General features: G+C 32.5%; 3 protein-coding genes and 1 long non-coding RNA gene across 4 annotated transcripts; all 4 read left to right on the plus strand.

Moving 5' to 3' along the window:
- The first annotated feature begins 3,685 nt into the window (after positions 1 to 3,685).
- Positions 3,686 to 10,336, plus strand: LOC130811148 (probable rhamnogalacturonate lyase B). The gene is made up of 15 exons (XM_057677331.1): positions 3,686 to 4,155; positions 5,848 to 5,969; positions 6,056 to 6,106; positions 6,222 to 6,341; positions 6,588 to 6,707; positions 6,793 to 6,934; positions 7,092 to 7,262; positions 7,384 to 7,539; positions 7,648 to 7,754; positions 7,844 to 7,934; positions 8,373 to 8,514; positions 8,689 to 8,845; positions 9,217 to 9,333; positions 9,610 to 9,733; positions 9,934 to 10,336. Exons 1-15 carry the CDS (start codon positions 4,000 to 4,002, stop codon positions 10,180 to 10,182), a joined length of 2,025 nt encoding a protein of 674 aa, XP_057533314.1. The 5' UTR covers positions 3,686 to 3,999; the 3' UTR covers positions 10,183 to 10,336.
- Positions 10,337 to 22,041: 11,705 nt separating this feature from the next.
- On the plus strand, positions 22,042 to 38,907 carry LOC130811176 (uncharacterized). The gene is made up of 18 exons (XM_057677367.1): positions 22,042 to 22,473; positions 22,968 to 23,066; positions 29,034 to 29,205; positions 29,536 to 29,647; positions 32,292 to 32,413; positions 32,493 to 32,552; positions 34,352 to 34,471; positions 34,545 to 34,664; positions 34,948 to 35,089; positions 35,251 to 35,421; positions 35,511 to 35,672; positions 35,760 to 35,866; positions 35,997 to 36,084; positions 36,175 to 36,316; positions 36,392 to 36,545; positions 37,601 to 37,717; positions 37,909 to 38,032; positions 38,455 to 38,907. The coding sequence occupies exons 3-18, from the start codon at positions 29,078 to 29,080 to the stop codon at positions 38,698 to 38,700; spliced, it is 2,115 nt and encodes a 704-aa protein (XP_057533350.1). The 5' UTR covers positions 22,042 to 22,473; positions 22,968 to 23,066; positions 29,034 to 29,077; the 3' UTR covers positions 38,701 to 38,907.
- A 3,443-nt stretch (positions 38,908 to 42,350) lies between these two features.
- On the plus strand, positions 42,351 to 51,567 carry LOC130809830 (actin-7-like). The gene is made up of 5 exons (XM_057675662.1): positions 42,351 to 42,496; positions 48,199 to 48,269; positions 48,598 to 48,991; positions 49,997 to 50,610; positions 50,984 to 51,567. Exons 2-5 carry the CDS (start codon positions 48,210 to 48,212, stop codon positions 51,047 to 51,049), a joined length of 1,134 nt encoding a protein of 377 aa, XP_057531645.1. The 5' UTR covers positions 42,351 to 42,496; positions 48,199 to 48,209; the 3' UTR covers positions 51,050 to 51,567.
- A 3,183-nt stretch (positions 51,568 to 54,750) lies between these two features.
- LOC130810414 (uncharacterized) lies at positions 54,751 to 57,366 on the plus strand. Its single transcript, XR_009041048.1, has 3 exons — positions 54,751 to 55,256; positions 56,006 to 56,079; positions 56,494 to 57,366. It is a non-coding gene; the product is annotated as an uncharacterized LOC130810414 (long non-coding RNA).
- Positions 57,367 to 72,089: the final 14,723 nt, after the last annotated feature.

Consider the following 72,089-nt stretch of genomic DNA (forward strand, 5'->3'; position numbering starts at 1 on the left):
CAGTGTATATTGCTACAATAGATGCAATTGCATGGAATCGAAAGCTAGAATTGTGAACTGTGTTTGTGGGAAGGAGAAGAAGTGTTATTTTAAGGTTCATGCTGTGAAGTTGAAAGATGAGGAGACACTTCAAATAAGGAGTTATTTTCCCAAGCACACTTGTGGTCACCAACACCAAATTAACAAAGTCACTGCTTTGTATTTAGCTGAGAAATACATAGATGATTCCTTGTAAACATGCCTTGGCTTGTATTGTTCTTAGACAATTAGATGCCAACGACTTTGTGCACGAAGCGTATCTTGTAGAAACATATCGAAAGACGTATGCTCCAAAGTTTTATGGTATGCCAGGACACAAAATGTGGCCCACAACCACTTTAGCCAAACCACTTCCTCCACCATATCAAAAGATGCCTGGAAGGTCTAATAAGAGGAAAAGAAAGAAGGAAGCTGATAAAGGTAAGAAGGCTGTATGTGCTGTTAGAGAATTCAAGCAACGAAGATGTGGTAATTGTGGTGACCTGGGTCACTACAAAAAAGGCTGCAAGAATCCACCCAAACCACTTCCTCCACCATATCAAAAGATGCCTGGAAGGTCTAATAAGAGGAAAAGAAAGAAGGAAGCTGATAAAGGTAAGAAGGCTGTATGTGCTGTTAGAGAATTCAAGCAACGAAGATGTGGTAATTGTGGTGACCTGGGTCACTACAAAAAAGGCTGCAAGAATCCACCCAAACCACCACCAACAAAGATCAAGTCAAAGGGTGGAAGGCCTAAAATGGGATCTTCTTCTACTCAACAATCTACAACAAATAATGTTCCTAGCTCCATTAGTCAACAACAAACGCAAACTGCTGCATCTACTTCATGTGTAATGGATCAAAATACTCAAATATAGAGTTGTATAAGTAATTTACTGTTGAATGTAATGTGTTGAATTAGTATAAGTGTATGAATTGGGAATGTAATGTGTTGAATTCAGTTACTGTGATGAATTTACTATGTTGAACTGTATGTTAGCAAATCAGTGTATGAACTAAGAATGTAATGTGTTCAATTCAGTTACTGTGTTGAATTAAGTGCAGCAAATTTAGTCAGTGCAGGAGTATGCAGCACTATGTTGTGTTCGTTCATAAAACATTGTTGTGAGAACTACTGCAGAAGAGCATTCTTGAAAAAGAAACCTGAACTAGTGCTGCAAATCAGTGTTGAAACAAATTAGTGCTAAACTAGTGCTGAAACAAATCAATGCTAAGTGTATCTTGTGTTCCAAGCATTGGGCAAACACAACATACATAACATGAGTCAGTGCAGCAATACTGATTTGAGTTGTGTATATGTATGTAAGCAAATGCTTCTGTGTTGTGTATATGTATGTAAGCAAATTGCTGTAAGTTAAGTGTATGTTGTGTTCCAAGCAGCAGGCAAACACAGTAAACACAACATACACAACAAACACAACACAACACACACAGGTCATAAACACAACACAACACAGCAAACACAGGTCCTAAACACAACACATGAAACACAACAAACATACAAGTGTATTTACAAAACCTGCAAAGAAAGTAAATGGACAAAATAAAACTTAATTCATTCATCATGATCATGTTACAATATCCAAATCACTGTTACAATTATTCTTAAATAGGTCATAAACTTCAATTACTAGCCTTGATTAATACAAGACACACCAACAAAAAACAAATGAAAAACCCCAATACAAAGCTTGTAATCTGACTTCCATGCTTCCTCTCATTCATCCATTTCTTCTTAATCCTTTTAATTTCTGAAAGTGCTTGTTCCTTTTCATGTTCCAAGCAACAAACCCTTGATGTCAAAATCTTGATTTCAGTTGCTAATTGTCGCTTATCCTCCACAAGTTTGTTAGTCACTTCTCTTTGCCAAACTGTCAATTCAGGTTCATCAATCCATTTAAACTTTTTGCATCCCCTCCATTTTGTACCATGATCATAAAAAACGCAAGTCTTAAACCTTCTTCCAGGATTTTCCTTGGTCCATGAAACCCTCCTTGCAAAGGGAACTCCACACCCACATTTTTCAGATATCGAATTTTCGCTTGAAGAACAAGAAGACATAACTAATTAATTGGAAAAAAATGATGATCTTTGAATGAATTAAAGATTGGAATGCAAGGAGAAAGAAAGAAAGGGGAAAGAAAGAAGAATTAGGGTTTATCGCTGCAAATAGAAGGAAGGAACAAAGGATTTTCGAATGGGCAGAACTGAAATGAAGAACAATTAAATACAGTAAAGTATCACGTGAGTCTCACATGCCGGTCAACGGTTAAAGTTAACGGTCAAAGGCAACAATCCATTATAAGGTAGTGTTTTGCAAACAATTGTATTATATAAGGTAGTTTTTTGCAAAAAATTTTACATAAGGTAGTTTTTTGCAAAAAGGATATATATTAAGTAGTTTTTTATAATTTTGCCTAAATTTTATATTTTTTATAAAAAATGTTACTCCTAGAGCCTAGACTCAAATTAAAACTTTCCTAATTTGAGGAATGATCGGATTAGTGTTGAGAAGACGCCATGATTGATAAGGATGTGGGCACAGAGCAGATAGATGAAAGATACACAGGCCAATAAAATAGAAATTTTATTACTCATTTTTTAAAAAGTGCTACTGGTATTCTAGGTAATACTAATATACTTGAACACCTTTGAAACTAAGATAATATAAAGTTGGAGCTTTTAACAGATAAAGTATAGTTTCGAAACAAACAAAAAATTTACCATTATAAAATTTAATTAAATTTTCAAAATTAAAATCTAAAATTTCAGATTTTAATTAATATATATATAATTCCACCTTTATAAAATTTAATCATTTGAAGTACTTTTACTTTACCTACTTGTCAGTTGTTGTCAATATTAGTCCTTTTGACACTTGGTTAATACGTTGTGCAATATTTGGATGCAATTATGTTTGATTAAAAAATGCAACATAAAGTACATAAAATTAATTAAGATGAATAAAAGATATAATTGTAAAAATTTTATATAGGAATATTAATCATATGAGATTTTTATTATCCGAGACAATAAAAATATTAGCTGGTCTTGGACGAGACGACCTCATAGTTAGACCGTCAATTTGGGCAGGCCCAATTCGCGCGTGTAACAACCTGTGCATTTTTTCCTTTTCTGGGTATTTTTCAATTTTGATTTTAAAGGTATTAATTTTGAAAAAATTGATAAATGCCCAGAAAATTGAAATATTGTTACACGTACGAATTGACCCGGACCAAATTGACGGTCTCATAATAAAACCGTCTCTTCCAAGTTTTTGTGTAAAAACATAATTTTTAATTCTTAAGTTTTCTATTTCTCATCGCCTTGTTTTGTTTATCATCATCATAATTAATTCATAAGATATAATTTTATTACACAATCAGCCCGTTTGGTATGTGGTAATAAACGGAGTTAATGAGAATGAAAAACTAGTGTAATTTTGATTCAAAAATATCTTGAATACCTTGATGAGTCATGCTTGTTTAACTTCAATTATCTCATTTTCTTCGTAAAATTCATTTCAATGCATTATTAAGAGAATAATATGAAACTTTTAATGAAATTTTACGCCATAAATTATTTTTAATACAACCATTTAATAATACTCCAAACCAAATGGGCCGAATATTCATTTTGCCCCTACAAAAGAAAAACAACAGCATGCATAAATCCATCCTTAAATCAAAATCAAAAGTCGTTAAATTTTGCAAAATCTTGGATTGAACGCCCACCAAGCGATTGGCGACGAAGTTAAGAGTTGCCATTAAAATAACCTAAACAACCCAGAATTGTGCTTTAAAGACATACATTATTGATGCTTTAATTCTAGTCCTAATTTTACTTTTTCTCTATATATCAGGCCATCTATCATATTATACATTAAATTAGAGGCAATTTATTCGTAATTGAAGAAGATCATAATTTAATTTTTCTGGGAAAGAAGTGTAGATAGGAATAATGACGAAAGGGAGACTATGGATGTGCGGTGGATGCTGTGGAAATGGAGAAGTTGAACCGGGTCCGGGTCCGACTCCGACTCCGACTCCGGGTCCCGGCCCGGCCCCTGATGTACCTACGGATCAACCTGTAAAACTTCAAATCCTCGATCGTTATGTAAGTGTCGGTGCTTTACCATTTTCTTATTGAAGTACTTTTTTTTTACTCGTATTTTATGTTATACTCCCCATGCACCAATAAAAATGTCCTATTTGCTTGGATACGGATATTAATAGTGGTGTGGGGTCCATTAAAAAGGTGATAGTTGGGTAAATAGTAAAGGGTAATAGTTGGATAAATAGTAAAGGGTAAGTAGTGAAAGGTAATTAGGTAAGTAAGGTACATGGGACTATATTCGTAATTACTTGTGTGAACTAAGAATATTTAGGTAAAAAAAGATGGACAAAAATAAAATTGGGATAATTGATATGGATTTGCCAAAAAAGGAAATGAGAAATTTATATTGACGTTGAGGAAGTATTATATTTCGACATAGATTCTTGTCTTTTTAATATGTTTGGAATGTTTTTGGGTTTGTTTATTTGTTGCTTTCCTTGTAGAGTAACATGCAAATTTCCTTACTTTTAAATGTTATCCTTCTTTTGGTGTTTTACATTAATCGAGATCCGGACCATGATTTGTGTAATATATACTTTCCTTGTAACACCAATTGCCCCTATAATAATCAGTGGAAAAATTAAAAAAAATGAGTAAAATAGTATTTATGCGAAAGTAGTAGAAATGTGTAGTTGAGAATTTACTTAGTATAGGTCATAGCCATAAGTAAAAATAAGGTAAATTTAATTGGACAAATTAAAAAAGAGAGTGAGTTAAATTTCCAACGATAGAAAGAGTACAACAAAAGAGTGGTAGCCGTTTAGGACTAGTACACATGTATAGACATATATTGATCGGCCTGCTATATACTAGTATCGTAAATTTGTCCATGCTTATATGATACTCCATTTTATTTTGTCTTTGTTATTAACAATGATATATTATGAGGGTGTATATGTCTTTGTTACTGGCAAATCCTCAAGACAAGAATCATTTTTTGAGAAACAAAAATTCAGACCATGGTCACTTAATCCATTAATTTCCTTGCGAATCGCAAATAAAAAACAAAGAATTATGTTTGGTATTGGGCTATTAGGGTCATTTTGAACAAATCGCGAATTCAAAAAGCGAATTGACTAGCGAATTATGTTACACTGATTCAGACTAACCGCGTTGTGCATGTATAAAGAGAAGGTAACTCGAATATCAAACTTGCATTAAGAAATTAATTGGCATAAAGAAATAAAAGTAAAAATCCTTGGTTGAAAAGCAAGACATTTTGTATGAACCCAAATGAGTTAAGATTAGTTATGAAGTGTTGTTAAAGCTAAGATAATTTCTTTGCTAAGCATAAATATATTTAATACAAAATTTAGATATAAAATACCAATTTAACTACTTTAGATTATCTTTCTTAACGCTGCATCTATCTAAACCAAATGTCACTATAGTGTCCAATTCTGTACTGTTTTGAAAGAAACTAGGTTGTGGGCCCAACCAGCGTTCCATGGTGGTCCCTGGTTTTTTCTATAAGGGTCCTCAAAATTGATTATAATAATGAAACAAAACGAAAAAAATGGGTGATATTTAACATTTTAATTTATAATTTATAGCAAGGCCTAGACACTCTCAGACCCCTTAATTGGTCCGCCAATGCAAGGATTGCAACATGCTCTTGGTCTTTTCATTATTTGATCTATATGCTTAACAATGAAATTCTATATTTCATGGAACTTAACTAAAACCTTGCAGGTTGTACTGGACAATGGCATTGTTCGAGTCACATTGTCAAATCCTCAAGGAATCGTTACTGGAATTGCTTATAATGGCATCGACAATTTGCTTGAAGTTCGAAATGTAGAAGATAATAGAGGGTTAGCATTAATTAGCTTTGTACAATCTGTGTGAATACCCGTATTTTTGCTTGTCTTATGACATGGAAACTGCACTATGTATGCAGGTATTGGGACCTTGTTTGGAATGATGATACTACGCCAGGGACATTTGACATGTTTGTATCATCTTTACGATTTTCCAATACTGTTTAGATTTTTTTGCTGGAAATTAAACTTGATCGAAATAATGATCGAAATGTTTGACAACGGGTTTTTTCTGCTGATGTTCAGGATAAAAACAACAAAATTTCAGGTCATTGTGCAAAATGATGATCAGGTTGAAGTTTCTTTCAGTAGACAATGGGATCCCTCACTCAAGGGCAAGCTTGTTCCTTTGAATATTGATAAAAGGTCTCCATCTACTATTGTTTATAACCACTGTCACATGATTCACTAAACTCCTCGCGGATCGCGAATCCAAAAAAAGCCAATTACGGTCAGTTTGGGCTATTTTAGGGTCATTTTAAGCGAATTGCGAATTTAAAAAGTGAATTAACTAGGCGAATCATGTTACATGGTTTATAACAAATAGTTTCATATTGCACTTAACTTATTGTAAAATTCGTATTCCTTATCATGGTGATCACATATATTTAGGTTCATTATGTTGCGTGGCTCATCCGGTTTCTACACATATGCAATTTATGAGCGGATGAATGATTGGCCTGGCTTTAGTATGGGTGAGACTAGGATCACCTTTAAGCTCAACAAGCAATGGTATAAGAAACCTACCTATTGTGTGTGTGTGTATGCACAAGAGGAGACGATAATGAGTGAAAAATGATGTCGTGTTTTGTATCAGGTTTCACTACATGGCCCTTGCAGATAACAGGCAACGGTTTATGCCTTTGCCTGATGATAGAATGCCCGGAAGATGTCAAACACTTGGCTACCCCGAAGCTGTCTTGCTTACGAATCCTATAGAACCGAACCTCAAGGGAGAGGTACTGATTACTCTTCTTTATTTCATATAGATAAATAATGTTATCCAGACCCTGTTTTCAAGCGGGATTTTGGGTTAATGATGAAATAAATAATGTTGATGTCTATTTTTCAAAATTAGGCTTCTTGTTGAGTAATTTAAATTGTTATTTCTTCTAGGTTGATGACAAATATCAATATTCATGTGATAACAAAGACATTTTAGTCCATGGTTGGATTAGCACTGATCAAGCTACAGGGTTTTGGCAAATTACACCTAGCTTCGAGTATCGTTCTGGTGGACCAGTCAAACAAAACTTGACGTCCCACGTGGGCCCTACATCGTTATCTGTAAGTGAAAATAAAGTTCATGCTACCAAATAGTTTAAAAACATACTGTGACCATAACAATGTTGAACTTTATTCTGGTTTTAGGTGATCTATAAAATGTTGCGAATTATTCTGATTTCAGGTGTTTTACAGCGGCCATTATGCTGGGGATCCTCTAGTACCAAAATTTGCCGATGGGGAGGCATGGAAAAGGGTGTTTGGCCCGGTTTTTATATACTGCAATTCCTGTCCAAAGGATGTTGATTTTCATCTGCTTTGGGAAGATGCTAGACAACAGGTTAACCGATATAATACTTTGAAATCCTACTTTCATCTATTTTTTAGGTATTAGAAATGAAAATTGTGTATTTTCTAACAGAAATTGTTTCGGTTTGGTCTTGTTTAGTTTGTAGTTGAGGCTGATAATTGGCCATACAGTTTCCCAGCATCAGAAGATTTTCCCAAACCTCAGCAGCGTGGTACTGTCGGTGGCAGACTACTAGTTCGAGACAGGTTTTCTATATACTTTTATCATTACTAAAACTATTTTTCATATTTATTCTTTGTAATTTGCTACGACTCCTGATTACATTCTTTTTCAGATATGTTAGTGACGATCTTATACCAGCCGGTGGAGCATATGTTGGGTTAGCGGTACCTGGAGCACCTGGATCATGGCAAACCGAAATCAAGGTAATGTATTAGCTATCTCACTTACTAGAATATAATCAAGAACCAATTCTTCTCACCTTCTATTTTTAGTTCACCCTTTTGCAATTCTGTAAGCCAAATACAGTAAGTTATTGGTTTCATTTTCTGGAATTATTTGCGAATTACAACCTTAAAGTTTAGGCTATTTGCAAATTATAGACACCAAAGTATCAATATCTATAGCATTCAGGCCAAATCACAGCATTCCGAGCATTTTAGTGGTCCAAATTTGGTTAACTAGTCGGAATCTTGTGATTTGGCCTGAATGTTGTAGACATTGATACTTTGGTGGTTGTAATTCGCCAAAAAATAAGATTGAGATTGTAATTCGCAAAAGGCTTAAATTTTAAGGCTATAATTCGCAAATTATTCTATTTTCTTCTAAAGATTGAATCACTGTCAAAATGTTCAACTTTCCAGGGTTATCAGTTTTGGACTACAGCTGATGATAACGGCTATTTTTCAATCAAAGGCATACGAGAAGGAGATTATAATCTTTACGGTTGGGTTCCTGGAGTCGTTGCAGACTACAAATGTGATGCTCTCATTACCATAACAGCTGGTATGAGCTTTCATCTTTACATTAACACTTGAAAATCAAAGCCAGCTCATGGAGTTGTGGTAGGCTTCCACGGACCAGCCCTGGGGTTGCTTTTGAGAAAGAATATTGGTGAAATCCATATATATATGTATAAAAATACGAGTTCTTTATTTTATGAATCGAAATGATTTTCAGGATGTGATACACAAATGGGTGAATTGGTATATGAGCCTCCTAGAGATGGACCAACCTTGTGGGAAATCGGAATTCCTGATCGTTCTGCAGCAGAATTCTATGCTCCTGATCCTAATCCTAATTTTGTCAATCAATTATATGTCAATCATCCTGACAGGTTAGCTTAAATCTTTTGAATATTACTCTATTCGCTAAAATAGTTATCAAATGAACTGTTTGGTGACTAACAAGGGGCGAAAGGTTGATCGAGCCATAAAACTTTTCATCCCAAAGACCACATAAAAATGATTTATATTTCTCATACTATATTGTTTTGGGTGTAAGAGGGTCACAAACGGTTGGGGTTAGAGTATAAACATACATTGGGCCACAACCATCTGCTTAAACTTTTGGTTGATTAAGTTCCTTGCAGGTAACAATGAGATCTAATAGCTAGTCTTGGGTGCCACTTCTACAAGACATAACCCGATGTACTAACTAACACCTACCGTTAGACTATGTATTTACCATTTGCATAATCTTTGATAGGTTTCGGCAATATGGATTGTGGGAGAGATACTCAGAATTATACCCTAAAGAAGATTTAGTTTACACAATTGGTGTTAGTGATTTTCAAAAGGATTGGTTCTATGCTCAAGTTACTAGGTACGTGTTTAAACTCTCCATCAAATCAAGTGCGATTTACGTGTGGTAAAAGTCTTGTATTTCCCAATTATTGTACTTGATTGTACTAGTCAAGTAAAACTACTTATTATTAATATCTTTTAAGATTAATGCATATTAAAATAGCGTGGATCAAGTTCATACAAGACTTTCTCTTACATGAGACGTCTGTTTCATGCACATTTTTTGGCTACCAAGTACTCATTTTAGCGAAATGTTTGTAGAACTTTATAAAATTTTAACCACATTGTGACACAGGAAAACAGAAAATGGGTATACAGGAACAACATGGCAAATCAAATTCAAACTGGATAAGGTAGACGGAAAGGGCATCTACAAGCTGAGGTTGGCTATTGCTTCTGCAACTCTTGCTGAAGTTCAGGTAAAAGTCTCATTTTCATGTTTTCATTATTCACTGTTATTCGATCACGACTTCCACGTGATGAGGGTATTGGTCTGCCTTCTTTCCATTTCCCCAGACCCTGCCTTGAGCGGGACTCATTGGGATTATGATGATGATTATTTACTGTTATTACTCATTTTATTCGTTGTTCATATGGTGAAATTGAAATTTGTAAATAGGTACGGTTAAACAATCCAAATGCAAATCGACCCATTTTTACAACCGGATTAATAGGGAGGGATAACTCGATAGCAAGGCACGGCATTCATGGCTTATACTGGTTCTATAGTGTAGACATACCGGGCTCTAATCTTGTACATGGAGATAATACTCTGTTCCTGACACAACCTCGGAACCAAAGTCCCTTCCAGGGGATAATGTATGATTATTTAAGACTTGAAGGTCCTCCTACTAGTGCTGCCATATAATAAACTCTTGTGTTTTCCACTATTATATTTCTAGCGGCATATTAGGTTGATGAAAGATGTATTTTTAATTTTTATTAAATGGTATAAAGTTGTAACTGGTATGAACAATTAATAATGTGATCAATAAAACTTGAATGATTCAAGATGCTCAAAATTTGAAGATCGTTGAGGGTTTATATGTCTTTGATTTTTTACTCTATACATTATGAGTAGAGGTAATTTAAAACAGATTTGATATCCAATGTTTATCCGACCTTGTAATCGATTGTAATTGAATCTGATTTGACTTGACTTCAAAATGAATTTAAAACCATGTAAAAAACAATGTGGACTCAAAACTCGATTTCGAACTGACTCAAAATACGTGACTCGAAATCGGCTTAATGACCCGAATGAATATCTGCAATTGTGACCATTAAAAAGCCTGTTTCATCTTTGCTATGTTGCGCTTAAGATTGATGTGAGAGCCCCGGATAGGAAACGTGTGCGTTTTCGAAGATTGTCAAATCCAAGTACGTGATTAATCTAGATTTAATCATCGGAGCACTATGGTGATAGGATAGCTAAATCCTAGCTTCCTTTTCTCTAATTATTTAAAATCTCAAAATTGTTAGTTTGAATTTATTTTAATTCCACTTTAGTTTCTATTTTAATTAAAAACTTTCTAAAATTATTTGTGTTACCCTCTTGCTTGAACGAGGACGATTGAGATTTATACTCCCTCATTTCCCATAGATTCGATCCCTTATTTGCTATTCTTACTAGTTAAGCTTGATTTGTTTAGTGTTTTTAAAATTGTTTGATAAATAGGATTTTATTTGTTTAAACGACTGCAAAGGTAAATATCATCAGCATGATCAATGGATTTTAAAACAATTACTTTTAAAGTCAAAAGTCATTTAGCGGATCCCTCTTAGAAAAGATCCGCTGACAATGTCAACGATTCTATTTTATTTGTTTTTTTCAGCATCTCCCCTTCCGATGCAGAAAATAGTAAAAAAATTTAAATAAATAATTTGAAAATAGTAACCAAAGTACGTAGACTCGCTGATAATGTAAACATTTTTAAAATAGAATCACTTACAACATAAGTAAGGTTATTATTGTGACGCTCATTTAAGTGTAATTTAAAGACCATAATAATATTAGTTTATAGATAGTGTTTTTTAAACAAACGCTATCTATATGAAAATGGTTCGACATTGTTGATGATGCAAACAGCTATCAATAAGATTTTCCTTCGGCGATATGCATGTTGCCCAAGTTTTTCTTGTGTATTATTCGTAACGTTTTTCTTTACATAATGACATGGACCTACCACAAAAACCTAGTATTTTGGATTAGTGCTCACTGCTCACCAAACTCAAAATTACACTATGTGTGATTACTACTCCTTCCGTTTTCAAATTTTCTTTCCATTTATTTTTTATACAGTTTTCAAAGTAAATTTTGAGTCTTAATATATCTAAATATGCATCATACAAAATTATAAAAAATACATGATAAAAAGTATATATTAAGACGAATCTAACGAGATCTAACATGGATATACTTTATCATTTATATATGTCTTAAAAATTTTAATCAAATTTCTCTCTCCAAAATAGAATATTCTAAACGGGAAGAACATTAGGAAACAAAGGGAGTAGTTAGTATTAAATACATGGTGGAAATAGCAATGAAAATTTGACGTAATTTTGATAGGAAAATCTTTTAACAAATTTAATAAATATGCTTATTCAGCTATGATCATTTCATTTTCTTCACAAAATTCATTTCAATACATTAATATTTAGAGAAATGATACTTTGTAATAATGAAAAATTGTGGGCAAATAAACATTTTTATGATCTCATTACTATGTAAATGACATTATATTTATTACCACCATTTAGTACTAGTTATAAAACGTGGCCATATATATTTATAAATGACTAATCCAACATTTTTAGTGCTTTTTTAAGTGATGGATTTATACAGCAATGATAATTACATGAATCAGTAGATAAGTAGATAATTATTTTTAATGGAGATCCACCAAACAACATATGGTGGCTCAGACTTATGCTTTTACCCTCAAGACTTTTGGTAGAACACTACAATAGTTGGATTTCCTAGTAACCATGTATGTCAACAAATGGTTGCTTCATAGTACACATTTCCATACATTATTTCGATATTAAAAATCACTAATTGAACTTAATTTAAATTATAAAAAGTAGATACTAATAAATTTTATATTGAAATGAATAAAATTAGATGTCATTTAATTATTTTTTTACTTATAAATTGAGAATGTTTAATTATGAGTAATTGATAAATAGTGTTAAAAAACAAATGAGATATTTGATCATTCAAATAAAAAAGTATTTTCTAACCAAAATTTCTAAAATTGAATATTAATAATCAATTGTTTGATCTTGCTTATTAAACTACTAGATGTGTTCTAAGCGGACTTAAAATTAATGCGATTTTGTAATCAAATCCAATTGACCCAATTTCAAGATGAATCTAAACTTAGGTAAGAACTAATATGGATATAATACTCGATTTTAAACCGATCCAAAATACATGACTCAAAATTGGTCAATTGATCTGATTGAATACCTCAATAAACTGCTATTATGTCCCTTTGAATCAGTATGAAAGAGAAAATGACATTTTTTTTAGAAAAATGTAGATATTTGGTAATAAACAAAAAGATATTAAATTGTGTTGATGAAATTAAATAAGAATTGTAATATATGGATAAGATTAAAAGAAAATACTAGATATATTTCCAAATATATGAAAATAATGTAAAATAAATAAAACAATCCAAAATAACAAATAAGGCAACACGAAACGAGGAATATCTATTTCTTTGAATTTGCTAGGTTGATTTTGAAATGCCAGCCGATTTTTATTTATTTGCTTCTGAAGAACAAACTAATAGAAGAAAAAGTATTTGCAATTTTAGATTTTAGTTCATTAATTAAAACATGTTTTGTTTATGGGTGTTCATTCATTCTAAAAAATTTAGTAATTCAATCATAGAAGTTTAATATTTTTTTTCATAATTAATTATTAATATATATATATATAATTAATATTTGTCATAATAATACTCAAAATTTGATTGATACTCAAAAAATGAATAAAGTATTTTTAACAAAGATACCCATAAAATAGCAATAGAAAAAAAATCTATATTTAGCCAACTTAGGCAGGGTTGGAAGCAATTTATAGCACTAATCAGTATTGATACCCATAAAATAGAAAAAAAAAAAAAAAAAAAAAAAAAAAAAGGTATTTAGATTATATTGATGGGTGAATAGTATCAAAATTTAGAGCAATTTATAAATAAAGCATTTTTACACAAAGAACCATTAAAAGAGTAATTTTTTGAGAGGGACAAAGACAAAAGTTTCTCAATTTCTTTTCTTTAAACTTCATTTAAACTAATTAATACAATCACTAGTTAGCTTTTGCAAGAAATTTAATTCACTCAGTGAATAAACTATCTCCTATTATTATTAGATAAATAAAATATATTATTATTGATAAGTTAAATTCTACTATTTAATAATATCTATCAATAAAAATTATTTATCCAGGACAAATATAACTAATCTCTTAGCTTTTATATGAAATAATATATACCTCAACAATCAAATTCCCTAAAAAATCCAAAAAGTATTAGAAAACCTAATCAACTTTTAACTACTTATTATATGCTTTAAAAGTTAAATTCAGTTATAAGATTGAATGAATATATGTTGGATCTTCAATTTTATTTTAAACACGTTCTGATATATAAAATATGATTTATGTGTACATCAGGAAAGAGCCAACTGTTGAAGATGCAGCCAAGATTGAAAATTGAGAGGTTTACAAAACGTAACTCCGTCATATTGTTCCTTAACCCGTGACAAATTATTTTTTTCTTTTTTTTTTATTACAAGTATTACTAATTTACACCATTAACTTCGGTATAAATCAAAGTTGCATTTTTTTTTTCAACTTCACTTTCAATTCAAAATTTTATTTCTTTTGACTTTGCTTCAATCTAGATTTTCGAATGTCCTTTGAAGATAGATTATGACATCTTTTAAAAAAATCTAATATTAAAAATATGTAAAATCATAACAAGAATCACTATTAAATAAATCGCTATTTGCTAATTTGCAAAATTCTACTTTACGATAAAAAAAATAGTCCGAAAAATTCACAACCCTGATTTGATTTTGTTAGATTGATCAAATTTGATCAACTATGAAGTTAGTTTGTTTTCCTTGATTGATCTAATTTTGCTTTATGATCAAGATTTTTAATACTTAATTGGTCAAGGAAAAATTATCAAAAAAATTGTCCATTAGCTGAAAAATAAAGTGAATAACTCAAAATAATCTCAATTATCAATCATTATAAGATTTTGCTCAAAATCAACTTGGGCAAAAAATTACCTACAAAAATAAGTTTTTTCAATAAACAAAGAAATAATATTATTTTTTTTATAGCCTAGGCTGTAAATATTTTTTGGGAATTAATATACTATCTTACTTGCCAAAAAAAGAAATAATATTTTTTATTTGTAATTTTCTATAATTTTAATATTAAAAAAATATTTTTTGACCGGTTAATAAGTCACAAGTCATCCGCCTATGATTTGAGAATAAGTGAAGAACCATATTGATATAATATTCCATATGACCAAATGTTCCATTTAGTTTATTCTACCAAGATTCATAAAATGAACCGGGGATTATATAGGAGTGAATCAATAATGACCCGAACAGAATTATGGGGCCAAAACTCAAAAATTTCAACCTGTGATTCCAAAACGATTCAACCTGTAAAAATCGGAAAAGTATGAGACAAACCTGATCACTATTTTGACCCTTTTTTAAAATTTTGATTCAATTTTTTGTATCCCTAAAATCTATATATTTGTCCTTTTTAATATAAAAATAAATACATTTTGATGTCTATCAATATTAGGTTGTACAAATTTATCTAAATAAACTAAAAACTTAAATATTAGGACAAAGTTAGAGTCGAAGAAGAAGGGTCGGAGTTGAATTTAAATCAGTTTATTAAATTTGTTTGACATTCGACTGCGATCTAACTTTAATTCAAAGTCAGATTATGTAATTGGACTTGTAGTCGTATTTTGTATTCTTGGATTCAAAATAGACTTTTATTCTTAAATCAAGTCGGATTAGGGCCAAAGTTGTAGTATATTGGACTTCGATCTAACTGTCATTGGTATTATGGGGTGGTTTTTTTCTTGTTAATTTCTTAGGAGTTTTAGTATATTATTTGTTTGACTATGACAAATTTTAATTAATACATGAATTTGTAATTATCATAGGATATGGTTTTTAATTCCTATAATCCATAGGAATTTTCATTTCCTTCCAATTTCTTTTGTTGTGTTCTTCAAATTTATAACTATCAAACACAAGCTCAATACGTTATTTTGTAGAATTTATAATTCTAAAGGTGAAAACGATGATGTATTAGAGTTCGAACAATGTGTTTTAAACTTCAATATTGTCAAGATCGAGTGTATGAGGTTTTGTGACAAACAAATTACGCTATCAATGATATCGATGTTTGTAGGAGAAAGTAAAGCAATAAAACGACACAAAAAATTTAACGAGGTTCACCCAACTTAGGCTACGTCCTCCGGTGTGTAGTATCTCTTATATTATCAAAGGAGTTCAAAAAACTCTCAAATATGGAGAATTACAATAGAGAAGAGATATAGGCTAGTGTTTGGCTTGGGGTATATTTTGTGGATATTGATCATTACAATGAGAGCTCTCTATTTTTAGGAGAGATCACACTAAGTAACATTAAGTATATTAAAGCTATGAATAAATGATAATGAAACATCCCCAAGAATTTGAAGAGTCAAAAAACAGCATCCTAGGAGCATCAGAGACATCGCTCGACCAAAGTAGAGGCTCGCTCGGTCGAGCAGCCTGGTCGAGCGGACTACAGGAAGTTTCTGGTTGCATTCTGTCTGCTTGCTCGACCCATTCTGAAGCTCGCTCGGTCGAGCGAGCTGGTTGAGCGGCACTTCAGAGGGCTTCTAACAGTATTGCTCGACTTACATAGTAGAGCATCTTAAACCTTTGAACTTCTTTATTAGGTTCCATAACTCCCATGAATAACTCATACTTCATTACCTCATTAATCCATACTTTAATCATCATCATAAACCACAATCATCAAGACTCATCTTAATACACCAATTCATGACATATTTATGGGATTCCATCCCAAGAGTCACCACATAAATGCACACACCAAATATGCACTCAAGTCACACCATTCATAACAAAAGGAAATAACGGTCAAACAAACTATAAATTTGTTGTAATTTCTTTCTAAAATGTGCAAATAAGTTTGTTATGTTTTCTTATTAGGTAATGGTTCTATATTTTTTCCATCCCATGATGAGTACTCTTCTAGTTTAAGTCTATTATAGAATTATTGTTTTATAAAAAATTGGTTGAAAGTGAATAGAAGAATGAGACTAATATACGTGGATGATTAGAATATATATTGGATAAGAAGCGAGTGTAAGCTTATTGTTGATTATTTAATTTTAAGTTAGTGGATGAAATTTTGAATGAGATGTTCCAACTAAATATAGTCCGATTTGCTAATTTAAATAAAGAGCAAAATAGTTAGACAAAAAAAAAACGGTAAGTTTCGTTTTAAGAAATAGTGGAAATTATGCAATGTTATAAAACAATTGGAAAATTTCAAGTGTCATATTATTAGAGTTTTTACAAATGAAATAATTTTATTGGTTTTTTATTGATTACGTGACAAATTAATTTAAGAAATAATAATAATACAAATAATTATAAGTTTACAATACGATGTTATAGAAAAGTTGGAAAATTTCAAGTGTCATACTATTAGAGCTTTGACAAATGAAATAATCGTATTCGTTTCTTATTGATTACATGACAAATTAATTTAGAAAATAATAATAATTTAAATAATTATTTGTTTACAATGGGTATAATTATTAATATATTTAAAAGCTATGTTGAATTAGGTAAATAATAATGTGATGTGATATTCAAACACTTGATTAAATTTAATATCATTTAAAAATTTGAAAAATATTAAAAGACAATAAAAAGAAATTCTATTTTTAAATAAATGAAAACAAATTTCACATTCAAAATTTCAACATTTAATTTTTGAAAGAAATACAGATCATACATAATTTAATAAAAATATTGAAAAATGATAAAAGAGTTGGAAAAATCTGAGTGTCTGGCTATTAGAGCTTTAACAAATGGAATAATCTTATTGGTTCTTATTGACTAAAAATAGAAAATTAATTTAGGAAATAATTATAAGTTCAGCTGGTCTTGGACGAGACGGCCTCATAATGAGACCGTCAATTTGGGCCGGCCCAATTCGCGAGTGTAATATCCTGGCGCATTTTTTTTTTTCATTTTTGGGCATTTTTCAATTTTGATCTTGAAAGATATTAATTTTAACCTTAAAGGTATCAATTTTCAAAATTGATGCCTTTAAGATCAAAATTGATAAATGCCAAGAAAATTAAAATGTTGTTACATGCGCATGAAATAGGCCGGCCCACACTTCATCTTAACTTATGACGGTCTCGTCCAAGTTTTTGTGTTATAAGTTTACATTGGGTATAAGTTATTAACATATTTGTTAAATGAGGTAAATAAGAATGTGACATTCAAAAACTTTATTAAAATAATAATATTTTTTAAATTTGAAAATATTAAAAGATAATAAAAAGAATTTTTTTTGTTAAATAAATGAAAAAAAAACATTCACATTCAAAATTTCAGCATTTAATTTCTAAGAAAATACAAATCATACAATTTAATAAAAAAAATTGAAAAACAATAAGTAACACTATTTAAAGAGTCTGGCCAAATGAATTAATGTAATAGGTTAGAATTAATTATGTGAGTCATGTTTTTAATAATAAATAATTTTTATAAAAAACTAACAACAGGACATTTAAATCAAGTTTTTTATACTAGCGATTCTTAATGCAATTTATATTAATGAACATGTAACTAACTAATATATTTTTAAGATGTAATAAGAATTGTTAATAGAGACATATAGTAGCATGCATATTGTATTCACTTAGTGCCATGTATTGCATTAATTTATCAAAATAACATATAGTGCAATGCATTCGATATTAAGTATGTACATATTTATTGTTTAATTATCTTTATTCAATATTCTTACATAAATCATTAATTATATTATCATTCTTATTTTATTTTTCCATAAGTAAAGTAAATTTAAAAAATCTGAAAATATATATTCTTTTTAAAACTTTAAAATAAATACTTATAATATTTTTAAGTATAAATTATATATCATTAACCATCAAACTAACAGAAATTCTTCATTCTTCAGCCGCACATACTAGTTTTGTTTTAGTTAGCCTGGATTTTGTTTACTCTGATCCGTTATCTATTGATTGGACTTCATGTAGTTCAATCGTTGGATCAAACTTTATGGCCAGTTTTGCATCGAATGACGCATACATCGGCACATACACTGACACGTCAATTTAGATCACCAAAACCTAATTTTGCTGCCTAATAAAAAGAAACTAGCCCCAAATTAATTTATTAAGAGTAATTTGCAAATTATAGTCTTTAAGTTTAGAATTAATGTAAATTATAATTTTAATGTCTAGTTTTTGTAAATTATATCCATCAAAATATCAAAGTCTATACCGTTCAAACCGAGTAATTGTTGACCAATTCAAATGACCTTTGACCAGCCTAAATGACTGTTAACCATTACTAATTACATTTGGCTTTTATTGGTCATTCTTAATTACCTTTGACTTTCCTAATTACCAATAGTACCTATGTATTTTACCAGTTTAACATCGTTTTTACCCATCATAACGATATTTTTCAAAAAACGGACGTCCAATTATCTTTATGGGGTAACTATTTTGAAGATCCGACCAAAACAAGTGCTTATTCACCTATTTTTTTAGCACGTAGACCGAAAGATATTTAACCCATCATAATGATATTTTTTTAAAAAAAAAGACGTCGCGAGTGTCCTTATGGGGTAACTCTTTTGAAAATCTTGTTGAAACAAGTACATATTCGCCTATTTTCCGGCATGCAGACTAAAAAAGATATTTAACGTCGTTTTTACCCATCATAACGATATTTTTCCAAAAAACGGCCGTCGCGATTAACCTTATGGGATAACTCTCTCGAAAATTCGATCAAAACAAATACTTATTTTCCTATTTTCCAACACGCAGACCAAAAAAGATATTTAACATCGTTTTTACCAATCGTAACGGTATTTTTCATAAAACGAATGTCGCGATTAATCTTATCAGATAACTCTTTCAAAAATCCGGTCAGTACAAGTACTAATTCTTCTATTTCGGCACGTTGACTGAATAGATATTTAATGTCGTTTTGAACAAATATCGTTATGATGGGTAAAAATGACATTAAATATCTTTTTCGGTCTATGTGTCAAGAAAAAGGCAAATAAATACTTGTTTTGACTAGATTTCTGAAAGAGTTATAAGGATAAACGCAATTTCCCTTTTTTGAAAAAATATCGTTATGATGTGTAAAACGACATTAAAATGCTAAAATACAAGGACACCATCGGTAATTAGGAAAGTCAAAGGTGATTATGGATGGTCAACAAAGGTCAAAGGTGATTAGTAATGCCAATGGTCATTTAACCTGGTCAAAGGTCATTTGGGTTGGTCAATAGTCACCTGGAATACACGGACACTTCTCTGTACTGGCGTGTCCCGTGTCGGACACGTGTCGGACACGGACACGCGACGGACACGCGAAAATCCGTGTCCGACACGCCAAATGAAGTGTCCAATATTTTAATATTTTTTCGGACACGCGGACACGGCAAGGACACGGAAGGGACACGGCAAGGACACGGGAGGGACACGGCAAGGGACACGGCAAGCAGTCAAGGACACGTTTTTTTTTAAAAAAAATAAATAAAAATAATTTCTTTTTTCCTCTTCTTTCTCTGCCACCACATGTGAGCGCCGCTAGCATTGCCGCCTTCTCCTTCAATATGTGCGCCACAACCACTACTGACATCCTCACATTCTCTGCTCCTCTACTCATGCATTTAGGCCACCGCAGCAGGCCACAAACCACGCACCACCATTTGTTGCCCCAAACCGCACAACAATCACTTAAAATTTGTAAATTACTTATGTTGATTGGTTAGTATTATTTTGTCTTGAAGTGATCACTTATAACATTTAAATGATTACTTACAATTTTAAATGAGAATATTCTATTTGTCTTGGCATGGCGGATCTTTCTTTCGATGAGCCCGAGTTGGAAACTACTTTTGTAGTGGAGGATGATAATGTGTGATGATCAAACTTAAATTTACCTATTTTATTTGGTTTTCTTTGATTTGGTTTGTATGACTATTTTTAAATACTCATGTTGTTTATTTGGTACTTATTTGCATTTTATGTGAGTTTTATGTTTTTAAAGTGTTTATTTACATATATCAAATGAAAGATTGTAAAATTATCTTTAATTTGATATATTTATTATATTACCATTTTCGTGTCCCCGTGTCCGCCATTTTTAAGTTGGCGTTTTCCCGTACCCGTGTCGTGTCCGTTTTAGTGCAACCTAGATAGTCACTTGGCCTGAATGGCGTAGACTTCGATAATTTAGTGGCTATAATTCGCAAAAAACAAATTTTGATATTGAAATTTGCAAAAAACCTAAATTTAAAGACTGTAATTTGCCTATTTTGTCTAATACTAAATTTAAAAATAATGATTAATTAAGTTGGTCTCATGATACAAGACTTGTTGCTAATTAAATAATGATGCAACATAAACATTGTAGTGAAACCCAAAAGTCACGGGGCGGGGACAATATACACAATTTTGTCTTTTACAATTCTAACTAACCAAATTTGAAACATAATACACCTACAGTCTCTAGTCAAGTGGTGAAGCGGGTGCAGTTTAATCTGAGCAACTATACCCACCCCAAACATGAGCCACCCACTCCTCGCAAACAAAATGGTTCACATGCTTTTTTTCTTTTTGTATGATGAAATAAAAAAAAAAGGCATTCCTTCAATGGAAAATTAAATGGGTATTCCGTCAATCCTTCGTCTAATTAAAATATACTTCTTATATTCTTATTTTCTGTGACATTTGTCATAAGTACAATCTTTTCAGAATCAAAAAAAATTCAATTCAAAATATCTATTAGTTGGTTGAATTACCACTTTAATGAATTCGATTCAAAAAAAAAAAGGCATTCCTTCAACAGGTATATAAATGGGCATTCTCTCAATCCTTCGTTCAATTAAAATAAACTCTTTATATCTTTATGTTCTGTGATATTTTTCATAAGTACAATCTTCATAAAAATCTAAAAAAGATTTGATTCAAAAAATTAATTAGTTGGCTGAATTATCACTTTATTGAATTTGATTCTCATTGTCTTTCCCCTTGACCCGTTTCGTGAGGCTATCTTGTACCTTAAACATAGGATGCATAAAGGAACGAAAGAGCTATAGAAGGGCATTTGGAATCAAACTTATAACCTTGAGAAAAGTAATACATATTTCAATTGAAATAAAATTCGATTTTCAGCAAAAAAAAAAAAAAAAATAATAATAATAATAATAATAATAATAATAAATTAATTAATTTCAATATTCTTTGATGTTTTTTTTTTTTCAAAAAAGTGAAAGATTTGGATAAAGATATGCTATATTATACTCCTAAAACAAGTGCAAAAAATTCAATATTAATTTGGTGACTAAATTGGCCAAGAAAGTCATGGACCAACTAAACATACATACCTAAACGTAGTGCCTATATGGCGTGTACATTAGTTCTCCCTCTATCTTCTTCCCTTTAATTATCTGATTTCTGTATCAGTTTGGGAAAAATAGATAATTTATTTAACCAATTCAACAGATTCTAAAGAAGGAAAGTAGGCCCAAAGTAAAGAGTAAACTACAAGGAAAGGTGAAAATGGTAGCAAGAATTGAACTAAGACGACAAGAGACAAAGAACAAACTACAAGTATTTGGAATGCTTTAATTCAAGGTGAAGAAACTTAAGACTCTCTGCTATCTCTACCTATTTTTCTTTTGGTTTGCCAAACACTCCATAATCCATACCCAATTCCCACTACCCACCTTATAAATCCTTCTTTCTTCTTCCCTCTTCATTTTTCTCCTCCATGCAGATTATCCTCAGCTCGGGTAATTTTCATCACTACTTCCTAATTATAAGAAATCTATATTATTTTTATAAGTAATAATTAATATATTTATTTCAATAATAATAGTACATATTAGGCGTATTTCGAGTATCTAACAAGAAATAAGGGGTGTTTTTAGTTTATCTATTTGATTTTACTTTTATTTTAGGTGATTATTACAATTTTGTTATAATTTTATTTTTAGTGTATTTCTTCAAATTACTTTTTTAATCTTTTTATCACATTATACATTTAAGATGTACGTAACAAAAACTTATTGTGACAAATACAAAAAAGAAAGTGTGTGTTTTTTTCATACCACAATGTACTAGTTATAATAGTTGAAATAAATATATGAATAAATATATATTTTTTATAGTATACTTTTTTTAGTATATAGTATTGTAATTTACATGTTTAATATATAAGAATGTATAATGGATTGAATTTAAAAATGGAAAATAATAATAGGTAGTTTTATTTAAAATAATGCAGAAAGAAAAGGTGGTGGCTCCAATTGCAAGTATTTGAAAAGGACATTGGAACATGCTCTATGATTTGTCCACATTTTTTCATGTCCATTCCCTTTTACATGTAAGTTCTTCCACACTCTGTATCCAAAAGTACCCCTAGACCTTGGTTTTTGTTTGTGTGTTATACGTATGCGTAGTTTACCCACGTATACAACTGCATTTTTTTTTTAAATAAGAATTAATATCAAAGAATCTCTAAAATACGAATTCAACTTCCCCAATTACTAATATTTTATTATTTTAATTTGAGGAAGGTTAGAAACTCTATAGGCAAGAGGAAAAAGAACGTACTATCCTTAGCCGATAAAAATCAAATCAATAAGAAAGATGATAGAAAAAGCAATTAATCGCTAAGTACTCCCATGAGTTCAATTCATTTTAGTTAACTCAAACAATGTTATAAAAGTTTATAATTGCACGTTTCAAGGGATATAATTGTTAATATATCTACACTTTTTATTTAGTTTAGTTATATCCTTGTTGCCAACAATTGGCAACGAGACAAGTGGTAGTAATCTGTTTGCCATTTAATATCACTTGGCTACCATCTGTCTGGTTGCCAATTGTGACCGAAAGAGGATCAGATGTTGTAAGGTCACCTATTGCGACCAAATTCTATCATTTTACTGTTGGTAATATGTATGACAATCAGATTAAAATGGTAATATTAGATCGCTAGATGCCTATATAAACTAGATTGCTATCATTTTATTTGGTCATTATTTTGTGTTTTTTTTTTTAGTGTAATCTACTTGAAAAAACAAGATACTAAATTTCTTTAGATAAAACTTTCTTATAAATTAATTAGGTGCTGAAACAAATACATGTGTGTTGGCGAATTGCCACCCTATTATGTGAAAGGAAAAGAGATAGAGCACCATAATTAATAATGCAAACTTGCAAGAATCTATACTAATACTATACCTCCATCGTTCTCTCTAATACTCAGAACTAAGCAAGTCATGATACTCTAATTGTGTGGAACAAAATATATTAGGTTAATTATGTGGTCCAACCAGAATTTTTAAATTAGAGGTGCAATCTACTATACAAATTTTACTTTTATATTCTAAAGCGGTTAATCTTAATGACGTATGTATGGTAACTATATATGTTTATTTTTCCTGCCAAAAATCCTAAGGGCAAAAATAACAAATATTCAACAAATTTGCAAATATTTCGTTTTTATTAGCAAGATATTCCTTAATACAGATATAAAAATATTCTCTATTATAAATATTTATTGAAATATAATATCAATTTGCTTAAATTATAAGAAACTAAGAATAATGATAGAAAAATCTAATAGCACAGCTAGTATTAAATTATTTAATTTATTTTGTGAGTTATGAATTGACATTAATTGATTAAATTGCTAAAATATGCAAAATAGAAATAAGATGAAGGTTCATCTCAAAAATAAGATGAAGGTTTACATTGAAACAAAAACATCTTTCTTGGTTTTTACCACAAGATTACTGAATTCAATAATGGTGGTTATCATCTACTATGTTAGTTCTTGATTGTTTTTCGTTTGGTTTGTAATTAATTTTTCATTCATTCAACATTAACATACATAAAAGTCATGCATTACATCAATATTTTGTAGAAGTTTTGGGCGCACGTGATATTGTAATTGGATCCAAATAAATATTATATTACATTTACTGTATACAGATATTTGATTACATCATAATTTGTACAACGATATATTTGGTGAGACACTTGTTCTTCACCTATACACTCTTCAATACTATTTTTATGTGAGCTCATGTTTCACTTATCAATCTCTCTCTCTCTCTCTCTCTATATATATATATATATATATATATATATATATATATATATATATATATATATATATATATATATATATATATATATATATATATATATAATATTTATTGTGATTTGAGCTCAAGGCTCAATCCTTTATGAAAGCTTCTTGCTCTACATACAAGATACAATTGTCATAATACTCTATTTATACTTGTTATGGAACATTGTAGTAGTTAACTAGGATTTTATCTAGATATTTTTTTTCTTACTTCACATTTTTCGTCCACTATATTAAAGTATATTCTAACTATTATCAATTACTTTCTTTTACACATAACTAAGATTTTTCACATTATTTTTTACACTCCCCTAATGTGAAAACTCTTGTACAAAAATTACTTTCTAGCGCCCTTGTCGTCAGTTGTTATTTGTCATCCAAATACACTTTTTTTGTTACGTCTGCTTCTTGCTGGTATTCTTATTACCAAGCATCTTCCAACTATTATTCATATGTAGCATATTTTCTTGTGGACTATGCTCATATCACTAGTCGTTTTTCAAAATATTTCTTTCTCCAAAATTTTTAATTATTGGTGCCCATGTCATCACCCATGTCATACATGTAACAATTTTATATTTTCATCTTAAACTTCTCCATAATTCCTTATTTTCATTTTATTTAATTTTTTTTTAGGTAATCTTGCTACTAGCCATCACAAAAATTTTCACCAATGTTCTTTTACTTTTCTCTTATTTTTTTCGCTTTATTTTTTTATTTATGTGTTCTTGTACTCTTCTTATCAACTCCCACCAATTTTTCTTCATATTTTCTCAACATTTTTTTCTATAGTTAGTGCTCATGTCACCATTCATATTTCTTTTATAAACTTTTATTTCTCAATCCTCTTTTTATTGTCAAATTTCTTCAAATTCTTTTGTTAATGCCCATATCATTAACATTCTTTATAATTTCTTCTTCTACATCTTTTAAATAATTTTTTGCCATTTTTCATACCTTTGTCATTAACCTCTCCCATTTTAAAATTTTTGTTAGAGCTCTTGTCACTAAAATACTTAATTTCTTAATTTTTCTTTTATCTTCCCATTTAGATATTTTTCAACTAGTATTTTCAATTAAACTATCAAAATACTTACCACACCCTTGTTGTGGTTCTACAATCCTTTTTTGATTGCTTCATCGTACTTTAATTTTCGGCCTTCTAATCTTCTAGCTCTGATACCATGATAGAAATTTTGGGTGCATGCAGAATTGTAGTTAGACCCAAATAAATATTATATTACATTTACTGTATATATATATATATATATATATATATATATATATATATATATATGATTACATCATAATTTGTACAACAATATTTTTGGTGGGACACTTGTTCCGCACCTATACACTCTGCACTACTATTTTTATGTGAGCTCATTTCTCACTTATCAATCTCTCTATTTTTGTATATATATTTTATGATTTGAGCTCATGGCTCAATCCTTTCTTTTTATGAGAGCTTCTTGCTCTACATACAAGATGTTATTGTCATAATACTCTATTTATACTTGTTATAGAACATTCTAGTAGTTAGCTAGAATTTTATCTAGATATTTATTTTCTTACTTCACATTTTTCTCCACTATATTCTAATATATTCTAACTATTATCTATTACTTTCTTTTACACATAACTAAAATTTTTCATATTATTTTTTACAATATTAGGTCCACCACTAAATAGGTTGCATTGTTATGTATTATTACTTAGTTTACAAAGAATAACTTTAATTTTTTGAAAAATAAACTCTAATTTTGTAAACAAAAAAGGAAACAATCAAAAAGAATTTTAGTCTATCAATATAAAATTTAGCTCAATAAACGTCTTTAAGATCAATAATTTTTTCTTTTAATTATTTTTTCTTTCTTGGTCAAAAGTCAATTATTATCAAACTTGATATTTAGTACTTATTACAAATACTACCCCTAAGATGTGCCAAATCATAATGGACTTATGTAATAATAAACTCCGTTCATAACGTTTTGCTGTATAAAATATTTCTGTTAAGGAGGGAAAGTTGAATAATGTTTTTAAGAGACATATCAAAGATAAAATATATTAATATTAAATTTTATTAGATTTGTCTAAATGTTTAGTTTATACTATTATATGTTATAATTTTTTAAATACGTATTTAGAATTTTAAGTGGTTTGAAAATTACTTTAAAAATTGTGTTCAAAAATAAAATAGAACAAATTAAAGGGAATATTTTCTTCTATGTAGATAATAAAATAAATAAAAGGTCATTGTGTATAAAAGATTGTAACAAGAAAGGATCTTGCTAACGAACATCTTCAACACGTATGAATTAAGATAGAATCAATCAATAATAACAAGTTTAAAAAGATTTTAAAAGTTTAATTATACAAGCATAAATTAAATTACCTAAAATAACATGAATTTAAAATTTGTCATCAAATCACATATTTATATTTTCGTTATTACATACAGATATTATTGTTTTTTTATTTTATAATTACCCAATAAATTATATAATTATCTTTCGTATCAAGCACCAGTGAGACATTTTTCTACTTTTGCCAACAAGAATATATATCAAAGAGCTTAAAAGAATTGGATTTGTGTATTATTTTCTCAGTCAACATCTTAAGTTTGATTATTACGTGGCGTTTTGTTGTTCTCAACTAATAAAAAAACAATATCAAGTATTACTGCAGAGGCGAAGTTAAAATTTTAAATAAATTAGGCGGGCTAAATTGTCGATAACATTGTAATCGAATTTTATTTGACTCGAATTTAAAAATAATTTACAATTATGTAAAAACAATATGAACACAATATCTGATTTTAAACCCACCCAAAACACCTAACCCGAAATCAAGAATGACTTGCACAAACCATTAAACACTAGTTAAGTTACAAAAAAAGATAATAGTAATGACATTATAATATAAATTTATTAGTCTATAATAATAATAGTTTAAAGGGAAAATTGTCAAAAAGTACCTAATAAAATTTTTTCAAAAAGTATCGAATAAAAAAAGTTTTGCCAAAAAATACCTAACAAAACATTTTCTTTTCTAAAGAGTACCAATTAACGTTTTCCTTTAGTTGGCCGTCAAATATAACGTTTTCCAATTTTATTAGGTACTTAGTTTATGTTAGGGTTTGATCCCTTAGCCTTAAATTACAAATGTGTTAGTCCAACCATTGAACTATAGTAATTTTTGTTATATTTGTACTCTCTATAAACTATATATCATATTAGTAAGGGAGACCAAAACCAAATTTACAAGGGATCACATTTTCAGCAAGGAGGGTCGGGCCTTCCCCAGCCCCCATGTAGCTTCGCCCATGGGTATTAGCCATATTATTGATATTATATCATATAATTTGATAAAAGGATTGGAAAATCCACATAACATCCTTATAGTGGTAGCTATTGGCTGAATTATATGACATAATATTTTTTAGTTGTATATCACAACATATTCTTATATACTTCATAGCAGTAGTATATTATAACAAGATATGTTCTTTTAAATTTTCTTGAAATATAATTTTTTTGAATTTAAAGTTATATAAGATTTCCAATTCAAATTTCTTAAAATATATCTATTTTTTTATTTTAAAAGTATTTGCTAATTGATAAAGCTTTCTTCATCAAACTTTTAATTTCTAAATATTTTATCAAGAAATAAAAGATGCATGATAATAAAAACTACATTATAATCATGATAACATCATTGGAAGAACACTCAAATTTCCCTAAGTATATGAACTTTAATTAACACTTCTATTATCAACTTAATTTTGTTTTATTAAAATCACAATATATTCTAAAATCCTCTATATATCTTATAAAAAATATTATAATTTTATATTAAGAACATGTAATTACAATTTTATTTAATCTTTATACTTATAAATACTTTCATACTAACAATTCTATACTAGTGGATATCCACCAAAAAATAATTTCATGCATATTTTGTTTTGGCAACATTAAGAAATATATTTGTATTATAATTATATCTTACCAAATTTCAATTCCCCTTTTTGGGAAAAGAATTATTATAGTATCATTAGCTAGTAAATCGGACTTTTTATATTAATATAATTATTATTTATACAAATATACATAATACAATGTTCTCAATGCAATTGAATTACAAGAGAATAAAAATCATATATTTGCTCTTATACTTGTTTTCCAACAGATCAACAATTTGATAAGCAAACCTTGAGTTGTGGGATACTCATCATGCAAGGAGCTTGGATTGGCCTCCAATTGTTTGTACTGATTTTGATTAATCTCATGCAAAATTGCATATACTCTTATATGCTTACTAATAATTTTACCTCACCCTTTTACATACAATTTACAAACAGGTAAAACTCTTCCACTTTTCTACAACTATATAATTTTAACGCTCTTTTCAATAACATTAAATAATATTGTACCAATTATAATATATATATATATATATATATATATATATATTCATTTTATTAGTAATTTTATAATTAAATCATTGTAATTTAAAATGTATTATTTCTTTCTTTGCAAGAATAAATAATTGGATACTTAAATTTATAGGAATTGTAGGAGACGGTCTCACCTCATATTTGGGTTAAATATCCTAATAACAGAAACTTTTAACTTATGGGCTTCTTGTTGTAAGGTCGTCTCACAACGCAAAAATGCTTGAGTTGTTATAGGAATGCAAGAATTGAACAAAAAAAACATAGAATAAGTTCAGAGGAAGTTGATGATCCATCGCCAGGCCCAGGTTCAGGCCCAGGGGTGCAGCTGCTCTACCAAGAAAACTATGTACACACTCTCAACTCTACTTTTTGTGTCTTGCATCTACAATTTATTCATATTTTCACGAGTTTGAGTCACAATATTTTTCATTTATTTATTTTTTATTGTGATTCGAAATTAAATAAGCGTAAATTATTAGCCGCATTAAGAATATTAAAATTCAATTTGGTTTCAAAACTCGTGTTTAATTGCAATATATCTCTAGTTTTTAATAATTTTTTAGAAAATTATTAATTATAATCCTAAATGATACTATATTAAGAAATCATGTTATCTAAAGTTTAACTAGTAGTCTATACTAGAAATAATTTTTGTTAATAAAATTTAAAATAATAATGACGACGGGTTGGCTACGACCTACGACCCTAATTCGTCACTATTTTTATTTTTAAAATAAAATTTAAAATGATAATGGTGACAGCCTAACCATGATCCCAGGTCGTCGGCCCTCTTGGCGATGGCCTAAGGCCATAGGCAAGCTGCACTAGTTTTTAAAACAAAAATAAAAAATTAAAAAAATTAAAAAAATGGTGATGACCTAACTATGGTCTTGAGTCTTCGCCCCTGTTGGTGATTGCCTGGGGACATAGACAGGTCACTATTTTTTAAAAAATAAATAATTAAAATTTTATAAATAAGGGCGAGTATTTAAAGGCGGTCGTCAGGCCATGGCCATTTTCACTTGTAAAATTACATAACGGTTTTCCGTCACTAGGTCGTGGCAAGGCGTTGGCATTTTCTAATAAAAAGGCGTCGTCTCTAAACCGCATCATTTTTATCAATTTTTTCTAGTGACCCTTTCATGAGGGTCAACTTTGATTGGCCTAAAGATAGTCTCATCTAAACCACCTCTAACAAATAAATTTTTCCTTCTACCATAATTACCGCCTAGATGATTACAAAACATGTTAGAAAAATAATTAATCAAAACTATAATTTTAACAATTAATTATAAACAAAATTAATATTATATATGAAAAATCACCTAGAATAATTTAACGTTTTTCATGATTTTCCTATAATGATCTCACATATTGATTAACCATGAATAATACAAACTTTAGGAGATATTTGCCTGAGTAAATCTGATAATCAGTTGACTTGAAATAACAAGTTTTATTCTTTTTAAAAAATATATATTTGAATAAAATTTTTAAAAAATGTTAAGAAAATGTTAAGTTTTTTTTTGAATTATTATTATTTAGACTTTTTTTGGTAAATTTCTAAAACTTTTCTCTAATTTTACATTAATTTTCAGTTTAATTTTTTGTTAAATTACCAACTATAGTAAGTCATCTAGTTACCCGAGTTTTCTCTAGGCAAATACATTATGACTATTCATGATTAATCAATAGGTTGGATTATTATTATTTATAGTTAACCAATAGGTGGGATTTTTATAGAAAAATTTTAAAAATATTGGATTATTTTAAGTAATTTTTCCTATTAAATGCTAACAGCAATCACATAAAATAATTAGATAAAATTTTACATCATCATATATAATATAATTAATTAAAAATCTTGGAAAATGCCAAATGGCATTTTCAATTTTGATGATGATAAATGTATCAATTTTGACCTTAAAGGTATTAATTTTCAAAATTGATACTTTTAAGGTCAAAATTGATAAATGTCCAGAAAATTGAAATGTTGTTATATCTGTGAATTGGGCCGGCCCAAATTGACGGTCTCATAATGAGACCGTCTCGTCCAAGTTTTTGTGATAATTTATTTGTAATTTCATGGCATTGAACTTATTAGATCATTAATAGAATAAAATTAAATAGCTTTATAACTATTGTATAGATTGGACTTAATATTAATAAAATAAAATTAAATAGCCTTATAACTGTTGTATAAATTGAACTTAATAAGGTAAAATGATCACAAATTCTTGTTAAAAACAGTCTCTTTGAGCTACCAATTCTAATTAGGCCGGCCGATAAAAAAAATGTAGAGTAAACTATTCGGCGGGCATTAAGGATATTGTATGTAGACATTTAATATATTATAAATACTACACGCTTACTCAAATACATTAAGAATATTGTAAATAGGCATTTAAGATATTGTAAGTAGGCATTAAGGATATGGTAAGTAGATATTTAAGGATGATGTAAGTGCATTAAGGATATTGTAAGTAGGCCTAAAGGATGATGTAAATAGGCGTTAAGGATTATATAGGTAGCATGAAGAATACTGTAAGTAGGCGCTAAGCTTTAATAAGTTGGGCCAGAGAGACGATCTCTCTTATTTCATGAGACCGATTGTAAAATGATTTTATTTTATTTCCCAATGTAAAGTTTTCCGAATTAAAAACAGTTAAGTGTATTAAACTTGATATCATATCACATTGATTTTAATCAAAAACATTATATATCCGTGTGTCTTGCCAATAAGAGACAACCCTAACTCTAGTAGCTAATAAGAAGAGTGCAAAAATGCAGTTTCAGTCGTTTGGTATTAATAATTTTGCGGTCAATGCTATTTATATTTTTATTTCAATAAACTTAAAAACCTTTACAATACAGTTAGTTATATTGAAATGTGACCTTGTTTTACACCATGTGTTAGAGTAATAATTAAAATAAAAAAAAAAAGTTGGGAATTTTGTCCCAATTAACATAGAAATTAAAATGAAACGCAGATAGTGTTGGACAATGGCATAATAAAAGTGAAATTCTCAAAACCAGAAGGAAGTGTGACAAAAATAGAGTACAATGGCATTGCTAATTTGCTTGAAGAACTCAATGAAGAATCCAATAGAGGGTATTATTCTCTTTTTTTCTTATTCTTTCTACTTTCCCTTCACTTCTTAAAAAGATTTTTATCATTTTGTGATTAACAGGTATTGGGATGTTGTATGGAAAGGAGAGGGAGTTACCAGAAAAAAGGGAAACCTTGACAGGTACTCCTATTTTATTTCCGTACAAATATGGAAATTCATCAAAATTTAACTGAGACGGTCTTAGTAAATAACGGTTATTTATAAGCTTAGCAAATCACCCTTATGTTGTAAGATCTGATAGGGTAAGAGTTTTGTTGTTTTCATTTGTTTTTTTTGTTTTATTTATTTTATTATTATCTTTTGTTGTGATTTACAAATAACGGTAATTGATTAGAAATTTATAAACTTAGCTTTCATTAAGGCCCAGCTATATAGCATGAGCTACAGCTCAAGACCCTGTTATTTTAAGGGCTTAATATTTTTAAATGTATACACTTTTTTAATTATATACTATTAAAATATATATTTTTTTATTTAAAAGAGCAATATGCGCAGGAGTTGATTCATGTTCAGTTAATGATGTATTGACAGCATTGAATTTATGTCTACAAGATTAAAATCATATATCTAAAGTAATGTATGTAATGATTAAGGTGGTTGAAATTTTACTATAAGAATGCATTGACTTTGGTTCAAACCTCCTTAAGCAAATTACTTTTAAATGTTATCGAAATCATATAATTTTATACTAAATCCGCCCCTGTGTACGCGTAAGTCATTGTATGACTCATGTTAAAGCAAGTGCCAATAATTTTAATGATGACGTTACTTTATACATATAATCGAACATGCTTTGTCTTGTACTTTAGAGAGGGGGTCGATAAAGATGTGTCGGATATAGGTGGATTAAGGTTTGGAACGGTTGATGAGAGTTGCTTGATCAAGGCAACAAGGAAAGAAGCAGACTGTGAGTGCCTCGACCAGGCGCTCGATCGAGCAGAGCCTAGCTCGACCGGTCGAGTAGTGTTGGCTCGGTCGAGCAGAATGTCTAGAACAAGTCAATAGCTTCACTGGAAGCTCGCTCGACCGAGCAAGATAGTGGCTCGGTCGAGCGGTAGTCCAGCAGACTACATTGGATCCTGTTTTTGGTCAGAATTTGTAGTGACTATGCAATAATGTGGTGCATCACTCTATTGTTTATTGTAATCTTTATTGTCATTGTTAATTAGGGTGTTAATTGGGATGTTATATGTGAGTTTATAGTGATTTATGAGGGAATACTAAGAGTAATGAATACCTTGCCTATAAATAGGATTCATCACTCATAGTAAAAAACACCACAAGACACACATATTGTTGAGAGGGCTATTACATTGTTAGAAACTTGAGAGTGTTCTTACTTTGCTTTAGTATTTGTGATCTTGAGAGATTGTTCTCAAGATAAGGGAGGTTTATTATACCTGTAATTGTTGAGTTTATTATAATAAACTACATTTGAGGGGGAGGTATCCAAGATATCTCATAAACACTTGTGTTCATCTTTTGCATTATACTTTTCATTAGTTTTTCATTGTTGAACCTATTTGAGGCTTTTATTACAATTCATGTTAATAATTTTCATAAATAATAGTTTTTCATTACCTTGTTTAGGACTATATTGTAGTGTTTTTTTATTTTCATTTTTTGTTAATGGTTACCTGGTATATTTTGGTTTTTTTTTTGTATTACAAAGAAAATCATTGAATCTAATATTAAAAAAATTGTTAGTTTTGTTGTATTTCATTGGTTAGTTGGGTTAAATAAGGAAAGTAATTTTGTTCAATCGGAAAAAAAATTAAAATATCTCAATGATATTTTTTAAAAAATAAAACTTGCACATTCATATTTTAGTTTTTGCTCAGGACCCTTGAAATATCTTTGACGACTCTGGCTTGTATCATATAACAATTAACAATTTTGATTCTATGGTGCTGGAGCAGGCTTCATTGTACAGATTTTAAAGTTATAGTGGAAACAGATGACCAAGTGGAAGTCTCATTTACAAGGACATGGAACTCATCTCTTACTACAAAATTTCCTCCTTTGAACATTGACAAAAGGTCTTATCACTTACTATTACAGTATATAACATATCTTGAAACTCATAATAAAGTCGTGAAAATTTGAATTTAGGTTCATTATGCTACGGGGTTCTTCTGGCTTCTATACGTATGTTATCTATGAACGCCCAAAAGATTGGCCTGGTTTCACTCTCACAAATACTCGGCTTGCAATCAAGCTCAATAAAGTATGGTAAGATATGTAACATGAACATAAAAGTGCTTGTTTTCAATGAACTAATGTATTTTTTTTATAAATTTGTTATTGGGCTTACACTATATAAGACCCGCGCAAGAGAAAAGTTGACTACAAACAAATCCGATTAGGTCCCATTCTAAAATTAATTGGTGTTAAGAGGAGTAACTCATTAAGTATATATGTTAGTCAATATTTTTCTAATTTTTTAATGTAGGATCATATTGTGATGTGTAGTAACTTAACTTAAAACTAACAAACCGGCCATTTGGGTGGGCAGGTTTAACTACATGGCGATGGCAGATGACCGGCAAAGGCAATTGCCTCTCTTAGATGATCGTTCACCGGAGAGAAGCCAAACCTTAGCTTACCCTGAAGCTGTTTTACTCACCAATCCCATTGAGGCAGAGTTTAAAGGAGAGGTACTTACATACACTCATTTACACCTATAAATTATGATCACGGTTTTGTTTATTCATCAAGAATTTATGATGGGATTGTAAGAGATCATTCGAAATATCTAATCCACTTGCAGCATATGGGAAGTGTTGAATTCTAATGTTATCAGCTTGGTGATGTGTAGGTTGATGACAAATACCAATACTCGGGTGAAGCGAAAGACATCCAAGTTCATGGGTGGATATGCAGCAATCCACCCACTGGACTCTGGCATATCATCCCTAATAACGAGTTTCGATCTGCTGGACCCACCAAACAATACTTGACATCACACGTTGGCCCGACTTCCCTCTCAGTAAGTGTCGTCTTTTTTGTGCATTGCTGATTGATGTACAGTATAAATCGTGCATCCCCTGATTGTGCATTTATGTGATTTATTACTAGGTACTACTAAGTACTCACTACTCGGGCCAGGAACTTGTTGCGAAATTTGAAGATGGCGAGCCATGGAAAAAAGTTCTTGGCCCGCTTTTTGTGTATGCTAATTCTATGTCACAGACAGACGCGGGTGACTGGCACCAACTCTGGGACGATGCAAAAAAACAGGTTCTTTTTTAGCGATGAAGCACAAGTTTATTGTATGTCGATGGAGTTGAAAAACGATGAAAAATTTTCTTTTTTTTTCTATTGCAGTTGGCTGTTGAAGCAAAACAGTGGCCTTATAGCTTTGCAGTTTCAGACGATTTTCCATCATCTGAACAGCGCGGTAGTGTTAATGGTAAATTACTCGTCCATGACAGGTTGGTGAACTTTTCATCATATAGATTAATCCACTTCTAAATTCAGACTCGGATCATAGCTTTTTGTAAGCGGGATACACTGGGTATGATGATGATGATGATCATTCCTTTATATGATTACGGTTGCTAGGTATATGAAAACTAATACCTCAGCGGCTAAAGCATATGTGGGGGTTGCGGCTCCAGGGGAAGTCGGATCATGGCAAAGGGAAAGCAAGGTAATTCAAGCTCTTCTAAATTTTCCGACATAAAATTTGTTTGCGGTTAGGACTTAGGACTCAAGATTTCCCAAATACGCGCCTTTGTAGGGATATCAATTCTGGACTACAACAGATGACGAGGGTAATTTCACCATTACAAATATACGTCCTGGAAACTATAATCTCTACGCGTGGGTGCCTGGTTTCATTGGCGATTATAGAAACAACGACACACTCAATATAACAGCAGGTCTTATTCATCTATCTACTAAGTGTATTGATGTGAATATATATTTATGCAACTAATGTTTTCTAGGAAAAACAGGAATTTCTATTGATATGGGTGACCTTGTATATGAACATCCAAGAGATGGACCTATATTGTGGGAGATCGGTGTTCCAGATCGCTCTGCAGCTGAATTCTTCATTCCTGATCCCAATCCAAAGCTTATTAATAAGCTATATCTTACCCGTTACAAGTTAGTTTCCCATCAACTATTATCACAAGCATTTTTAGTTTTGTTTTTGTGAAACTAGGTAAATGAAGTTCTAGAATAAGTATCTCATAGTCAGGTCAATACTGTCAACTTAGGATGGGCATGGGTCTTGCATCCTAAAGGTCTAGTCCCGACCCGACCCTAATTTTTAGAGTTTGGGTCCACCTATTTCTCGACTCTATGTATCCAGGTTAATTTTGGTTTCATGACCTAGGGTCTGGGTCCGGGTCTACACGTTTTAGACCCAAATCCGATCTATGGACCCATTTACATCTTTTTTTAAATAAATTATATATTAGTTATCATGTGTATTTAATTATATGATGTTAAATTTTGTTATACTTCTAAATATTAAGTGATTTTAAACTTGTTCGATTCATGTAATTTAAAATGTGGTCGTTGTATCCATACTTTAAAAATTAAAGACTTAATAAATATTTAGTTATAATAATTTGAATATTGGAAAACTTCATATATTTATTCCCTCAATTAGTATAAAGTATTAGAAGATCCTCGTTAGTTGATAATGCTTAAATAATTTTATGCGAATGGTCGAAATTGTACTTCATAATATATTTTTAAAAAAATTTAGGAAAAAAAATTGTTTTGGACCCAGATCCAGACCCTAGACTTAAGGGTCTAGGTCTGGGTCCGGATCTAAAATTTTCAGACCCTACGAATCCGAGTCCGAATCTGGGTCCAATAAAAAAATTAGAGTCTGGATCTGGATTTAGCTAGACTCGACCTAGATCCAATCCATGCCCATCCTTATTGTCAACTGACGACATTCAACTTATTTATGCAACCGAGATTCTAATATTTGTGTTATTTAAGTAGGTATGAATTTTATATGTGATAATATAAAATTAACCCGGATCCAATCCTTATTAAGCAATTTTTTTAATATTATTTCTGTCACTACTCATAGTGCATGCTAAAGTTTCTCAACTGTAAATACTCTCTCTTGTTCATGGTTCAAACCGAAATACACATCCATTATTTATCTTAGGACTAACGTAACATCTTCATCTCAACAGGTTTCGACAATATGGTTTATGGGAAAAGTACACTGAGTTGTATCCTGATCAAGATTTAGTTTATACTGTTAATGTTAGCAACTATCAAAAGGATTGGTTCTTCGCCCAAGTTAACAGGTAAAATCTCCATCTGTTCTTCGTCTTTTTCTCTTCTATCGTTTTTACATATTCTCAAATCTTAGTCTTCAACGATCAAATCATTTGTTATTTCGATCACAAGATCATGTTTTTTTATTCCTAAAGCAAAAGATCGTATCCATTTTTAAACGAAAGATAACATAACAACGACTTTGTTCAAATTCTTTCAGAAATGTTAACAACACGTATCAAGGAACTACATGGAAGATCAAATTCCAACTTGACAAAATCTACCCTAATGGAACTTATTACTTGAGATTGGGACTAGCATCAGCAACTAGTTCCGAGTTACAGGTATCTAAAACCCTTTCTACAAATTCATGCTAAATCTCATCTCTTTTTCTAACTGCCCGTTTGGTAAACTGTACTAATTGGTGGTAATGACATTGATTTGTAGTGTAAATTTATCATGATACGTATCATATCATTCCATGGTAATGAAAGTTTGATTATAAAAATATTTTTTTATTCATAATTTTCCATTACCACCTAATACCACTTGTTCAAATGATAATGTATTGGAATGAATTTTGTGAAGAAAATAAGATTCTTGAAGGAAAATAAGTATGCTCATTAAATTTGTCAAGAGATATTTCAATCAAAATTACGTAAATTTTTCATTAATATTCGTACCATTTAGTACCAATTACCAAACGACCCGTAAAAAAACTTCAGCATTCTCAATAAGGTATCTTTATATGTGTTGTATGTTACAGGTTAGGATTAATGATCCACAAGAAAAACCTCCCTTATTTTCGAGTGGACTAATAGGGTACGATAATACGATTGCTAGGCATGGAATTCATGGGCTGTATTGGCTTTACAATGTGAGCATACCAGGAGACAAATTTATGTTGGGAAATAATACCATTTTCTTGACACAAGTTTGGGGTCTTAGCCCTTGGAGAGGCATATTATACGACTACATTCGTCTTGAAAGTCCTGTTGTTGATACCAACTGATTCTTATATTTTTGATTCATGGATTATGTATGTATATATACTTAGTTCATACACAATTAACCGGGAAAATAGATGATAAGATACTAGGATTAGATATATTTTGATTAAGGTGAGAAGATATCTTCGGAGAGGGAACAAATTTTTATTTTAACAAAATGAGCTTTTCCTAAGGGTGGATCTAAAAAAAATGATGTCGATAATTTAAATATATAAAATACATTAAACAATGAAAAAGTTAGATTCAAGTTTGATAAAGCAATTGTCCATGCCGAACTTTTCTTTTTTGAAAACGGTGCTTAATATCATCATTTGACAAGTTTTAAGACGACAAATCACTAACTCATCTTCATCATCGTACCCAGTGTATCCCGATTGTAGAAAATCATTATCAGGGTATGGGGAGGGAAGGAAGGCAGCAACCCATGCCTATAGAGGAAGATGTGGCCAAAGAATTTCTCAGCTCGAGAAATATTCTCTGAAAGAAAAGTTCCTACAACAAAAAAGATAACGTGAGCCATAAAACTAAATCCACAAGCTTACATCTTACTACACAAGTTTGGCCCTTAATCATAAAATTTAAAACTAATTAATAACTAAATGACAAACCAATGTTAAACAAAACTCACCATTATCCACCATCTAATACAAAATCCACCATTATCCATCATCTAATACAAAATCCATCAATTTTCATCAACTAATTTAAATAATTATGTTATCATTGTCAAATAACATAAAAGCCCTAATTTTAAAAAACTAAAAAAAATTAAATCTCAAGAAAGAAAAGGAGTTAAAAAGGTTAACAAAATCTGATTTGAACAATCGAATTATGTGAAAAAATATACTAGACCCATAAATTTAAAATAAATTAAGTAAAAGAAACAACTTTTAATTTAAAAAAGGGATAAAAAAAAAAAGGTTTTATGGGGCTTGAACCAGTTTATCATTTCATCCTTCCAGTAAATTAGAAGAAAAGGCTTATATTTCATATACTACGTCGACAGATATTTTTGATCAATGAATCTGTTACAAATCAATTTAGCATGCTATACTGCAGTTGTTGAAAACCAATTAATCTTTTCATTGTTGGACAAATAGTTGTAATATACTCATCTGTCCTAATAGAATTCAATCAAAGAGAAATAGGAGGATTTTTAGAAACGTGGTAATAAATGAAGAAAGAGAATAAATTGTGTGGATGAAATTAAAAGAGTTAAAATGTATGGGTGAGATTAAAAGAAGAAAATAATAGATTATTGTCTAAAAATAAAAATAATGCGAATTAAGTGGGATATAGTTAGTATGAAACAAATTACCTAAATTATTATATTACACTTACAAATGATTGTATAATTGGTGACAAAGTAATAAACTTTTGAAATTCAAATATTTGTTACCTAATATTGTAGTATTCAAAATTTTTTCATTCAGAAAAATCTTTTAAAAAGAAATTATTTGTATTCTGCGAATTTTTATTTTGAAAAAAATGATCTCTATAAGTTAAATTCAAATAGGTGTTTTTCAAATCTTTAAATATTATTTTTAATATAAACGTCTTTATCCTTATTATTAATTAATTTTTCTTATAAATATAATTTTGTATACCGACATCATTCTTCAAATTCAAATATTAATTCTTACATTATTACATTATTATTATATGGATTATCACATATTTATGAAAAAAATTTCAACTTGTTAAGTATAATTTTTACTTGCATCATTATTTGATAATCTCTGAGTCTCTCTTCCTCGCTCTCTCTATTTTTTTATAATTCACTAATAAAAATGAGACGGTCTTACGATGAGACCATCTCTATTGGGCTAGCCCAATATATATTTTTTGTCTTAAAGTGATCACTTATAACGTTAAAGTAATCACTTATAATTTAATATAATTACTTTTTATAGATTTAGAGTGATTACTCATAACTTTAAAACGATTACTTATGATCTTAAAGTAAACAATTGAAGAAATGGGCTATTATATGAACCTGTCTCACGGTGAGACGATCTTATACAAGACGAGCCGTATATAAATTTATCCTGTCGAGGACTTTATACAATTAATTAGCACTTAGTCTGTTGTTAGTGTTAGGGTCGTTATCTCAAGAGAGATTGCTGGTTGAAAGGCTTGTCTTTGCTATCTAGCCTTCCTTGCAATAAGACCACTCTTATGATCGTATCTGCACAAGCAATATGGGTTAAGATGGCCCGAAGATATTCTCTAAATTTAACTTCCTTCGACTTTCCAATTCTGTGAGAATATGAGTACCTAGTAAGCTCAATCCTAAATGTATTGTGGCTCTTAGTTTTAAGAAACTTAATTATGATTATTTAGTGGCGTGAGGCCTTAGTTGGTGCTCTTGTCCTATAAGAGTACATGGAGTTACTTAATGCAAAATGATTAAATGCAATAAGTGTTGTTAATTCTCAATGAATGTAGCTCGTAAAGAAATAAATTCAATATCAAGTAGAAAATTAGATACCTTGGAAGTGGTGAGTAGAAGAGTATTTATATCTCATCATTAACTTGTAGCCTAGGAATCCTTGGTGCTAAGGAATGTCCCATTTGATCTTAGGGTATTATAGTTATCAATTTCAATGCGGTTTTTTGTTTCTTTAGTCAACTACACTTTTGTGTGTAGCAGGTTTTCATTGTTTGTGCCGAGAAGCATTAAATACAAAGAATAGTTTTTACCCGTTTTGAGAAAACCTCTAAATTTTGTCAACGGAAGTATTCTCCAGTCTTGTCATTAGGATGGATGAGTTAAGTACTCTAGCAACATTGTTCCTTTACAGTTCTTCATTTAATGTTTAGTCCTTAGGAAGATTCAAAGAAGATATTTCCAGTTAATAGTGGAGGATTAGGGTCTAACTAATAGGACCCTAATCCAAATAGTACAATTTGCCCCCAGACCTTTGAATCATGGAACAGGGTTCATGGGTATGAACTTTATGGTGCCCATGTTGGCCTTGGACTTGACCATTTCGATGCCTCATCCTCTAGATCTTATCTCTTTTGACCAAGATAAGTTGTAAAGACCTTATTTCTCTAAGATATACTAGATTTTTCATTGTCTGAGTTATATCTTTATAGATCAAGATATGATCTATAAAACCAACCACTTTGACCTAATAACCGTCTTAAAATCGTCCTTAACCCACCACGTATCTGATCGACTCAAACCCTCCTTGCCCTGCCCATCAGCTAAGTCACTCAAACATTTCTTTGATTTTCATAGCCTCTAAAAGACAAACTAAAAAAATCAAAATTTTATTTCAAGTTGAATTATATACCACTTTTTCTAGACAACACTTGCAATTAGAGGAACCGAAAAGGCCAGTAGTAGTAATTCAATGTTATAGAGCTGATTCTATAGAAATATATATTTATACTCCTCCAATTCAGAGTAAATGTCACATTTGTTTTTTTACTATATAAATTATAATGATCATTTTAATTTGTATTTTATTCTTAATTTAAATGTTAAAATATAATTAAGTGTGATATTGTTTTATTCGTCTCAATATAAATTTTATTAATTTTAATTTTTAATATTTTTGATTATCCACAATAAGAAATATTTATCATTAAATTAGTAAATTGGACGCAATTGGCATAAATTGTTGGGAATATTTTATGTTTTTTTAAAAAGCTGAAGAGTGACAACACTTCATGAATATATTCCGTGAATCGCGTTGTCACTCTCCCCAACTTCCTTCTCTGCATTTACTGTCTTTCCATTTCCAAAACCAAGGATTTTAATTCTTTCTCATTTTGGACGCTCTCAAGGTAAGCTTTTTTTTTTTTTTTTTTTCTTTCTAATTTTCTCTTATATCATGAATTTATACTTGTTATATGATTTATGTTGTTGACTGTGTTGTATCATTTATTTGATTGAAATAAGCTAATGTTTTTCATTTGTTTGATTTTCGTTTGCTTAATTTTTTCTTATTTTTCAGCTTTATTTCTATGCTTAGTGTTAGAAAGAAGGGAAACTAACAAAATAGGAGTTTTTATTTTTATTTATTTATATCTATTTATTTTTTTATGTGCCCGGTTTTACGGTGATATATGCCCCATACTTTGTATAAATATCCTAATATATAAATAGCCTAATAGCCTAATAGACCGGTCTCACGGTGAGACAGTAAGTTTTTTTTTTTTTTTTAAGTATATAGGATCTAGGAACAGGACTATGTAAGAGTACATGTAAAGTTTTGCGTATGTTGGTGATAAAGGGCTTGTTTTGGTCACTTAGTGAGTTTTTGGCAATCGTCTTGGGATAATTTATGATGGAATTTTTAGATATGGACATATAGAAAGGGTTTGAAGCACAAAACTGCGCCACGGTGGGAGACCGCTGACCTGAAATGCAAATTACGACTCAAATATCACCATTAATATGCGAAACTTGGAGAGTAACACAGAACCCTGGAAAAAACAGAGAGAAAGAAAGAAGTGGAATTTTAGGGAATGATTGAGAGAAATGCATACGTTTTCGAGAATTGGTCGCCACTATTACTCCCTCTTATTTACTATTATTGTTCCATTTGATTTTGACACATTTATTAATGCACTATTTCAATCTTAAATATCTCTAGTTGTGTTTTGAGTAAAAATTACTCCTTCTATTTTTATATGTTCTTCGCATTCACTTTTTGCGCAGATCTCAATGCACACTTAAATAATTTTAATTGTGAGTTATTAAAAGATCTAAAAAGTTATATTTAGAAATTATATATCAAGACGAATCTGTCAAGATCCCACATAAATGTTTTTTATATAGATCAATGAGAAATCACATAGTTATCGTTTGACACTAAAATTCGTAAATTCTATTTGAGAAGAACATACGAAAACAGAGGGATACATAAGACGAATCAAATATGATCTCGTTAGACTGTGTTTTAACTTGTAGATTAAGAACAAAGCATATATTAAAAGTAAATGATGAATAGTGTTCAAAAATCAAATTGGACAACAATAGTGAATATGAGGGAGCATAACTTTAAAAGGAACGGAAACCACTGTGCAGTTGTAACTGTTTCAAGGAAAAACAAGAATGCGCTTGATGGGTCTAGGTTTACAAGCCATGTACTATGAAGACAATTACATAATTACTGAAAAAGTAAAAGCAATAAGCGTTACACTTAACCTAAACCCGGTGTTAATAATAAGCTCAGCTTAGCTCATCTCTACTTCGCATGCCCAAGCCTAACCCGCTTGTGGTCCAAGTCCATACTCAAGCACTTTTTAAAACTCCTCTTAACACCAACTCAAACAATATATGGGAAGGTAAAGTATATAAATATGATCTTTCACCTTCCTCACGAGCGATGTAGGAAAATAAAGAAAAGACTTTTAGAGTAACTCTTTAACTTCAAACATGAGTAGTCTTGTCTATGCTTTGTTTTAGAGAGGTCAAATCCATCTTTATTCAGTAGGTATGAACTTAGTGAACACTAACCTTAAATTTAGCGCATATGAGTTAGGAGTGTGAGTCTATAGAGTTGAGAGTAAAGAGTGTATGCTGGTGAAAAGATAATTGAGGAGTGGTGCACAATATTTTTCTGTGTACTAAGTCTTTATTAAACTTATTCATTCTGTAGTTGATTTATCTTTTTGCCTTCTAATTTCTAAACAAGGTTTTTGATGTTACTTGCCCTGTGTTTCCATTATAGGATGCTAATTTTTATTTTATTTGTTAATACTTAGGTTTGTTTGTAGTTGTTTTTATAGGGTTGAAAATGAAATCAAATTAGCAAATCCATTACCTATTGTTTGTTTCGGTTGTGTGGGTAATGTTTCAATTATAAGTGATTCTTACTTTGTTACAACAACAACATAGGAGCTAACGAATTAACAAACAAACTTCTGCTGCCCATATCTTCTCTCACCATTCTCATACCCTCATAGCCTTACGGTTTTAATACCAAACAATTTATAATAATAATACTTAGTAATACAATTTTTAAGCGTTTTGTTTTCCATTTCTTATACCAAACACCTTCGTAATAAAAATTAATGTCCAACCTCAGAAAGCATGGGAGTCGAGTGCCTCTAATTAGAGGGAATAGTTTATTACCTTTGTGTTAATTTTATTCATTAGCTTTGTTACCTTGCTTTTCAATTCACCTCAATTACTCATGTTTGTTGAATCCTAAGATTTTCAACATGGGTGTAATTATTGACATTTTTTTGTTGCAAATTTCGGAGCGTTTTGAGAATGAGAAATTTTTCTTTTACCCTGTTGTCTAGATTTAATTCTCACCACTTACAGTTGTGATTAATTTCCTCTTCGCTTACATGTACGGATTTCCAAGCCTACCCCCGAACAAAAAAAAAATTAGAAGTTTTCATTAAATAGATAGGTCTACCTTGTGTTTGATATAAATTATGAGGGATAAATTACATTGGGTGTAAATCTCTACCAAATCACTTCCCTGGTATAGCATGTGGTATGAATGTATGATGCGAGCTTGTGATGCAAAATGAGGTTGAGATTAAATATTCGTACTTATACCAAGTGTTGTTAATACATTATTCCAATTAACTTTGATTTAGACCCTTGATATGATAAAACATGTTCAGTCAAATTCATCATAAATGTAGGAAATTTGACATGATTAGCTGAAAAATTTTTGTCATTTTGTATTTTCCGTGCTTCCAATTGAAATGAAGTGTTAATAGTGAAATGTTAACGCCTAACAAATATTTTATAACCAATGGTGATAGCAATCCAATCACCCCGAACACAGTGAACAAAGATCCACATCAATGATGAAAGCTGTGATAATGACCTTGATGTCCATTGGATTTTCATTTGTTAATCTACTAGGATAAAGCCTAGATGTTTAAACTTTATTTTTTTATTAATTCGAAACTGAAAGTCATATTATTGCTTTGGGTGTTTGCTAGTACAATAAAGCCACATTAGCTATTTAGGATAGTTTTGTAAGTTGTAAGAGCTCTAGATTTTTCATATTGCAATAATGAATGGGGTGCGAAAAAAGAGGCCTAAGAAGACGAACAATGCTGGCCTAAGTTCTAGCTCATGTCCAAAGGTCCGAAGAGGCGAGAAAAAGTTAGGCCTAAAGGAGAACTTGTCCCCCCCCCCCCCCCCCCTCTTAATTTAAAGGCCATGATTATAGCTTTGTCCAAAAGTCATTTAAGCCCACAGAAATGATGGATTCGAGTTCAACAAGTCCAGTGCCAGTTTGAGTCAAGATGAATAATCAAAATGGTAAGTTCTCCCATCTACTTAGACTAAGTCATAGATATTAGTAGTTTCTTTTGTTTTTGCATTTATTCTTTGTCCGAAAAATGAGCATCCATTCGATGGGATGGAGAAAGATACCACATCATCAAAATCTTTGAGATCTTTGAGTTCTTCTTTTGGCTCTAGACTTTTTAAGATTGAAAAGTGAAAAGTCGTCCATAATTATCAAAGCCTAAGCAAATTAAGTTGTGTTCTTGAAACCCTTGAGTTTAGTTTTGTGGTGTACCTGTATAGTTGTATTAGAATTCAGGTTGAGTTTTGCTATTTTATGCAATCTCCACAAAATCGCTATCCACCTTTCATATCCCCAAATTCATATGCCACCCTCGTTTTTCATCACCTCCTCAAATCGCCAATATCCAAGCCCATCAACATCAAACATTTATCGCCAACTCATCTTTGAGTTCACAAAATGCTTGTTCACAAACCCAAACCTCTCTAAGCCCTGCATCATTCTTCCCTTTCACATAAAACCCCAAAAAGATTCAATCTTTGAATCACATTCACATCCTGTGTCCAACATCAAGAAAGCCTAAACCTAACTCGATAAGTCGACATTATCCAGGCCGAAAATCTTCATCTCTTTCCTTTGCCTCTTTTCGTCCCTCGTCATCTACCCGTCTTTTATCATCCATCCTTAACCTTAAAACACCAAAAGCTTCCACCTTTCCTTTCAAATCGCCGAACTTTAAAATTCTATTGCCTCTCAACCAACTCCTAATCCTTCTTAGATTAAGATTTTCCTTAATTATCATGTAGCGTCCTATTTTTACACCTTTACACCTGGTTGTATATTAAATGGATTATCCAACAAGCAGTTTAATATAATTGGTTGGATTTGTATAAATCTATCTCTGCTAGCCATAGGGAAAATACAGGTGTATCGTATCGCGTGGATTGTAAAGACTTAACACTATCAAACCGATACTACCGAGTACCCGTAAAGGTGTAAAATAACATTTTAAATTGGACAAATATCTCGTGGTTTGCACCTCGACAGTACAACAACCACTTCAGCCCCAAGACCGCAAAAATGCAAACGTATCGTAATCGCCACCATAACCACAATTTATTCACTATAATGCTTGCTCATTAGCCACGCAAGTTGAAACGGATAATTCAGGTTGTATGGCTGGGAGTAATTTAGTTATCAGAAGATCCATTTGATGTAGTAGTTTACATACCCTTTTTATCTTTTTATCTTTTGTATTCGTTGATCCATTGGGGAATTCTTCAATATTTGGGTTTATGTAGCAAGTTATAAGGTCAAAGGATGGAAACTTGACCAAAGTCCCAAGGAAGCCACCAAATGTCTTTTTCCCCAACCTTAAGTTTGGGTTTTATTAGTAGGTAGCTTCTAAGCTCATGGTTGGGAGTTGATTGCTATACCGACAACCTTATGCAAATACAAAATTTCTTGTCAGGATTACTCTTGAGGGATTTTTCTGTTGGTGTTTGAATTAATGGTTGTTTCGGATTTTGCCTTGTCATTGTGTACTTTGATTTTTCTATTTTGTGATTGATTTAAATTAGTAAATTATACTTCACATTGTATAATCTGTGTAAAGGGGAATAAATTTTATTTTTGAAGGAGCTGTTTAGTTAAAATTTGTTTGATTTGTTTCTACGGAACCAAGTAAATTATGCAATTTTAACACAATAAAAACACAAACTTATCTCGTTATAGAATATAGATCATGCAAATGTTGAGTGCCCTTGTTCTGTTTGATATTACTTAAAATATACTATCTGGCTTTTTATCCGGTCTATAGATGCTATCTTTCGCTTTGAGTTCGATTTTGAATTTTCGTTGTTCAATATATTACACTAGAGTCATTTTCAAAATTTGCTTTCTAAGTCAAAAATGCTTATCACATAAACTTATTCCATCAAATGTTGCTTGTCAGACATTTCTTTGTAGTAAAGATACCGTTTCTTTTTTCTTTAGGGTAGGTAATTTCAAACATTAAAAGTCATCTTCGAAATTTGAACTATTCAATATCATTGTTTTAAAGAAGTTGGATGAAATTGGTACTTGTGTTGTGTGATTTGGTTTTACTTTCAGCTAATAAACAGGTTGTTGAAATGTGTAAGGAAGTGCAACTTGACAATTTATAAATGATTTGATGTTAATTGCTCTCTTCTGGATTATCTAATTCTATACAAATATTATTTATATTTCTATTTAAATTATTGAGTTTTTTTTATGAAGTGTAAAGGAGGATGGCTGATGTAGAGGATATTCAACCCCTTGTCTGCGATAATGGGACCGGAATGGTTAAGGTTCGCTTTTTATTTTGTAGCTCTTACTCTTTTATGTTTGTAATTTATGTAAAGTAATAGATGATATATGCTTTTAGGGGTCGATAACAAACCCTTTTTTTGGCAATTAAAAGGTTATATTAACTCCAAAAAAACCTTTTACAACCTAGGCTATAAAAGGAATACTCTCCTAAACACGAAAAGGGAGCAACACCAAAAACAAAAAAAAAAAAAAACAAAAAAAGAAAATTTTGTTATTACAAAGGTAAAGTTGCACACATCAGATCCCAAAACCCGCCTAGGTGGGAGCCACTTGTATTGGATTATTTTGATTGATTTTCCGTTACAGGCCGGGTTTGCCGGTGATGATGCACCAAGGGCAGTATTCCCTAGTATTGTTGGACGTCCAAGACACACCGGTGTCATGGTTGGTATGGGCCAGAAAGATGCATACGTTGGAGATGAAGCGCAGTCTAAGCGAGGTATCTTAACGCTGAAGTACCCTATTGAGCATGGTATTGTTAGCAACTGGGATGACATGGAAAAGATCTGGCACCATACTTTTTATAATGAACTTCGTGTTGCTCCCGAAGAACATCCTGTCTTGCTGACTGAGGCTCCATTGAACCCTAAGGCTAACCGGGAAAAGATGACTCAGATTATGTTTGAGACATTCAATGTCCCTGCTATGTATGTTGCCATTCAGGCTGTTCTCTCGCTGTATGCTAGTGGTCGTACTACAGGTTAGTACTAGTTTAATCACAATGTCATCACTTATGCAATCTATTATCATTATGTGAACATTCTTCATTGTATAGAAGTTTCAAGAAGTAACCCACCTGTGATCCCACATCGAAGAATTAAAGAGAGGTTGACTAACATATAAGCTTGATGGGCTACTCCGCTTATTTATCCATTAGTTTTAGGATGAAATCTTATTGGGATTGTGTGCAGTTAACTCTTCTCTTGTGTGGGTTTTGTTGTGCACAAGCCCAGTAATAAATTTATCAACTCGACGTGTTACTCTATAACTCCTTCAGATACTTTTCACATTAAAGACTCTGGACAAACAAGAACAATGTTTTTCATATTGCCTTTCTTAACCCATAGGTTCTTGCCTCCCTTGTATAGTCATACCTCCAATAACTCGTAACCCTTTTTGCTTTTTGCAAACCCCCTTTCCATATTAGTAACAATTGCCATAGAATGTTTGTTTATTACTTCATCTGTTCTTTAAAAATTCTCATTTGTCATTTTAGGGTGTTTCATTTGTTGTTTCTTAAAACAATCTTTCTATTTGTATCATAAATTTTGGACAAAAATAATCTTGTGCACTCTCATTTTAATATTTTAATAATGCTTATGGTCCCCTCATATTTTCTGTTAACTTTATTTTAATATTTTTATATTCCTTATAGTTCTCACATGTTTTCCACTAACTCTATGAAAACATTTTTTTTAGTAGTTATGTTCTATATTTTTTTCCACTAACTTTCTTTAATATTTTTTTAATATTTATGCTCCCCATTTTTCACCATCAAATTTATTATTTATTAAAATAATATATCTACTGTCTAAAAGATTTTATTTTTCTTAATTTCCGTAAACATTTTTTGTGGGAACTTCATTAAGGAACGAAAGGACTTCAATTGTTGTTTGGGCATTCAAATATTTTGAGTAATTGTTTTTTCACTTCTCAGTTTATTTATGGTTTTTCTTTTCCTGAAAATTTCCTAATCCTAAGACAGGTATTGTGCTCGATTCTGGTGATGGTGTGAGCCACACTGTGCCAATCTACGAAGGTTACGCACTTCCTCATGCAATACTCCGTTTGGATCTTGCTGGACGCGATCTCACTGACTATCTCATGAAAATCCTGACCGAGAGAGGTTACATGTTCACAACTTCTGCTGAACGAGAAATTGTTCGTGATATTAAAGAAAAGCTAGCCTACATTGCTCTTGATTACGAGCAGGAATCAGAGACCGCCAAGAGTAGCTCTGTGATAGAGAAAAACTATGAGCTGCCTGACGGGCAAGTGATCACAATCGGAGCTGAGAGATTCCGGTGTCCAGAAGTCCTCTTCCAGCCTTCATTTATTGGTATGGAATCCGCTGGCATCCATGAAACAACCTATAACTCGATCATGAAATGTGATGTCGACATTAGAAAGGACCTTTATGGTAACATTGTTCTTAGCGGTGGTTCAACTATGTTCCCTGGTATCGCTGATCGTATGAGCAAAGAGATTACGGCTCTTGCTCCTAATAGCATGAAGATCAAGGTTGTTGCGCCACCTGAGAGAAAATACAGTGTGTGGATAGGAGGATCTATTCTTGCATCACTCAGCACATTCCAACAGGTATTCGTCTCATCTAATCGAATTTTAATATTAATTTGTCTCGAGCAGAGGGATTCTTTGGCCGCACTCTCCTTTATGGGTATGTGTTGCCGCCTTCAGACCCTGATCATAGTTCCTATGAGCGGGATACACCGGATAAGATAATGATGATGAGTCGGTATGATGCTTCAGTTGGGTAGTTTCGAGTTTTCTGTGCACTTAATATAGATGATTCGATTTATTTTATGTAAAAGTCATTTTGGAGTTGGGTCGGGTCAAATTCCAGTCGATCTGGTTTGTTTCGGCTAGCTATAATTTATATTTTGGGTTATTTTGAGTAAAATTATCTAGTTATTAAGGGCAATGTTAATCACTTGATTAACCTTATTTGCAGATGTGGATCTCCAAGGGTGAATATGATGAGTCTGGCCCGTCAATCGTTCACCGTAAATGTTTCTAGGTTGCGTGTTCGAGATCGTTGGCCAAGTAGTTCCCTTCTCTTTGAGAAAACTAACTTGATGAAACTTCCGGTGTACTATAACTTTAGTTTGGTTGAAATGAAATGGAGATCAGGTTTTATGGATATATATTGTAGGATAAAGTAATGAAGCTTTTTTTATGATTTTATTTTCTAAGTGTCTTTAAATGATACTCGTTTTATCTCTCGTGAGAAAGCATCATTTGACTCAAAAAGCTCACATATACTCAAGTCAAACTGATGTTTTTTATTGGAGTTTTTATAGAAGGAATTGAGGAGACCATTAGTTTGGAGAACATTGGGTATTTATATGAGTTCCATATCATTAGTTTCATACTTTTATTCCTCTGAAATAAGTCAAATGATGTTATCTTAAAGGAACACAAAGAGTATCATATAAGTCTTAAATAATCAATATTCCCAAAGTGGACTTTAATATATTGGATATTTGGATTCTCATAAATTTTTATCATAAGCGTCTACCAATTTGTATCCTTGAATCCATTTCAAACTTAGCTTTATACTTTTATATTTTTTTCAAATATCAAAATTTATTATTTTACATTTTCTTTATATAAATCGTTTTTTTTCTACTATGCAAAATTGGTTTAAAAAAAATAATTTACACGTGACAAAAATTATATGAAGAATAGACTTATAGGTTTAAATGGTAAAAAATTAAAATCAATAGAGAAGAAAAAATTTATGTAAATAACTATTGAAATTGATCTATTTATTCATGTAAATAACCTTAATCTTTTAGAATTGAGATTTTAGTATTGTTTGTTATCGTATGATGAAAAAAGAATCTAAATAAATAACGTTACACCTAATGAAAAATTTTATAAGAGAAGCCAAAATAATTGGTAAGAGAAATTAAGAGACTTAAAAAACAAAATTGCTCACTAAATGAAATCACATCAAATTCATAATGATTTACATATAATATGGAGTAATAAAATAACGTCATTTTCTAATAGCTTTTACTTCCTTTCTTATATATCATACTATTAAAAAAGTCTAAAAAATAAGCTTTTATAAAAGAAAAATAATTTAAAATAGCGATTATTAAAATATGTAATATTTTTCTGACTATTTAGAGTAAAACAATATTTTTACAAAATAAGTTTGAAAATTTATCATTGGACAAGGAAACAAACTCATAAATTATTCTCATTTTAAGAGTCTTATAATACATTTTATTTTCAGGATTCAATGTAATTGTTAATTTTTTTTTACTTCGCCAAAGTCAAAGTCTTATCAATGAGTGTATTGCAACTCTCCCATCAAGACCTTGCAATGTCCATCTACAATTGACACCTTATTCCCCTAACTTGTGATTTTATAGAAAACTCTCTCCATTGGGTTTGTAGGGATTTCATTGTCAACTTTCAATTGAAACTTTTGTACGTTATGTATTTTCATATACTTCTTTCGTTTCATTATGTTTATTATATAATAAACTATGCACATTTAAAAATTATAGAAAATTAATATTATGAAAATAAACAATTAGAAGATTCTAAAGAGATCTTACTTAATTATATTTTTTTCCTTATACATTAGTCACAATATATTAAATAAGTTTGAACGATAAATAATGTCAATAATCGTAATGTAACAAGTATTTTATAGTGGAGGAAGTATTAATCAAATCTAGTATCAATCAAAAGCAAATTAGATTTAGGTTATTTTGATTAGGGTTTGTAGGGGTCATATTAATAAAATATGGTCTCTGAGCCTATAAGCGTAATTAACACATTATTAATAAATTATGTCATATATCTATATATTAATTTTTATTTTCTATTTAATTTTTCGCCTAACAAAATCAAAAAACGTAAAAGCTAATTAAAAAACAAAGGATGGGAAAAAAATAAAAGTACAAGATAACCATATGGAAGAGTACTATTTCAAGTTCACGTGATGTCACCGCCTACCTTGTGGCTTGTTTCATTCTCTCTCATTTGCTAGCCTAAAATGATGGGCACAAATTATGAAATTGTTTGATAAAATTTTGAAATTTTTTTATGTTATATTTGAAAATGATGATTTTATTTTGAAATTTAGAATTGGCTTAATTTATTATTTGAAAAATTATAAATTTCAATTTTGGATTTAGATGAATTTCAATATTGTTTACTTGAAGTTGAAAATTTGAAAATAATTTTCTAAACCTTGTCATTCTCATATTCTTTATTATAATTTCATAATTAAAATTTATAATTTGAAATGAATTACTTATTCCCAAACACAACCTTAATGTATTTCTATCAGCATTATCTGTTAAATAATATTTCCTTCAATTTATATTAATTGTTACTTTTGATTTTTACACTTACTCCAATTAACTAATTTAATTTTCATTATCTCTAATAGTGCATAATTATAATTTATAAATATTAATACTAGGAAAATTTACATGGAGATGAATTAAACAGGATTCCACTTGATTACCTTTGACAACTAGATTAATAATAAAATATAAATTAAAAGTGATCGATAAATAGTATCAAAAAATCAAATGGGATAATATTTTTTGAAAGAATGATTTGGTTAGAATGTTTGCCTTTCTCATTAGGAGTAATGATAATATATACAATAATACAATCTATACTTTAGGAAACTAAATATTTACCTAATATTCTACACAATCATATTGATTATACAAAATATTCTAGTAATTAAAAGATATTATTCTAACACCCCCGCAGTCGAATCGGGAGGTTGACAGATGTTGAGACTGGAACGAAAATCATCAAATAATACTTGAGAAAGACCTTTGGTGAAAATGTCAGCAATCTGATAACGAGTTGGAACATGAAGCACCCCAACATCACCACGTTTAACTTTTTCACGAACAAAGTGAATGTCGATCTCAATATGTTTAGTGTGCTGGTGATGCACTGGATTACCAGCCAAATAGACGGCACTAACATTGTCACAATAGACAAGAGTAGCTTTAGCAATAGGACAGTGAAGCTCAAGAAGTAAATTGCGAATCCAATAAGTTTCAGAAACAACATTAGCAACACTACGATATTCAGCCTCAGCACTAGATTTGGAAACAGTAGGCTATCGTTTAGCGGACCAAGAAATTAAATTATCACCCAGAAAAACACAGTGTCCAGAAGTAGAGCGGCGAGTGTCAGGACAGCCACCCCAATCAGCATCGGTATAGGACAAAAGAGTCGAAAGATTAGAATGATGCAACTGCAAACCATAGTGAATAATACCTTTGACATAGCGAAGAATGCGGTGAATAGCAGCCATATGTTCAATTCTAGGATCATGAATATAAAGGCAAACCTGCTAAACAACATATGAAATATCTGGGCGGGTGAAAGTAAGATACTGCAAAGCACTAGCCAAACTATGATACAATGTAGGATCATCACAAGAAGAACCAGCATTAGCGCAAAGTTTGCCGGAGGTAGCAACAGGTTTACATTGAGACATGCCAGCCTTTTCAAGAATTTCAGAGGCATACTGCTGTTGAGAGAAAAAGAGTGTAACATTCGGGAAAATTAATATTTTAAGACGAGTAAGTTTAATAGAATTATCAGTGCGAGAATGACCTTACATACACATGACATACAATATTCTCAATTTAACTTCTCTTCTTTTCCTTTTCTTAAAAAAAAAAAAAAAAAAAAAAAAAAAAAAAAAAAAAAAAACTCAACCTTCTTCAAACCCAACATCCATCTCCTTCTTCATTGCTCTAAACCCTTATTCCTTTTCATTCTTCAAAATTAGAATCCATGGACTCATTCTCACCGGCATAACCGAAGGCAACATGCATTGTTCCTCAATCTTCCCTTCCTCTGACCTTCGAAGAAACACAACAGCTTCACACCTCTACTCCTTGTTGCCAAAACGCGAAAGAGGAGCAACGATATTCATCCTCTTCCTTGATTTTCAAAGTCCTTCATTGAAGAACCTAATTCTTGGCAGCCATAGACAACAAATTCTAGGCTTTCACTTTCTTTTGATTTTCGAGTATACAATGGATTGATCCACTCCTTCACCTGCATTACACGAACAACAATAGAAAGCAGGGTTGTTCTTTTGATTCAATGGGTATTCACAGCAGCCTGCGTGAGATTCAAGTCCTAATTGTAAGTTCCTTCAACCCCTTTCGAAACAGGCCGTGTGAAGTAGAAATTTGCAATCTCTCTTATAAATTGTGGTAATTTCTTAATCTATTCAATATCTATGTAAATCCTAAAATTTCTATACACATATCCCTCTTTTCTTCATTAGTTTTATTACATTTTTCCTAGCATTAAAGAATCTTTACTCATGAATACCCTCGTACCATTTCATATTTAGTTTTATATTGGCTAAAAATCAAGAGTAGTAACAAGTTATTGGATATTGAGATGTTGGGCTATGTTGAAAATCATAAAATTAATTGGAAAATAATTGTAATGATAAAGAATCGAAAAGTTTGATGTTCTTGGATAAAGTACTAGATTCTTGAGGACTTGTAGTCTGTAGGGTAGAATACTTATCTCTGTGGTTAATTAGATGTGCATATTGGAGAAAAATGATTGTAGATAAATAACATTAGATAGCTTTGTTGAGAAATAATTAATGTGATTAAAGAAGGGATAATTGGTATTCTTGATTGAATTATGCTATTCTTGGAAGTATTGTTAATGGTGAGTTAAATGTTTGTTTTACTTGTGATTGGAAATACAAAGGAAAATTATGGAGGTTGTTAATTTTGAAGAGAAATTGACAATTATAGGTCATGGTTATAAAATTTTGATGGAAAATCGGGAGATTAGAATAAAACATGTGAGATTTAAATGATTTGAAATGTTAGAATAAAGTTTGGTCACGCTACAGTCTTAGGAGGAGATGTAATAAAGTTATATGTTAGTATTAAGTGTCGAACGCCCTTTGGTGATTATGTGTATTGTTATGCTTCAGGAGACAATTTCTTTGCGAAACTATTCTAGCTGATAGCTGCGAATCGAACCTGACTCTTTGAAGCGTCGTCTTTGGTGAGTAGTAGCAGTCTCTTAAAGGGTCTGATCAGACTACATTCTTGAAATAAACTTTTTACTAAAGCTTTTGAATTGAAAATTGTTGAGACAAAGTTGTTATGAATGCTTATGCTGATATTATGATATGGTCAATGGATCGGGCTTGCGAGCTGGTCATTGACGGAGTTGAGGAACATTGTTCCCTGATCCCTGTTTGAAGCGAATTGTCATTGAGATATTGACTAGATTCACCCGAGAGTGACATAGCCTTAGAGCTATGGATGTTCCTCTCAACTAGACTCCCTGTGCGCACATAGATCTAGGGAACTGATGTTGCTTTTAAACCTGTGATTTGAGTTACTGTGTTTTGTTGATTTGGATTGTTACTTCTCATTCAGTTTAATCTGACCTTCTGTTGTTTCCATCTTTTAGTTTGATTACAGATCGAAACCGGTCGGGAACGATGGGTTAGCGGTGCTTGAATAGCATTCCAAGGATGTATATTGAGCTGCGCGCGTAGGAATTTGTAGATTTGTATTAGGATTTTGGATAAATGTATATTTGTTTTGGTTGTGCTGGTTATATCGGACTTGTAGAAGATTTGTATGATTATCTTGTGTATTAGTTAGATGTTGGTTTTGGGATTTAGCTGAGTTAGTCACGTTGAAGAGCTTGTGACCTCTTTGCTTGAGTTTTGGAAGTGTGATTTCGGTTTCTTGGGATACGAACCCAGTGATGACCCTGTTTACCCAGTCAAAGGTAAGTCGGGTTGTTACAAAGAGGCCCGTAGATGTACGATTAACAGCAATACCAAAAAAAGTAATTAAGAGGACCTAAATCCTTCATAGAAAACTCAGAGTTAAGTTTGGACATAAGAGACTCACGGAGTAAATCAGAAGAAGCCGTAAGAATAATATCATCCACATATAACAGCAGATAAGCAATATCAGGACCATGACAGTAAAAAAAAAGAGAATTATCAGAGATGCTGTTAGAAAAACCAATAGTAGTCGTAAAAGTGGCAAACCAGTGGTACCAAGCACGAGGAGCCTGTTTGAGACCATAAAGAGATTTACGAAGAAGACAAACATGATCAGGACGAGTAGGATCACGAAAACCTAGAGGCTGATGCATGTAAATAGTCTCAGTCAAGTGACCATGAAAAAAAGCATTCTTAACATCTAGTTGATGAATAGACCAAGACCGGGAAAGGGCAATACTTAAAACAATGCGAACAGAGGCAGGTTTCACAACCGGACTAAAAGTTTCATCACAGTCAATGTCTTCCCTTTGAGATATACCATCACCAACAAGATGCGCTTTATAGCGCTCAGAAGAACCATCGGACTTGGTCTTGACACGAAACACCCACAAAGATCGAATGATATTAGCATTAGGAGGACGAGGTACCAGATCCCAAGTGTGATTCTCAATTAAGGCATCAAATTCCTCTTGCATAGCTAACTTCCAGTTCGGGTCACGAAGGGCATGAAGGGGAGATTTGGGTAAGGATGAAAAAGAAACAGATAAAGCTTGGGAGTAGTATTTGGGATTGGGTTTGAAAATACCATGTTTACTACGCGTAACCATGTCGGGTGGTGAGGATGGAGAGTTGGGATTGGAAGAGGAAGAGGAAGAGGAAGAATGAGGTTTGTAATGGAATGGGCTGCGTGAGGCAGGCCTAGTAGAGGTGGGTGGGTGAAAAGGAGAAGAGGAAGAGAAGGAAGGAGTGGGCTGGAGTGTAGCTGAGCCGGAAGCAGCTAAAGGCCCAGTAGAGAGAATAGGCGGGCAGGGGGAGGTGGGGGCTGTTGTTGGGCCCGACGAAGGAACAAGCCCAGTGGATGGTATAGGCTGGGTAGGGAAGGAAGGGGTAGTGGCTGTTGGGCTTAGAGCAGATGCAGGCCCAATTTGTGGCAAATGCTGTGTAGAGGAGTGTTGTTTGGGCTGTTTTGAGCAAACGAATGGGAATATGATCATCTAAGAATTGGTAATTGCGGGGAGACGGTGAAGGAGATTGAGAAAAAGGAAAAGTGGCCTCATCAAATAGAACATGTCGAGAGATAATTATTTTACGGGATGAGAGATCATGGCACTTGTAACCTCTATGAGAAGACGGATATCCTAAAAAAATACATAGAGCGGAACGTGGGTGGAGTTTGTGGATAGTAGTAGAGGGAAAGAGATGGAAACATAAACACCCAAAAACTCGTAGATGAGTATATGTAGGAGACTTACGATAATGAAGGTGAGTGAGAGTGAGATTGCCAAGAAGTTTAGAAGGGAGTATATTAAAGAGATAAGTAGCCGTGTTTAAGGCGTGAGGCCAAAAAGACGGAGGAAGGGAAGCATAACACAAAAGAGTACGAATTATGTTATTGATGGAGTGGATTTGCATTCGAATTTGCTATTTTGGGAAGATGTGTAAGGACAAGAAAAACGAAGAGTAATGCCCCGACTAGTACAAAATTGATGAAACATATTATTGTCAAATTCACCCCCGTTATTGGAAAGATTTTATATTAAGCTCAAATTGGGTATTAACAAAAGTATTGAAATTCACAAACACATCATAAACTTGAGATTTGCGAAATAAAGGAAAAGTCCACAAAAATTAGTATAATTATCAAGAAAAAGAACGTAATATTTATATCCCGATGGACTAGAAATAGGAGATGTCCACAAATCACTATGAACAATATCAAAAGGCTTAGAACTCATAGATATAGAATTAACAAAAGGTAACTGAATGTGTTTCCCTAAAGGACAAGAATGACAAACAAAATGAGGATCTTTATTACATTGAATTAAACGAGAAGAATACAAGGAATTTAAAACCGCATTGCCCGGATGTCCTAAACGAGAATGCCAAATACTAGAAGAAAAAACGGAAAAAGCTGATGATGTTGAGGAAGTATGAGAAGCTCCATGTGTAGATGGGAAAGGATAAAGATCACCCGTGCTATTAGACCTCAGAACGATGCTCCCCGTGGCCAAATCCTTTACAGTAAATCCAAAAGGATCAAATTCAACGGAAACCATATTATCATGAGTGAATTTACGAACAGAAATAAGGTTTTTAATAAGTTTAGGTGCATGTAAGACATTTTTTAGGGTAAGAGATTTTCTGGAGTAAGGAAAAGAAATACGCCCGTGACCAAGAACTGGAATCAAATTACCGTTACCGACAACAATAGCATTATTGAATTGATGCTTTAAAGGAAAGTGAGGAAGTAAAGTACCTTGAGATCGAGTCATGTGGTATGTGGCACCGGTATCCATGTAAAATTGCTCATTCGGAGTAGACAAAGAGAGAGTGTTCATGGCATGATCGATGTCCGTAGGAATATAATTCATAGAAGCACTAGTCCCGGTGTGATAACTTTGTGCCGGTTGTGGACCAAGAAGACCAGCAGAAGGTGCATTGCATTGAGAAGGAGGAGCCCAAGGTGTAGTGGGAAAGGGAGCAGCAGGCTGGGCCCAAGGCTGTCCGGCCCAGTAATGCCAAGAAGGGGAAGAATAAGAGGGAAAGGATGCTGCTGGGCCAGAAAAGTTTCTGTTGGGCCGAGAAGGAAAAGGAAGATTGGGCTTGGGATGCTGCTGTCAGTCGCCAGAATTACTGGCGGAGCCAGGGTGGCTGCCACGGTGGGTCTGGCCACCACGATGAGAGTGACGGTGGCCACCACAATGGTGGGGAGGGCCGCGGTTGTTAAAATGAGCTGAATTTTCTGAAAACGAAGCTTTGTTTGTGGTAATAAGGGCCGAATCTTGAGGGGGAGAATTGTGTTTATGGTTGGAGCGCTCTTTCAATTCTAACATAGAACGAAGAGTATCAAAAGAGGGAATGGGATTCATATGTTGAACCAAAGACCGAAAAGTTTTGTATTCCGAAGTCAAGCCATGAAGAACTTGGAGAGCCAATCGATTATCGGTGATGGAAGTGCCAAGATTAGTAAGAAAAGTAGCAATAGTTTTAAGTTCATTGCAATAAGATTTCACATTGGGAAAACCGGATAGAGAAATGTCATTAAATTGAGACTCAAGATGAAGAATTCGAGAGGTCTTATGTAACATCTCGGAATAACTCGGGTCTTTGAAAAGAAAAGAAAATGATCTTTTAAAACAAAACAACTAAAACCCGAGTCAAACCGAAACGTTAGGAACAGTTTAAAACAGTTTTGAAGTTAAGGAAACGTGCGGATCGAGTTCTATTAGCGTTATTTAAAACTATTAGATAATAAGAAATACTTAGCAGCGGATAAGAAACGAAAAGTCAAATCTACTTATTACAACTTGAGAGCGAAAGTCGCCTCATAAAAAACCAAATGCTCTTTAACTAAACTTTGAAGTTCTTTTTAAGACTTCTTTACTTTAATAATTTATTTCTTCAAGGGACAATCCTCACTCCCCAGACCTGCAACTTAACTTACTGCTAGTCATTGCCCAGATAGGACACAACATCATCGCAGGGTCGTTAAGACCAAAAGCACACGTCAGCGAAAGTCGCATACCAATAAATAATAACATCGAGAAAGTTTAATTTGATTAATTAACAATTCACAGAACCGTACGCTTGATCATACTTATTAAGAATATTTATTTTTCTTGTAAAAGTTAGTCAGCTATATTGCTGTACTATCCGGCCATACTGCCAGTACTATCCAGCCATACTGCCGGTACTTTCTAGCCATACTGCCGGTACACACCAAACTCCATAAGTGAGACAATACATTAGGGGGAGCTAACCCCTAAGCAAGCCTCTACCATAGACACTCGCCATACTTCGGTGCCTATGGTTAAGTATGCATACCCCCGCGGTGGCTCATAAAGCCCTCATATGCCGCGAGTAATTCTTTTCCACCAATTGACGACATACTACGTCCACTTTTTAAGTTAGTGAGGTCATACTACCTCTACTTTCAAAACAATATATAAAGATTGACGTCATACTACGTCCACTTTTGAGTTAGTGAGGACATACTACCTCTACTTATCATAACAATGTATAGAATTATTGATTCGAACGATAGCATTATTCGTTCTATATACCCATGCCTTACTTTTGGGTATCATTAATACATGATACATCGATCTATTGCGAACCACGCTGCGTGTACATACCTTAAACGAAATAACCAACTCGCAAGCGTCTCAATCAATTCCCGGTCACGAACCGACTTCCTACAAAGTTCAACCGTATTCGGGAAATAAGCACACATACACATTTTCCTCAATCACACATAACACACATATTCAATTACGTCCATACCTAGAATGCTACACACAATATGAACATCCATCACATACTACAACATGGTATAAACACAAAACTGGACAGCTTATACATTCTGTCCAGAAACTCATCTTAATACTGTCAAACTGAAAATCCGACTTCACCGTTGCGTCCGGAAGGCGTCAAAACCCCCGGGTACCAAATTTCATAATTTATAACATAGTATAAGTATTTTTAACTTAATTTCAAAGCCAAAAATGCTCCAAAAACACAAATTTTCCACTATTTCAAAACCTACGGGATTCCATTTTTTTATCACCAAAATATAAAATTTCAATGCTTTATTCTTTAATAAATCTAAACAATAAAATTTACATAATTTCCATGATCACATACAAAAATAAATTTTAATTAATTATCTATATTTTTCTTAAAAATAATTCTTTTTACTCCAATGTTCAAACACAAACACATCACATATATATACATGCAAATTTTTCTTCTATCAACCTTATACTTCTCTTTTATTAATCAATAAAAATAAATTTCCATCACCACATACACATTTTTTTTATGAACAACCATTTTTTTTTTTTAATGTATATATATATATTTATATATATATATATATTTCAATCATTCATCAAACAATTCTACACACACATGTGCACAAATCTAAAACCCTAAAACCATACATTAAATTTAAATAGAAAAAAACATCATACATCTAAAACCCTAAAACCATATATTAAATTTAAATAGAAAAACATCATACATCTAAACATAAATTTTTAATTCATGAACAAAATCATAACTATAAAATCACACATATAAAAACATAGAAATTTAAATTAAAACTTAAAAATAAAACTAGTTTAAGAATTACTTACAATTGCTCAAGATTAACACCAAAATTTTATGAACCAAAATTGATGAATTAAGGAATGCTAGGCGTGAGAATGTGAGGGAAAAGGAGTGTGTTTTTTTCTTACTTGCAAATTGAAATGTGAAAATGAAAAGGAGTAAGGTAAAAGGTTAAGGAAAGGAATAAGGAAAAGAATTGATTAAGGGATTTATGAGATTTTATTGCCATAATCATTCATTAATCCAAAATGGAAGTTACAATCTTCCCATAATACTTGCCATGGCCGGCCACTATTCATATTCCCTTATATTTTATTTATTTTTTTTTTTTTAAATTAAAGATAGATTAGGAAAAGATTTGGACTTAAAATGATTTTATTTGCCTTAAAAGTTGGATTCTCATGATTTAACCTACTAACAAAATAAATAATAAAAGAAATATATATTTTTTTTTCTAAAAGAATAATAATAATAAAAATAATATATCGGGAAAATATCGGGGTGTTACAGACTACCCCCCTTAAAAAGGTTTTGACCCCAAAACCACAACGTACAAACACAAAAACACGCACAATCACACATAAAAAAAAAAATCGATAAAGCAAGCACACCACAAAAGAAAAAGATCAAAGTAACTCAAAACGCGCAAAATCCTATCGCTTCCTACCCCCTTAAGAAGTTACGTCCCCATAACTTACTAACCTGAGGAAAAAGATGCGGATACTTCTCTTGCATTGACGCTTCTGTTTCCCAAGTTGCCTCTTGTGACCGATGATTGGACCATAAAACCTTAACCATTGCAACATCCTTCCGCCGAGTACTGCGAACTTTTCTATCTAAAATCTGGACAGGTTGCTCTTCATAGGTGAGGCTTTCATCAAGTTCTAACGGTTCCGGGTCTAAGACATGCGAAGACGCCGCAACATAACGTTTTAACTGGGAGATATGAAAAACGTCATGAACCTTACCCAACGCATTAGGTAACGCTAACCGGTAAGCTAACTTCCCAATCCGCTCCACAATATCATAGGGGCCAATGAAACGCGGGCTCAGTTTCCCACGAGCACCAAAACGAACCACACCTCTCATCGGAGATACCCGGAGTAGGACTTTGTCGCCCACTTCGTACTCATCAGGCCGACGTCGGAGATCGGCGTACGATTTTTGTCTATCCTGGGCTGCCTTCATTTTATCGCGAATCAACTTTACTTTCTCTGTCATTTGTACAAGCATATCAGGTCCTAAGGTGACAGATTCAGTAAAATCATCCCAACATACAGGACTACGGCACTTACGACCATAAAGTGCTTCAAACGGAGCCATTTGAATTGTTGCCTGATAACTATTATTATAAGAGAATTCTACTAAATCCAAATGTTCATCCCATGAACCTTGCCATTCCATGGCTATTGCTCTCAACATATCTTCTAGTATCTGATTGACACGTTCAGTCTGACCATCCGTCATAGGGTGAAAAGACGTGCTATGAAGAAGAGTGGTTCCCAAAGCCTGCTGTAATGACTTCCAAAAATGTGACAAGTATCGAGTATCACGATCGGAGACAATAGTACGAGGTATTCCGTGATATCGAACAACGTATCGAATATAGGCACGAGCAAGTTGCTCCATATCCCACTTACAGTTCATCGGAATAAACCTTGCAGACTTAGTAAGCCTATCTACGATGACCCAAAGAGTATCATTACCAGTCTTAGTTCGTGGCAACCCTAACACGAAATCCATAGATATGTCATCCCACTTCCAGACCGGGACTTCTAGGGGTTGCAGTAACCCAGCTGGTCTTCGATGTTCACTCTTAACCTTTTGACACGTTAAACACTTGGAAACAAATTCAGCGATATTCTTTTTCATACCAGACCACCAAAACATGCATTTTAAATCTTGATACATCTTATCCCCACCAGGATGAACCAAAAATCTAGAATAATGAGCTTCGTTCAACAATTTTTCCTTCAAGGAGTCACACCCATCCGGCACACACCATCGTCCTTTAAAACGAAGACTACCGTCCTCATGAATTGTAAAACCTTCAGCTTTCCCTTCACTGATCTGCTCACGAAGTTTAATGAACTTTGGGTCTTCCAGTTGCTTAGCCATAATCTCTTCGAAAAAGGTAGGTTGAATAGACAAGGCACTCAACTTGGCTTCCAATTCCCCTTCTTGGATTATCTCCAAGTTCATTCTCCCAAACTCCTTACTCAACTCTTCAGAGGTTATTAACGCTGAAACGGAATGCCTCGATTTTCTACTCAAAGCATCGGCGACTACATTCGCACGACCTTCGTGATATGAAATCTCCAAATCATAATCGCTGATAAGTTCTAACCAACGTCGTTGGCGCAAATTCAACTCGGATTGAGTGAATAAAAATTGCAAGCTTTTATGATCCGTAAAGACCTTGCATTTGACACCATAAAGATAATGTCGCCAGATTTTCAATGCAAAAACCACAGCCGCTAACTCCAAGTCATGTGTTGGATAATTCACCTCATGAGTCCTTAGTTGACGTGAAGCATACGCCACCACCTTTCTCTCTTGCATTAAAACACAACCTAATCCATGTTTGGAAGCGTCACTGTAAACGGAGTATTCCAAAGATGGGTCAGGTAAGGTCAACACAGGAGCTGTAGTTAACCTCTCCTTTAATAACTGAAATGCTTTCTCGCAATCCTCAGTCCATTCGAACTTCTTTTCCTTCTTCATCAAGGCTGTCAGTGGACGAGCGATGCGAGAAAAGTCTTTGACAAAACGACGATAGTATCCCGCTAATCCTAAGAAACTCCGGATATCCGTAACATTCCGAGGTGTAGACCAATCCCGGACAGCTGCTACTTTTGCTGGATCAACGGAAATTCCCTCCTTAGAAACAATGTGACCCAGAAAAGCCACTTGTTCTAACCAAAATTCACACTTCGAAAACTTAGCATACAACTGATTCTCTCGTAGAATCTGCAAGACCATCCTTAAATGCTCTCGATGTTCTTCTTGACTTTTGGAATATACCAAAATATCATCAATGAACACCACCACACACTTATCGAGGTATGCGTTAAAGACCCGATTCATCAACCCCATGAATGCTGCGGGTGCATTGGTCAACCCAAAAGGCATCACCGTAAATTCAAAGTGTCCGTATCTGGTTCTAAAAGCTGATTTACTAATATCCTCCTCCTTGATACGTAACTGATGGTACCCGGACCGCAGATCAATCTTGGAAAAGACTCCTGCCCCTTGCAACTGATCAAAAAGATCATCGATCCGTGGTAACGGGTACTTATTCTTAACAGTGACCTTATTAAGTTCTCTGTAATCAATACAGAGACGCATCGTTCCGTCCTTTTTCCTTACAAACAACACTGGGGCTCCCCAAGGCGACACACTAGGTCTTATATACCCCTTCTCTAACAACTCCTCCAATTGGATTTTCAATTCTTCCATCTCCCTTGGGGCCATTCGGTAAGGAGCTTTTGAAATTGGTCCTGTCCCAGGGATTAAATCAATCGAGAAATCCACGTCCCTTCTTGGCGGCATACCAGGGAGTTCTTCTGGGAAGACATCTCTAAAATCACAGACCACTGGAATGTTCTCAAGCTGCAACTCCCGCTCCCCTACTTTACTTATACTACACAGAAACCACGGTTGCCCTTGCTTGATCAATTTCTTGACCTTCAATGATGATACGATTTTTATCCTCGGTCCCTTAGGAAGACTCCTATATTTAACCTTCTCCCCCCTAGGTCCACTTAAGGTCACTGACTGTTCTTCACAATTTAATATCGCTTTATATCTACTTAGCCAATCCATCCCAAGTATTACATTTAAGTCATCCATTTCTAGAGAAAATAAATTACTTGGAAATTTTACTTTTCCTATCTTAACCGGCACTTCACGGAACAACGTATCACAATGAAACATCTCCCCGGAAGGAGTAGAGACTGAAAAAGACGTTTCCTCAGGTTTTTCCAATTCTAAGTCCTTAACTCTAGACTTTGAAACAAACGAGCATGATGCACCAGAATCAAACAGTACTTTAACGGATTTTTCATTAATACAGAACGTACCTATGACCACATCCGTCGCCTGCGCTGCCTCTCTCGAGTTAACTGCTGAAAGCCTGCCGTCGTTCTGGGTAGAAGTAGTAGCACCTCCTTGATTCCCACGTTGGCTTGCAAAGAAATTCTCGTTTCTAGCATTTTCCGGTCGGTGCTGAAGACCGGAGTTATTCCCCGAAAACCTTGGGTTTGAGGCACCTCCCAAGTTTCGGCCAAAACTTCCACCATTGTGATTTCCCCTACCAGCATCATTACTACCCCGTCCGTTAGCGGTTCTTTGTTGTTGGAAACCTCTATGATTTCCCCCTTGCCACTCTTGTTGTCCTATGCGAGTATAACACTCGTACAATCTATGGCCCGGCTTACCACAGTAAGAACAGTCCACTAACGCACCCCTGCAGTCCCTTCCTGGGTGGTTCTTGTGGCATCTCCTACAGTTGAAGATTCTCTCTTTCCCATTACGATCATACAAAGGCTTCTGCATTCTAGCCTCTAGCCTCAAACTTCCCCCACTCTTGCTGCTTTGACCAGAATGGAAACCTTTCTCCTGAAAGCCCCCAGACGGTCTGTGCTTTTTAAATTGATTTTGGACTTGGTTACTCGCATTCGTATCATTATAAAACACAGGTTCTTTTCTCTTTTCCCCGCTATGGCCCAACTTCTCTTTTTCCTTCCTGATAACGTTCCCAATCTGCGCAGCTCTCTTATAAAGTTGGTCTAACGTATCATACCTATCGGTCTCAATGTGTTTTTGGATCTCATACGATAGACCTAACTCAAAACGCTGTATTTTCTTTCCCTCAGTTGGGACATCGTCAGGGCAAAACTTCAAGTATTCCATAAATTTCTGATAATATTCATCTACCGTTAGGTTTCCCATTTCGAACCTAGCAAACTCATTTGATTTGTCCTTCCTAACATGAGGCGGATAGAATTGGTCCCTCAACGCCCCCTTAAATTCTTCCCAGCTTAAATCACCGTCGTTTTCGGATATCAATCTCATCTTACTATGTGTCCACCAATAGTCAGCGTCTTCTACTAGAAAAAACGCGGCTTGGTCAACCATGAGCTCAGCAGGACATCTCACCACACTAAAAAGCTTGTCAAATTCTCTTAGCCAGGTTTCCAACACAGAAGGTTCCCCTTTCCCACTATAAGTCGAGGGTTTACTTTGGGCTATCCTCTTACTAATTGACGAAGCCTTATCCTCCAAGGATTTCGGTCTCGGATTCCTTGCGCCAGCTAGGGCCTTGATTAGGTTTCGAAGTACGCGATCAGAGTTTCCTCTTGGCACGGACCTTCTCAAAAAGGGTGGCATGATGGCAGGTATACTGCATAAGGTTTAAACAAGGTGTGTAAATACATTTCTATAGCGTTTGAGGTTTAAGGAAATACTCATTCTGTTATTGCTCTAAAATATACAAGGTAGTAGCCCTAAAGGTAAAAAAGTTGAACAATAAGTCTAAAATCGGATTTATTTATTTTCCATAAACACAACTCTGAATCGATTCTACTTTCAAATGTTTATATTATCAAATAAAAGGGAATCAAAATTCAAATTCAAAACAAATAAACCATATACTTCCAATCTAGAAAGAATACTTGGGTATAATTTCCCACATAGCCATTGTTCAAAACTACAAAAGTCCGAGATAATCAACCAAATCATCAAATCAACAAAATTGTTCGCAATTTATTCTACTAAGGGACAAGACATACGAACTCAAACACATGCATAGTCAAATAAAGGAAAAACAATCAGGCAAATAAAGGTGATGCATCCATGCGGTCCCGATCCTCCATGTATTGATCAGGGTCAAAATCAGCATCATCAGAGTCATCGCTAGACGCGCTATCGGAAACAGAAGGGGTTCCCACAGATAAGGAATCACTCATAGAAAGTCGTTCTTCAGAATCAGAAAGCTCTACAATTATTGGTTCGGGTGGTTCCTCTTCCCACATCATAATTTCACTCTCTTCCTCACTCATAAGATCCTCTCGTCTCACCGGCCAACCCCCTAAAATAATATGCTCACTATCATCATCACTCATCATTCCAGCTCTATAAGCTAGTTCCCCCTCATCAGGATCTTCTACCACTCCTAAAGGATCCTTCTCCATGAATTCTCCCTGCTCCTCAAATTCCTCTTCTGGATCCTCATCGGGGTCCTCCTCCTCCGGGTCCTCTTCTGGATCCTCTTCTGGATCCTCCTCTGGGTCCTCCTCTGGATCCCTCTCGAAGTCCAACCCCTCAAAGATTATAAATGGCATTGGGTCAGGGTCTACTATGTGAACATCCTCCTCCCTATTATCTCTCCTTGCCCCACTAGACCCTGGAACGTCAACTCCGTTCCGACCCTCAGATTGCAATGTTCTTACCCTCCTGTCAAACTCTAGGTGAAACTCGTCAATCATCCCCATCAATGTATTAGTTTCCTTTTCCATTATCCCTTCATACACCTGTTTGGACTTTTTGAAAATCATTTCCATACGTCGGGCGTAATCCAAATCACATTCTCCCTCTTTTCTATCCCAAATTCCCTGAGCCTCTATTTCTGCCCAAATTGGGGCATTATCTAAAACTCTCCAGGGTTCATCTCGGGTATTAATTCCCTCATCGGCCGGTCTTTTTCCTTTATCCATGAGAGAAGATAATGATCGAACTTCCTGACTCACAAGGAGAGAAAACAAAACAATCAATTTCTAAGATAAGACAAGGGTAGATATTTCAAATCATCAGAGATATAGACACAAAGGTCCTATCATGCACACATCAAGTTATCCATGATATCATGCTTAAAGACACAAAGCATAACACGTCATATCCCCTTAATGTCTACCCCTTTTACTCTCGTTAATTTTTTTTATTTTTTTTATTTTTTTTTATTTTTTATTTTTAACGTTAGTCTATCGATATAGATAAATAACACTAAATAAAACTCCCGCTCTGATACCAGTTGTAACATCTCGGAATAACTCGGGTCTTTGAAAAGAAAAGAAAATGATCTTTTAAAACAAAACAACTAAAACCCGAGTCAAACCGAAACGTTAGGAACAGTTTAAAACAATTTTGAAGTTAAGGAAACGTGCGGATCGAGTTCTATTAGCGTTATTTAAAACTATTAGATAATAAGAAATACTTAGCAGCGGATAAGAAATGAAAAGTCAAATCTACTTATTACAACTTGAGAGCGAAAGTCGCCTCATAAAAAACCAAATGCTCTTTAACTAAACTTTGAAGTTCTTTTTAAGACTTCTTTACTTTAATAATTTATTTCTTCAAGGGACAATCCTCACTCCCCAGACCTGCAACTTAACTTACTGCTAGTCATTGCCCAGATAGGACACAACATCATCGCAGGGTCGTTAAGACCAAAAGCACACGTCAGCGAAAGTCGCATACCAATAAATAATAACATCGAGAAAGTTTAATTTGATTAATTAACAATTCACAGAACCGTACGCTTGATCATACTTATTAAGAATATTTATTTTTCTTGTAAAAGTTAGTCAGCTATATTGCTGTACTATCCGGCCATACTGCCAGTACTATCCAGCCATACTGCCGGTACTTTCCAGCCATACTGCCGGTACACACCAAACTCCATAAGTGAGACAATACATTAGGGGGAGCTAACCCCTAAGCAAGCCTCTACCATAGACACTCGCCATACTTCGGTGCCTATGGTTAAGTATGCATACCCCCGCGGTGGCTCATAAAGCCCTCATATGCCGCGAGTAATTCTTTTCCACCAATTGACGACATACTACGTCCACTTTTTAAGTTAGTGAGGTCATACTACCTCTACTTTCAAAACAATATATAAAGATTGACGTCATACTACGTCCACTTTTGAGTTAGTGAGGACATACTACCTCTACTTATCATAACAATGTATAGAATTATTGATTCGAACGATAGCATTATTCGTTCTATATACCCATGCCTTACTTTTGGGTATCATTAATACATGATACATCGATCTATTGCGAACCACGCTGCGTGTACATACCTTAAACGAAATAACCAACTCGCAAGCGTCTCAATCAATTCCCGGTCACGAACCGACTTCCTACAAAGTTCAATCGTATTCGGGAAATAAGCACACATACACATTTTCCTCAATCACACATAACACACATATTCAATTACGTCCATACCTAGAATGCTACACACAATATGAACATCCATCACATACTACAACATGGTATAAACACAAAACTGGACAGCTTATACATTCTGTCCAGAAACTCATCTTAATACTGTCAAACTGAAAATCCGACTTCACCGTTGCGTCCGGAAGGCGTCAAAACCCCCGGGTACCAAATTTCATAATTTATAACATAGTATAAGTATTTTTAACTTAATTTCAAAGCCAAAAATGCTCCAAAAACACAAATTTTCCACTATTTCAAAACCTACGGGATTCCATTTTTTTATCACCAAAATATAAAATTTCAATGCTTTATTCTTTAATAAATCTAAACAATAAAATTTACATAATTTCCATGATCACATACAAAAATAAATTTTAATTAATTATCTATATTTTTCTTAAAAATAATTCTTTTTACTCCAATGTTCAAACACAAACACATCACATATATATACATGCAAATTTTTCTTCTATCAACCTTATACTTCTCTTTTATTAATCAATAAAAATAAATTTCCATCACCACATACACATTTTTTTTATGAACAACCATTTTTTTTTTTTTAATGTATATATATATATTTATATATATATATATATTTCAATCATTCATCAAACAATTCTACACACACATGTGCACAAATCTAAAACCCTAAAACCATACATTAAATTTAAATAGAAAAAAACATCATACATCTAAAACCCTAAAACCATATATTAAATTTAAATAGAAAAACATCATACATCTAAACATAAATTTTTAATTCATGAACAAAATCATAACTATAAAATCACACATATAAAAACATAGAAATTTAAATTAAAACTTAAAAATAAAACTAGTTTAAGAATTACTTACAATTGCTCAAGATTAACACCAAAATTTTATGAACCAAAATTGATGAATTAAGGAATGCTAGGCGTGAGAATGTGAGGGAAAAGGAGTGTGTTTTTTTCTTACTTGCAAATTGAAATGTGAAAATGAAAAGGAGTAAGGTAAAAGGTTAAGGAAAGGAATAAGGAAAAGAATTGATTAAGGGATTTATGAGATTTTATTGCCATAATCATTCATTAATCCAAAATGGAAGTTACAATCTTCCCATAATACTTGCCATGGCCGGCCACTATTCATATTCCCTTATATTTTATTTATTTTTTTTTTTTAAATTAAAGATAGATTAGGAAAAGATTTGGACTTAAAATGATTTTATTTGCCTTAAAAGTTGGATTCTCATGATTTAACCTACTAACAAAATAAATAATAAAAGAAATATATATTTTTTTTTCTAAAAGAATAATAATAATAAAAATAATATATCGGGAAAATATCGGGGTGTTACATCTTATTATTTTGAAAATTGTTCTCAAGACGATTCCAAGCATCGAAGGCACAATCATCGGGACGAACTATGGATTGAAGGACAGATGGACTAATTGAGCCATAAATCCATGTGCGAACAATGTCATCAAGACGTTGCCATTCGGAATCTTTAGAAACTAATGCTTTAGAGGAGTCATCGGGAAGAATGTAAGAATCCACAAGGTGAGCTTTACTATAAAGTGACCCAAGTATGAAAATTGGAACCATCTTCATCAAGTTGGATAGGCACGCTTATTTTAATGTTAGTAACCAAAGTGGCGGGATGGATTTTTGTGGGAGAGGCGATGGAGAGAGCAACAAGGGGAGGTGGAGAAGGAAGAAGT

This window comes from Amaranthus tricolor, chromosome 4 (genome assembly GCF_026212465.1).
Source record: "Amaranthus tricolor cultivar Red isolate AtriRed21 chromosome 4, ASM2621246v1, whole genome shotgun sequence".
Classification (NCBI taxonomy): domain Eukaryota; kingdom Viridiplantae; phylum Streptophyta; class Magnoliopsida; order Caryophyllales; family Amaranthaceae; genus Amaranthus; species Amaranthus tricolor.

Coding starts and splice junctions, on each gene's coding strand:
- LOC130811176 (XM_057677367.1), top strand. CDS start 29,078: ATGCAAGGAGCTTGGATTGGCCTCCAATTGTTTGTACTGATTTTGATT. Junction 29,206..29,535: donor TACATACAATTTACAAACAG/GTAAAACTCTTC, acceptor GAGTTGTTATAG/GAATGCAAGAATTGAACAAA. Junction 37,718..37,908: donor TTCTTCGCCCAAGTTAACAG/GTAAAATCTCCA, acceptor AAATTCTTTCAG/AAATGTTAACAACACGTATC.
- LOC130809830 (XM_057675662.1), top strand. CDS start 48,210: ATGGCTGATGTAGAGGATATTCAACCCCTTGTCTGCGATAATGGGACC. Junction 48,270..48,597: donor ATGGGACCGGAATGGTTAAG/GTTCGCTTTTTA, acceptor TTTCCGTTACAG/GCCGGGTTTGCCGGTGATGA. Junction 50,611..50,983: donor CACTCAGCACATTCCAACAG/GTATTCGTCTCA, acceptor CCTTATTTGCAG/ATGTGGATCTCCAAGGGTGA.
- LOC130811148 (XM_057677331.1), top strand. CDS start 4,000: ATGACGAAAGGGAGACTATGGATGTGCGGTGGATGCTGTGGAAATGGA. Junction 7,755..7,843: donor AGACTACTAGTTCGAGACAG/GTTTTCTATATA, acceptor ATTCTTTTTCAG/ATATGTTAGTGACGATCTTA. Junction 8,515..8,688: donor TCTCATTACCATAACAGCTG/GTATGAGCTTTC, acceptor AATGATTTTCAG/GATGTGATACACAAATGGGT.